At 43.0% G+C, this 67,375-nt stretch overlaps 4 protein-coding genes and 1 long non-coding RNA gene across 5 annotated transcripts; all 5 read right to left on the reverse strand.

The window, feature by feature from the left end:
• Positions 1–16,911: 16,911 nt before the first annotated feature.
• On the reverse strand, positions 16,912–18,059 carry LOC111946736. The gene is made up of 3 exons (XR_002872477.1): positions 17,792–18,059; positions 17,257–17,395; positions 16,912–17,177 (listed from the first exon to the last, which is right to left on the reverse strand). It is a non-coding gene; the product is annotated as an uncharacterized LOC111946736 (long non-coding RNA).
• Positions 18,060–31,015: 12,956 nt separating this feature from the next.
• Positions 31,016–32,070, reverse strand: LOC111946806 (trace amine-associated receptor 13c-like). Its single transcript, XM_023951190.1, has 2 exons — positions 31,951–32,070; positions 31,016–31,906 (listed from the first exon to the last, which is right to left on the reverse strand). Exons 1-2 carry the CDS (start codon positions 32,068–32,070, stop codon positions 31,019–31,021), a joined length of 1,008 nt encoding a protein of 335 aa, XP_023806958.1. The 3' UTR covers positions 31,016–31,018.
• Positions 32,071–36,262: 4,192 nt separating this feature from the next.
• On the reverse strand, positions 36,263–37,918 carry LOC101173022 (trace amine-associated receptor 13c-like). Its single transcript, XM_023950863.1, has one exon. It carries the CDS (start codon positions 37,727–37,729, stop codon positions 36,884–36,886), a length of 846 nt encoding a protein of 281 aa, XP_023806631.1. The 5' UTR covers positions 37,730–37,918; the 3' UTR covers positions 36,263–36,883.
• A 1,666-nt stretch (positions 37,919–39,584) lies between these two features.
• LOC101173267 (alpha-tectorin-like) lies at positions 39,585–50,597 on the reverse strand. The gene is made up of 18 exons (XM_023951168.1): positions 50,079–50,597; positions 49,667–49,764; positions 48,138–48,365; positions 47,975–48,058; positions 47,490–47,595; positions 47,284–47,413; positions 46,962–47,199; positions 46,301–46,457; positions 45,440–45,524; positions 45,296–45,358; positions 45,015–45,217; positions 44,633–44,767; positions 44,248–44,435; positions 43,594–43,745; positions 41,948–42,193; positions 41,701–41,863; positions 39,952–40,044; positions 39,585–39,858 (listed from the first exon to the last, which is right to left on the reverse strand). Exons 1-17 carry the CDS (start codon positions 50,122–50,124, stop codon positions 39,952–39,954), a joined length of 2,415 nt encoding a protein of 804 aa, XP_023806936.1. The 5' UTR covers positions 50,125–50,597; the 3' UTR covers positions 39,585–39,858.
• A 2,659-nt stretch (positions 50,598–53,256) lies between these two features.
• Positions 53,257–54,355, reverse strand: LOC101173513 (trace amine-associated receptor 13c-like). Its single transcript, XM_023951169.1, has 2 exons — positions 54,231–54,355; positions 53,257–54,143 (listed from the first exon to the last, which is right to left on the reverse strand). Exons 1-2 carry the CDS (start codon positions 54,314–54,316, stop codon positions 53,345–53,347), a joined length of 885 nt encoding a protein of 294 aa, XP_023806937.1. The 5' UTR covers positions 54,317–54,355; the 3' UTR covers positions 53,257–53,344.
• Positions 54,356–67,375: the final 13,020 nt, after the last annotated feature.

Raw genomic sequence — 67,375 nt, forward strand, 5'->3', positions numbered from 1 at the left:
TTAAATATCAAAATGACAATTAAAACTGCAAAACAAAAAAGAAACCACAAAAGCTTTGAGCTTGAGCTGCCATGACTGCTAAATTTCTGTTCTGTGAAACAACACAATTTCAATTCAATTCAAAATAGGCATAAAGGGCTGAAATGTCATTAGCTGATTAAAATAACAAATATGACACAACCTCCTCTTTGTAACATCACATCATTTTTATGTCTCGAGAGCCAGGCTTCATAACTTTAAAAGTCACAATGATTTTTACAGACTTCCTGAACCAGGGGTAGAAAAGGGCGTAGATCAGCGGATTTATGCAGGAGTTCAGGTAGAACACAGACGTGAAAAAAGCTACATAAGAAGCGTTGACAAAGCCGGCGGGGCCTTCCAGAAGGACACAGTAATACGGAAGGAGACACACAAGAAAAACCAGAACCACCACCCCGAGGGTCCGGGCTGCTCTCAGCTCAGACTTCCTCACCGTCACACCACCCCTCTGAGGCTGAGCTGCAGCTCCAGGCCGGATGGCCCGAATCTGAGACACGGCCGCCACAAACACCCTCACACACAGGACCGTGATGGCCGTGATGGGGATGACCACCGTGATAAAAAGGTCTGAGACATTTTCTGCACTGCTGACGCTAATTACACACTCTCCGAGGCAGAGGTTAGCCTTTCCTGGATGTTTAAGGTTTTCTTTCATCATTACAAAGTCATAGAGCAGAGAGCAGATCCAGCAGAGGGACACAGCGAGCTGAGCTCTGCCCAGAGTGACTTTGGTGGGATAATGCAAAGGGTAACAAATCGCTACATATCGGTCAACTGATATGAGAACCATGTTTCCCACGGAGGAGGAAGTAACAACAACATCTAAAACATAGTAAAAGACACACATCAGGTCCCCCAGATACCAGCAGCCGTCCAGAAAAAAAACCTGGAAGAGAATCAGGAGGCCCACGCAGAAATCAGAGACCGCCAGAGAGAGGATGAGGAGGTTAGTCGGAGTGTGGAGCCGCCTGCAGAACAGGAGGTAGAACTTTGTGACCTCAACATCAGAGTCTTTGACAGTTTTCAGGTTCACATTAAAAGTTACCTAAAGTGCGAGACGGAGACGATGACCAGCAGGTTGAGAGTCACGGTGGTCAGAGAGACGAAGCTCAGCATGAAGGGGATGAGCACAGCAGCAGAGGGAGAAGGCTTTGTCCTCCTGCAGGAGGAGTTGAGGAGTTCTGGGAAACAGAGTTCCACTTCCTCCATCTGAGAGGGAGCTGCTGAGCTCTGACTGCTCCTCGGCCAACTGCAGCCTCTTATGGTCCTTGACAGGAACCCCCCCTTGGTTTGTTACTTGGTTACATGTCTGTAAGGACTACGGACCCTTTTTTATTTATTTATTGTACATTTAAAATTTTCTTGTTAGAGCTTAGCTAAAGCAACATGCAATGAGGCTTTAACGCTTTTATGGGGCTTTTATGGATTTTCATTCGAGGTTTCCAAAGTAAAAAAATGACCAGATCGATTTTGCAGATACTACAGTTATGTCTAAAGTCCTTTGCTACTTCAGAATCTACAGTTCCAAAATCTAGTGTTCTGAAAGTTTCCCAGAATTCTCTGCACAAAACCAATATACATGGATTCTCCCAATATTGGTAAATATAGACCACAATGCACTGTGTTTCAATGATTTTTTGTTAGGAAACATTTCATTTAAATGTTTTTTATAAACCGTTTAAGTTTTTGTCTGAGACTTTAAAAATAATCTTTTTAAAATCTCATTATTTGTAAATCTCATTATTTGTAAATAATGAGATTTTACCTCCATATTTCCCGCAGTGGTGTGTCATGACCGGCTCAGGCTCCACAAGCCCCGGCCGCCGTGTGCTTTACATAGAACACTGCCCGGGCCTCGCTGCACGGGGACCGTACACTGAAGTGCTCACTGCACTCTTTTTCCTATCCGCTGGGCCCCTAGGACCGGTACGACTGTTGCACTGTTTCAAGTCTGCTCGGACCATGTCATGCTGCCCCAGTCAGGCACCAGCCCACGTACAACGGCCGCAAGCCAACTATGCCGATGTCGGCTGCCTATTTCTAAACACGGACCAGGGAGTTAAACAGTTTGTGCAAATCCTAGTCTGTGTTCTGTCATGGCGTCGTGGACGCGACAGACCCTGTAGCTGTAACCCGGAAGTTACTCTCTATCAGGACTAGCTTGAAAGTGGTTTATATTCTTGAGAGAAGAACAGATAGCGTGAGTGGAGTAATCTTCGGGTGAAGATCTGACGTCACCGGAGATGTGAACGGCGAGGACTGGTGGACTATTTCCCAGAGAGCGCGGCGTGGAAACGCGGTGGTCCGAGGATCCAGCGACGTGGACGTCGAGGACGGCGGAACCAACTTGAGGTAAGGCGTGGGCGCCGAGGACGGCGAAACCAGCGTGGAGAGGAACTCTGGACGAAGGAACCAGCGTGACCAATGGTAGGCGGACCTGAAGGTGAGCACAAAGCGTCGTGAGCAAAGTAACTTAGCTTGGTTAGCAAAGTTTAAAAGGCCAGGCATAAGCACCGGAGTGAGTATAACAAACTGGCACTGGATACTGGTGAGAAGAACCCTTATGAAGGCAGTCAGGATGATCGGTGATGCAGGACAGCTGGTTCCAAGCTGGTTCCAATCAGCCCCCCTCCCTCCAGCAGGAGCAGGAGGGAGGGGGGAGGTGACTGACATGCACCGTGACAGTACCCCCCCCTCAACGGCCGCCTCCAGGCGGTCCGGGACGGCGATCAGGGTGGGCCCGGAAGAAGTCGTCCAGAAGGGTACGGTCCAAAATCATGGAGCGGGAGATCCACGAACGCTCCTCCAGGCCGTAACCCTCCCAGTCCACCAGATATTGGAAACCACGGCCCCGGTGGCGGATGTCCAGGACCTGGTGAATGGTAAAGGCAGGAGCGCTGTCGATGAGCCGGGTGGGTGGTGTGGAAGCGTTCGGCGGGCAAAGGGGACTGTCTTGAAAGGGTTTTATGTATGTAGAGATATGAAATGAGGGGTGAACCTTCAAAGCCGCCGAGAGCCGAAGCCTGACGCAGGTCGGGTTGATTATCTTATCGATAACGTAAGGTCCAATATAGCGGGGAGCCAATTTTCGTGAGGTGGATTGCAGTGGTATGTTCTTAGATGAAAGCCAGACCTTTTGGCCGGGCAGGTAGACGGGACCCGCTCTCCTGCGTCGGTTGGCAATCCGACAGTTACTGTCCCGGGTGCGCAGGAGAGCGGCCTTAGCCTGACGCCAGACACGTTGGACACGTTGGAGATGGTGTTGAACGGAAGGGACGGCCAGATCTAATTCATGAGAGGGGAACAGAGGAGGGGAGTATCCGAGAGAAGCTTCGAATGGTGACATACCGGTTGCAGCGGAGGGATGGTTGTTATGAGCGTATTCGATCCATACTGAAACTTGGACCAGCTGGATGGATTCTGGGCCGCCAGACAACGTAGTGCGGCCTCCAGCTCCTGATTGGCTCTTTCAGCCTGGCCATTCGACTGGGGGTGGTATCCCGAGGTCAAGCTCACAGTAGCGCCGAGAGCAGAATGACCGCCAGACCTGTGAAACGAACTGGGGACCTCGGTCGGAAACAACGTCCTTGGGAATTCCGTGATGCCTGAAAACTTGATGGACGAGAATGTCAGCCATTTCTGTGGCCGTGGGAAGTTTAGCCAGGGGAATAAACTGGGCGGCTTTGGAAAAACGATCAACTATGGTGAGAATTACAGAGTTACCTTGAGAGTGCGGCAACCCCGTGACGAAGTCTAAAGCTAGGTGAGACCAAGGGCGCTCGGCGATGGGTAGAGGTTGGAGGAGGCTGGCAGGAGGAGAATTGGAGGATTTGGAACTGGCGCAAACAGTACAGGCGGGGACGAACTCCCTGACATCCTGCTCCATGGAAGGCCAGAAAAACCTGCGTTTTATGAGGTTGAGGGTCCTTTGAACTCCCCTATGGCAGGATATCCGAGATGTATGTCCCCGGACCAGGACATCGGAACGGAGAGAAGAGGGTACATACAGAGAGTTCGTGGGGGGAGGTGGATGATTAGGCTCCTCATTTTGGGCCTGCAAAACACGGGTCTCGATATCCCAGGTGAGATTACCGATGACACAGGTGGGTGGAATGATGGGAGCGACTTCCTGTTGGTCGTGGATGTTGAATTTGCGTGAAAGAGCATCTGCCTTAGTATTACGACTTCGTGGGCGATAGGTGGTCGTGAAGTTGAACCGATCGAAAAAAAGGCACCAACGAGCCTGACGAGAATTTAGGCGCTTAGCAGTGCGGAGGTAGGCGATATTTCTATGGTCAGTCCATACAATGAATGGCTGTTCAGCTCCCTCAAGCCAATGCCGCCTGTGACGGTGTAGAACCGTCAGCTGCCGCTGCAGGCGCACACGCATGCACACACGCTCGCATACATACACACGTGCGCATAGACGCGCACGCTCGGACCCGGTAACACGTCATTTACATCAGCTTACCCTTTTCATTCCGTCCTTATCCCTCTGCAGGTAGCCCTGGGTGCACACTAGGTTGCCGACTCACCATCCCCATGCATACATTAACACGAAGCACACACGACGCCAACATTAACGTTGGTTTGTTTACCCGGAAGTAACCCGGTAACCCGGAAGTGGTCATGGACACCCTGGGTCATGTGACGCATCGGTCACTGTTTGTATTTATTTTTATTGATGATTATTGTTATTTTTCTGTACACGACACAGAATGTTTAGTTGAATGAAACTGTTTATTTCTGTAGGTTTATTTATGTTGTTGAACAATGCAAACACTTCTCCCTGTTTTCTCTTTGGACTGATGGAGAGCAACGCCCAGGAGGAGGGGCTTACCACTTAAAAGAGAACCAGATACAGCTGTCAGTGTGGGAGTCTGAGTGGAGAAGTTGGAGAGTCTGAGAGGAGAATTTGGAGTGTTGGATTGGAGAAGTCTATGTTGGTTAACCTTTGTGGAGCAATTGGTGTGCTCTGTTCTTGCATTAAAGTCAAGAATACTTTCACCTTGGCGCCTCTGCCCAATCATTCCCTGGTGGGACCCACGACAGTTGGTGTCAGAAGTGGGATAAGCAGATGGCTGGCCGCAAAAAGGTGAGACACAGAGGTCTGCGTTCCCAGAAGGAGGAGACGGAACCAACATCGGATGCAGTCCCTCTGTTGTCCAATTCATCCTCTGAGGAGGAGGTGGTAGATCCTGGTGCCTCTGGTGGTTCTCCAGGCCTGACCAAAGGCCTAGAAGGTGACTTGGCGGCTATGATGAGAGACTTCCTCCGTGGACAGCAGCAGCGGGAGGACAGATTCATCGCTGCCCTCCAAGGTTTGGAAGCCTCTTTTTCCAGGGCAGAGCACCATTCTGGTCGGCGGCGTAACATCAGTCCCAAAGCCGCTGGACCAAGCTCAGCCGCAGTGAGTAGCCCAAGGTTGGATCTGCCAACACCAGCAGCAACGTCCCGTCGACGGCATCCAGTGGCACAGGAGGACTCCAGCTGGTCAGATCAACCACAGAGCAGAGTCAGTTTACAGCCACCTGATTGGAGACCTTACATGGAGCCAAAGGTCCCTCCATATCAGACAGGTGAGGACATTGAAAATTACCTGCTACGTTTTGAACGGATTGCCAGGACGTGGAGATGGCCAGAGACTGAGTGGGCATGTCGCCTGGTGCCACTGCTGTCCGGAAAGGCGTTGGAGGCCTACACAGCAATGGACGAGCAGCAAGCCCACATCTACAAGGACCTGAAAGACGCACTCCTGGTAAAATTTGACATCTCGCCAGAGACTTACCGTCAGCAGTTCCGGTCTACTGTGGTGCCATCTGGGGAGAATCCGACTGAGACATACCACCGCCTGAAGGGCCTCTACCGTCGCTGGATCCGCCCAGAGCAACACAGCAAGGAGCAGATCGGGGAGATCGTCATCCTGGAGCAGCTGCTGCGTGTGCTTCCAGCTGACGTGAGGACGTGGGTGAAGGAGCACGACCCGGAGGATGGCCTCACCGCTGCCCGGCTTGCGCTGCAGTATCTCAACGCTCGACGAGGAGCGTCTGCACGGCCGTCGGGTGGGGATCAGCGTCTTCCCATTCAAACCGCTCCACTGAGACCTGCACGGAGAGACTTCCATCAGGCAACGCAAGGTACCAACCCAGCACCTAACCAGCGAGCGGCGGGTAAGGACCTTGTGTGTTTCTATTGCCAGCAGATTGGTCACAAAGCCTCCGTATGTCCAATCCGCAAAACTAAATTCACAGGTGCTTGCTACGCACCCAGGCCAGAGACTGTCACAGGAGCAGGGCCTGTGCACATGGACAAAGACACTTTCCAGCCACTTAAACAGGTGACTGTGAACGGACAGCAGGTTACTGCTATGTTGGACACGGGCAGTTTTGTTTCTCTGGTCAAACAGAGTTTAATCCCTTTTGGTGGACTTGATTATAGCAGGCAAACAAGTGTTGTGTGTGTTCATGGCGACCAACATTTGTACCCAAAAGCGGATGTAACAGTGACCATAAATGAACAATCCTATCTTTTGACTGTCGGGGTGGTAGAGAACCTACCTGTTGATTTAATTTTGGGGTGTGATTTACCTATGTTGGGGGACTTATTAAATGAGGCTGCTGAAACAGCTAAAGCTAATGATGAGCTAGCTGTTACTGTCTCAGCACCTGTGCTAACTAGAGCTCAGGCTAAAGCGGGAATGCAAAGTCTTCCACGTTTGGATGACGATTTCTTTGATGGAGGCAAAGAAATGCCCAGAAAATCCCGTCGTCAAAGACGGTTTGAGAAAAAACTTAAGTTGCTGGATCCTGAGATCACAACAACAGCAGAAACATTTGACATACCAGCTGACATTTCGGCGTTGCGGAAAGAAGACCAAACTTTAAAACCATTGTTTGCCAAGGTGACAACAGAGAGTGACAAATGTTTGGGGAATGTGCGGTTTATTGTTGCTGATGATGTTCTGTATGCAGCTGAAGGTGAACACCTACGGTTAGTTCTTCCAACCACCTGCAGGCCACTCGTCATGCACTTAGCGCACACACTCCCATGGGCGGGTCACCTGGGTCGTCACAAAACCTATCTGCGGGTTAGTTCACGTTTTTTCTGGCCATCAATGTACACTGACATTCAGACGTACTGTGCAACATGTCCTACCTGCCAGAAAACTGCAATAACACACAAGTCTGACAGAGCATTACTACACCCACTTCCTATAATTTCCACTCCATTCAGGAGAATAGCCATGGACATTGTTGGACCTTTACCTAAGAGCAGTAGCGGTCACGAATACATCCTGGTGGTCTGTGATTATGCTACACGGTTCCCAGAAGCTTTTCCCCTGCGCACCATTACAGCTCCTGCAGTCATGAGAGCGTTAATTCAGTTTTTCTCCAGGGTAGGAATACCGGATGAGGAAACCAAAGATGGAGGGAAACCAAAGATGGAGGGAAACCAAAGATGGAGCGACATGGTTGAGCACGTGATGCTGTAGTATCGCGAGAGCCGACGAGAGGAGTGTGGTGAGTTTACTTGGCGGCGCGTAAGTTGTGAACAAACATTTTTGATTTATTTAATTACACCGCCATATTTAAATAATCCAGAAAGTTTAAAAAATAAAAATCTGAAAAAGTTTGTCAAGCATTTGCCAGCCTGGATGACCTGGAGGACCTGGAGGATCTGGAGAATTACATCGACGAGTGTTTCAATACCTGCCTCATGAAGAAATCCAACACCGCCACTCCGTCCACCAAACGCAACCGTCCCGAAGACTCACCGGGGGCTGCCTCCTCCCCAGGCAGCAACATGAGCGACATCCTGGATTCAATTGATAAAAAGCTCTCCAGCCTTGATTGCCGTTTAAATCTGCTGGAGATCCTCCATAAGGAATTCCAAGGTCTGCGAGAGTCTCTGGAGTTCAGCCAACAGCAGGTGCAGGAGCTCGCAGCGGAGAACCAGGCCCTCAGAGAGACCGTGAAGATCTTGGGCCACGACACCGCCCGTCTCTCTGAGGAAAACCGATCCATCAAGGAAACCCTCCTGGATCTTCAGGCGAGGAGCATGAGGGACAATCTAGTGTTCGCAGGGATTCCAGAAGAGGCAGGGGAAGTCCCGGAGAACATTGTTAAGTCCTTTATAGAGGTCCACCTGAAACTCCCCAAGGAAGAAGTCCAGAAGATCTCCTTCCACAGGGTTCACCGGCTCGGAGGAAAAAGGCCGGACAATCAGCGTCCCCGTCCTATTGTTGCTAAATTTGAACATTATAAACAAAAGATGCAGGTAAAAAGCAGAGGGCGCGAGCTGAAAGACACACATTACAGCGTGAATGATCAGTTTCCAGGCGAGATCCTCCGCCGTCGGAAAATCCTCTTCCCGCTGAGGAGGAAGCACCTGTCTGCTGGAGCACGCGCGGTGGTTGCTGTTGATAAACTTTTTGTGAATGGCAAGCTGTTCCGGGACCCAGAGGTAACACCCTGGCTGTGCTGAAGGCTTTCAGAGGCGCACTGACATCTGCGCTGCCCAGAAGAAACCCGCAAACTTATTTAACTAGGAAATAATCGGATCATCAATAATCCACACCTCTCAGGAAAAGTGTTTTTTCTTTCTCTCACATTCATGTTTCTGTTGTTGTTTCGTTGTTTTTGTTTTTTGTTCTTTCTCTTTCCCTCTCTCTTTTCTCTTGTCCCCCCCCCTTCCCATGTCCTCATATGTGAATCAGGTAAAGTCAACGCAACCATGGTGAGTATTTATTTATGCACGGAACGGGCGCGCGCGCATACTAGCGCGCATAAGAGCATGCACACGCGATCCCGCACACACACGTTGATAAACTGCAAAAACCTCACTTAGGCTCACACAGGACGCACATAACATGCAGCTCATAGCCAAGATACGTTCACCCACAACGCATAGCGCTTGTCAGTGTAGCAGGTACGCACAGCGGGCACGCGCACACGGACGGGCACACGCACTATTTAGCCTTGCACTCTCCCGGTTAGAACAGCTATGAGCAGTCTTAACATCGTTAGCTGGAATGTGCGTGGACTTGGTTCTGGGCCAAAGAGATTGAAAGTGTTAAATCACCTGAATGATCTTAAAGCAGATATAGCTCTGCTGCAGGAGACCCATTTATCTTTATCAGCTGGTCAACTCCTGTGCTGTTCCCAGTATCCAGCTATGTATTCTGCCAGTTTCAACTCCAAACAAAGAGGGGTTGCAGTTTTGATTAATAAAAATGTTACATTTACTCATAAGGATACAGTTACTGACCCAGAAGGCAGATTTGTAATCATTAATATATCCATTCAGAATAAAGACTTTTGCATAGCCAGCATATATGGCCCGAATGCTGACGACTCTTCCTTCTTTCACAGATTCTTCACCTCACTCTCAGTTCACTCTGACTCCACAATCATTATAGGAGGAGACGTCAACCTTGTTTTGGACCCTGAACTTGACAGACTCAGCACAGCAGCAAACCAGCGTACATGGCAGTCTGCAAGTATTCTAAAGCAGTACATGAATGATTTGGGTCTCTGCGACGCTTGGCGCTCATGTCATCCAAGCACTAAGGGGTTCACCTTTTTTTCTCCAGTTCACCATTCACAATCTCGTTTAGATTATTTATTAGTCAGTAACTCCCTTTTGAAAGAAATTAAAAGTTCCAACATTCATCCAATTATTATCAGTGACCATGCACCAGTTTCTGTTACTATTTCAAGGGAAGTACCCAGACCCTCGGGTTCAACCTGGAGGTTTAATACGTCTCTGTTAAAAGACCAGGAATTTATTGAATTCTTTAAAAAAGAGTGGGCAACCTTCTTAGAATTCAACGATACTTCTGAAATATCACCAAGTATTCTTTGGGAAGCAGCAAAAGCAGTCATGAGAGGGAAAATCATCTCTTATTCAACGCATAAAAAACGCAAGGAGAAAGCAGATTTATTAGAATTAGGAAATAAAATAAAAACCCTGGAGACTGCTTATGCTGCTTCTGCACAGGAACACATACTGGGCGACCTAAAAAATTTAAAACTGCAGTTAAATGACATCATCAATAAACAAACACAATTCCAGATACAAAGGCTTCGACTGGAAAGATATGAAAACTCAAATAAATCTGGCAAATTTCTAGCTAATCAGCTTAAAATTAATAAAGAAAAATCAACAATCACTTCGATTATGGACCAAACAGGGAATGTCACCCATGACCCGGTAAAAATTAATAATGCGTTTAAAGACTTTTATCAAAACTTATACACTCCACAGATCAATCCATCAGAACAAAGCATCAACTCATTTCTCAACAATATAAACCTGCCCAAGTTAAACGAAGATCAAATCACAAATTTAGACTCTCCGCTCTCGTTGTCTGAGCTTCATGAAGCTCTGTTACTTATGCCTAATGGTAAAGCACCAGGGCCTGACGGCTTTCCTGCAGAGTTTTATAAGGAATTCTGGGAACAACTGGCACCAACGTTTTATAAAACGGTAAAATTTATCAATGAAAGCCAATCTCTACCACCTAACATGAACTCTGCCAACATTATCCTTCTTCTAAAACCAGACAAAGACCCCACGAGTCCTTCAAGCTATCGCCCCATTTCTTTAATTAATGCAGATGTAAAAATTATCTGCAAAGCACTAGCACAGAGAATAGAAAAAGTCACTCCTCACATAATTGACTTTGATCAAACTGGATTCATCAAAGGCAGACACTCGGATGACAATGTCCGCAGACTCGTTAACATAATAGACTTTGCCACCATCAAAAACCAGGAAATGACTATACTATCACTGGATGCTGAAAAAGCCTTTGATAGAGTAAATTGGAAGTTCCTCATTGCTGCCCTCCATAAGTTTGGGTTTGGAGAATCATTCATCAATTGGATCAAAATATTATATCACAACCCCAATGCATCAGTTAGAACTAATAAACAGACTTCCAACAGGTTTTTTCTTGGAAGAGGAACTAGACAGGGTTGCCCACTCTCCCCCTCGCTTTTTGCAATATTTATCGAGCCTCTAGCTGCAGCAATAAGACAGAATGAGAGTATTAAAGGAATTAAAACCAAACACAGCCATCATAAAATTAGTCTCTATGCAGATGACATATTACTGTTTTTAAGTAATATACATTCTGTAAATGAAACGGCAACAATCATTAATGAATTCTCTTCTATATCAGACTATTCCATTAATTGGAATAAATCTGTTTTATTACCACTGAACAGTAATGCGGAGCAAGGACTCACAATACCAGTTAAATCAGGCAATATAAAATATCTAGGTATTTATTTTTCCCCCAAAATATCAGAACTGGTGCTGCTAAACTACACCCCATTACTGAAAAACATACAGGACGACCTAACACGCTGGACCAACCTGCCTTTGTCCCTTATGGGCAAGGTAGCCACGGTTAAAATGAAAATCTTACCCAAAGTTAATTATCTCTTCTCAATGATTCCCACACAACCGCCATTAAAATGGTTCAAAACATTAGACTCATCCATATCAAGCTTTCTATGGAACAATAAACCTGCAAGAATTAGTCTAAAAACTTTAAAATCTGCAAAAAGCTGTGGAGGATTAGAATTACCTAACTTCCACAATTACTTTCTTGCAAATAGATTACAATACATCTTAAAATGGTTAAAAAATAATCCAGAAACCAACTCATGGTTAGACTTGGAACAGGCGTTATGTGGAAAGATCAACCTGTCAGATCTTCCATTTATTAGTCAAATAGTTAAAAAACAGGATTGTTTCAAAAGTATTAATATAAATGCCACTTTAACAGCCTGGTGGGAATTTCTCAAAATATCAAAATCATCAATTCAACCGTGCAAAATGACACCCATCTGGAACAACCCAGACATCCTCATAAACAAAAAAATTATCCACTTCCCAGCTTGGCAAGCAGGGGGCATAAAACAACTAGAGCACATAATTATTGATAGAAGATTCATAACTCCCCAGGAACTTCAAGACAAACATGGAATATATAACTTCTTGGAATATCAGCAACTTAAATCAATTATTACTAAAAAGTTTAAATACAGAGACAACGATTTAAAGCTACCAGATGTAGTTACCACTCTGATCAATTTCTCAATGAATAAAACTCTCTCCAAAATATACAAACTTTTATGTAATTTAGATAACAATATTTCACTTCCGACAACAAAATGGGATGCGGATTTGAGCATCAGCACAGATGAAAGTTTTTGGTCAGAACTTTGTCTAAACACCTTTAAAATGACAAAAAATCCAAATCTGCAGCTAATCCATTTCAAAACTCTTCACAGAATTTACTACACTGGACAGAGGATGTTCAAGATGGGTCTCAGTAACTCAGACATTTGTCAGCACTGTGACAGTAATCTACCCGACAATTACATGCATGCACTATGGTTCTGCACGCCTGTCCAGGCTCTCTGGCAGCAGGTATGTGCCGATCTATCAGTCTGGCTTAAGGTTTCAATCACAGCTTCACCGTCACTTTGTGTGCTTGGTGACATGAGTGCCATCGATGTAGAAGGAGGATTAGGCTCTATCATTTTCATAACTCTTTGCATTGCTAAAAAAACTATTTTAATAAATTGGAAAAGCAAAAAAAATATAAATATAAGTCAACACAGAAATCTGCTGCTTGATCATATCAGCTTGGAAAAAATGTCAGCCCAAAGTTCAAGTAACTTTGAAAGAATTCGGTCTCTCTGGTCTCCCATAGCTAACTCCGTGACTTAGGGGGTGGGGGGGGCATGGTCGTCGCTGCTCCTTGCCCTTCTGCCGTGGGCCGGGGTGGGGGTCGGGGCCTCCGGTGCCTGGCCGGGGGTGGTGGGGGCTCCGTTGGTCGGGGGGTCGGGTCCGGCGCCTGGGTGGGGCGGCCTGGGGCGCTGCGTGGTCCTCTGGGCTTGGGTGTGGGGGTGCGTGGTGGGGGGGTGGGGTGGTGGTCTGGCTTGGCTTGGGGGGGTGGTCCCTTTGCCTGTGCTGGGGGGGGTTGACGGGGGGCGCTGCTCGGGGGGGGGCCCAGCGGCGCTGGATGGGCTTCCCGTCTACACCTGGGGCTGGGATCGGCCCTTCCCTGGCTCTGGGGCGGGACGGGACAACCCTCTTGGGGCCCCCGGTCGCTCTGGGTGTCATCCGCTTCGGCTGCGGGGTCTGGGGGTGGGGTGGGGTGGGGGTCTTGTCGGCCCTGTCCTGTGGGGGGGCATTCTGGGGGAGGGGGGGGGGCACTATTGGTACGGGGCAGGGGGGGTTGACGGGTCGGGGTCTCCGCTGAGGCCATCGGCGGTTTCCCCGGCCGGTTGGCTGCCTCGGTCCCGTCGAGGCCTGACCAGAGCTCTTCTAGGGCCGGCGTTTGGGGGTGGGGGCCTGGGCTTGCTCCGGGGGGGGCCGGCGCTTTCTGGCTCCCCTCTCTCTGTGTGGGGGTGGTGGTGCTGGCCTGGGGTGTCTGCGCCTCCGGGGGTGGGGCCCCGGGGCTGGGTGGGCCTGGCCCCCTTGCTGGGGGGGGGGCGGGGGACGGCTGTTTGACCACCGGGGGACAGTCTATCATCTGTCCCCAACTTACCCCCTTCCTCATATAACCTCATAATAGGGTGAGGGGGTGGGGGGCTTAGCCTGCGATGAGCCTTGGGGGGGGGGTTTACTAGGCAGTGACCCCCTCCTATGGTTGCCGTATGGAGTGGGCCCCCCCTCTTTCGGTTTTATTTGCACCTTAGACATGTAGGGCCCTTGGTAGGGGGGGTGCTTGGACATCACTGCCAGCAAGCAGCGGATGTCCTCCTAGCACCCTACCCGCCAATTTTAACCGCACCTTAGACATTTAGGGCCCCTTGGTGGGGAGGGTGAGGGGACGTCACTGTGAGTAATCAGGAGACGTCCCCTTAGTGCCCTACCCGCCAATTTTAACCGCACCCCCCTTAGTACACACACCCCTCCCCCCTCAATATATACATCCCAACATAAACACACACACATGCACACACACACTCTCTCAAACACACATACACGCACACACATTTTGCAAGGAAGGTGGGACCTAGGACCATCTGTCCCCTGCCTCTTCCCTGGTGGGGGGTACGGGCCCCTTTGCAACGGCGGCTGTGTCCCCGGGGTGCTGGCTTCCTGGGCCCGGCGGTGCTCTCTCCGCGCGGTGGGGGGGTTCACATTACATCTGAGCCGGGGGTGTTCGTGTCCCTGGGGGGTGGGTTCTGGTCCTTGCTCCTGAGTGCTGGGCCCCGCCAAATTTCCAACTGTGGCCGAGCCTGGTCGGGCCATATTTACAACACCCCTTGTGGGCCCTCTTTTTTCCCCGGGGTTCCCCCCTCCTGGGCGGGGGCGGCGGGCCCCTGCCTCGCTCCTCCCTGGACCAACCGTTGGCCGGGCGGATGGCTGCCTGGAGTGCGGAGTGGGTCTCCCTTGGGGGGTCCTGGCCCGTACCTGGGGTTGGGGCGGGGGGATGCCCGGAACTCCTGGGTGGTGGTGGGGTGCTCGTCTGGGGCTGTGGGCGTCCTTCTCCGGTGGGGCCCTGCGTTGGGTTCTCCCGGCGCGGCGGGGGGGCTGCTCTCCTGGTTGGGCTGGGGCGGCGCCCTCTTTCCCTCCGTGCCTCCCTGCTCTCTGGCTCTGGGGGCCTTGCGGCGGCCCTGCTGGCCCTGGCCTGGGTGGCGGGCTTGGTCGCCCGGGCGGCGGTTGTTCCCTGCCGGTTCCCGTGTGGTGTTGGGGGGAATCCGGCTGCCGCTGCTGGTGCGGTGGGGGTCTTGGGGTGGGGATGGCTGGGCACTCTCCCTCCTTCTTTTCACGTTCCACCATCCATTTTAGAAGAACATAAACACTCACCTGAGCACAGGTGTCAGCTCAACAGACTGAATGACTGAAATATTTCACACTAGTTGGTTTTAAGGCATAAGTATGCGTGTGAACACTATCTGTTTTGTGTACATGTCGACAGGTGGACATTTTTGCAACTAACAAGTGTGTTTATAACATTTGAGTGTGTGTGTGGACAGGCTCCGCCCTTTTTTTTTTTTGTTTTTTTTTTACATTTGAACCTTACCATAATGATTAACAACCATTAAACTTGTTGCTTTATGCTGCTTCATGGTCTTATCCCCTTTCCCCTCCTATTATCACCCCCTACCCCCCCTCTCTCTAACGTCCCTCTTTCTTCTTCCCCTCTTTCCTTTTCCGTCCGGTCCAACACCAAAGATTTTCAGACATGTTTGAAATTAATAAAGTTTGGCCTCAATTACAAAAGGGGTTTATTCAGACATACCTTTGGTTTGTCTGAAGATTAATAACCCCTCTTGTTAAAGTAAAATATGTCCAACCCAAGAGGCCCTCAGCTCTCATCTGTCTGCCTAGCTGTTGGACAGGACAAGTTAAAGAAAAAAAAAAAAAAAAAAAAAAAAAAAAAAAAAAAAAAAAAAAAAAAAAGGAATACCGGATGAAATTCTGACAGACCAAGGAACCAACTTCACCTCTCGGTTGATGAAACTGTTCCAACAGCAGCTTGGCATCACTGCCATCAAGGCGACACCGTACCACCCACAGACCAATGGCTTGGTGGAACGTTTCAACCAGACCCTGAAGAGGATGCTGCAGAAGTTCGTGAGTGACACAGGGAAGGACTGGGATCGTTGGCTACCATTCCTGTTGTTTGCTTATAGGGAAGTCCCACAAGCTTCAACAGGCTTCTCACCATTCAAACTCCTCTATGGCTGGGATGTCCAAGGCCCACTGGATCTCCTCAAGAAGAGCTGGGAGGCCAAATCCACAAAGACCTCAGAAAGGGGTGTGATCCAGTTTGTTCTGGAGATGAGAGAACGGTTGGCAAAGTACAGGGAAGAGGCAGAAGTCAACCAACGAGAGGCCCAAAGGAGTCGGAAGACGTGGTACGACCAGCAGGCCCGTCACCGTGAACTCCTACCAGGTCAGAAGGTTCTGCTACTTCTTCCCTCTTGTACCAGCAAACTACTGGCAAAGTGGCAAGGGCCATACACCATTCTCCGCAGGATGGGACCTGTCACCTATGAGGTGCACCATCCTGACAAAAAGAAAGAAAAGCAGACATACCACGTGAATCTACTTAAAGAGTGGAAGGAAGGTGCTAACCATCCAACAGAGAAGTCTTTGCTAGTCAGAGCTGTGAAGACTGAGGAAGACTTGGACTCTGATCTGGGAGCACTGACTCACTCAACCCCTCCGTCTCTGTCACATTTACCTCCGGAACAGACTACACAGATAATGGACTTATTTCGTGAAACGCCATCTCTTTTTTCTGCACAGCCAGGAAGAACTACACTCATTAGCCATTCCATACGGCTCAAAGATGGACGACCAATCCGGCAACGGCCTTATCGGGTACCACAGAAGTTGGTGGGAAGGCTGAACGATGAGGTGAGGAAGATGCTGGAGCTAGGTGTCATTGAGCCGTCCAACTCAGAGTGGAGCAGTCCGGTGGTGATCGTTCCCAAAAAAGACGACTCACTGCGGATATGCATCGACTTCAGGAAACTGAACGCCGTTTCGGAGTTCGACGCATATCCAATGCCGAGGATTGACGACCTGCTGGAGAAGATCGGGGCTGCTAATTTCATCACCACTCTTGACCTATGCAAGGGTTACTGGCAAGTACCTCTCAGCAACACCTGTCGACCATACACGGCGTTCAAAACACCTGCTGGACTGTTTCAGTTTACAGTTATGCCTTTTGGTCTGCATGGAGCACCAGCCACGTTCCAACGGCTGATGGACAGGGTGCTGCAGGGATGTAACCACTGTAGTGCAGCCTATTTGGATGACGTGGTGATCTACAGTCACACCCGGGAGCAACACCTAGATCACCTGCGTCTGGTCCTGAGGAAACTACAAAATGCAGGCCTGACCTTAAACGTGAGCAAGTGTGAGTGGGCCCGGAAGGAAACTCGTTACCTGGGGTACCTGCTGGGAGGTGGTGAGGTGCGTCCGCAGGTGGATAAAGTTGAAGTTATCCGCAATTGCCCTCGACCACGCACCAAGAAAGAGGTACGCTCCTTCCTGGGGTTAGCTGGATGGTACCGGCGGTTTGTCCATCAGTTCGCCACCATGGCAGCTCCTCTCACTGCCCTTACAGAGAAGAGGCAGAAAAACCCCGTGACCTGGACAGATGAGTATGAACAGGCTTTCCAAGCATTGAAAAATAAATTGTGTTCCTGTCCTGTTCTCAAGAGTCCTAACTTTGATCAAAGGTTCCTCGTCCAAGTGGATGCCTCAGCAGTCGGACTTGGTGCTGTCCTGGCTCAGGGAGACCCAGGTGAAGAGCGACCAGTCCTGTACCTCAGTCGGAAACTGCAGCCGAGAGAGACAAGGTACTCCACTGTGGAGAGGGAAGGACTTGCCATTAAGTGGGCGTTGGATAGCTTGAGGTACTACTTACTTGGCAGAGAATTTGACCTTGAGACAGACCACAGGGCCCTGACATGGATAAATACCATGAAGGACCACCACAACCGGCTTACGCGCTGGTATCTGGCGCTTCAGCCGTACAAATTTAACGTACGTCACCGTCCCGGAAAACAAAACATAGTGGCAGATTTCCCTTTCCAGATTGCCGCACATCGCCAATCTCCCAGAGGAGGGGGATGATGTGACGGTGTAGAACCGTCAGCTGCCGCTGCAGGCGCACACGCATGCACACACGCTCGCACACATACACACGTGCGCATAGACGCGCACGCTCGGACCCGGTAACACGTCATTTACATCAGCTTACCCTTTTCATTCCGTCCCTATCCCTCTGCAGGTAGCCCTGGGTGCACACTAGGTTGCCGACTCACCATCCCCATGCATACATTAACACGAAGCACACACGACGCCAACATTAACGTTGGTTTGTTTACCCGGAAGTAACCCGGTAACCCGGAAGTGGTCATGGACACCCTGGGTCATGTGACGCATCGGTCACTGTTTGTATTTATTTTTATTGATGATTATTGTTATTTTTCTGTACACGACACAGAATGTTTAGTTGAATGAAACTGTTTATTTCTGTAGGTTTATTTATGTTGTTGAACAATGCAAACACTTCTCCCTGTTTTCTCTTTGGACTGATGGAGAGCAACGCCCAGGAGGAGGGGCTTACCACTTAAAAGAGAACCAGATACAGCTGTCAGTGTGGGAGTCTGAGTGGAGAAGTTGGAGAGTCTGAGAGGAGAATTTGGAGTGTTGGATTGGAGAAGTCTATGTTGGTTAACCTTTGTGGAGCAATTGGTGTGCTCTGTTCTTGCATTAAAGTCAAGAATACTTTCACCTTGGCGCCTCTGCCCAATCATTCCCTGGTGGGACCCACGACACCGCCACTCTTCTAACGCGAGTTTTATGGCCAAGAGTTCGCGGTTACCCACATCATAATTACGTTCTGCGGGAGACAGTTTACGCGAGAAGAAGGCGCATGGCTTGAGTTTGCCCGTAGTGTCTTCTCGTTGGGATAGGACAGCACCAACCCCAGACTCAGAGGCATCCACCTCCACGACAAACTGACGTCGAGGGTTGGGCTGTATGAGAATGGGGGCGGTGACGAACATTCTCTTAAGATTTTCAAAGGCCGTTTGAGCCTCAGGACTCCAAATAAATGGCTGGTTAACTGAAGTGAGTTTGGTAAGAGGGGCGGCGAGACTGCTGTAGTTCCGAATGAATCGACGGTAAAAATTGGCAAAGCCAAGGAAAAGTTGTAACTGTTTACGTGTACTGGGAGTCTCCCAGTTAGTGACTGCGGAAACCTTGGCCGGATCGGGACGTATATTGCCAGCTTCAATAATGAAACCGAGAAATGAGACCGTGGAGACATGAAATTCACATTTCTCTGCTTTTACATAGAGTTGGTTTTCGAGAAGGCATTCTAGAACCTGACGTACATGGATGGTGTGAGTCTCAGGATCGGGGGAGTAAATGAGAATGTCATCGAGGTAGACGAAGACAAACCTGTTGAGAAAATCGCGCAGGACGTCGTTTACAAGATGTTGAAAGACTGCAGGGGTGTTCGTAAGCCCAAAGGGCATTACCAAATACTCAAAATGCCCCAGGGGGGTGTTAAAAGCAGTCTTCCACTCGTCCCCTTCTCTCATACGAACCAGATCATACGCGTTCCGGAGATCTAGTTTGGAGAATACCCGAGCATCTTGAACAGAGTCTAAGGCGGAACTAATAAGAGGCAGGGAGTATTTGTTTTTAACAGTGATCTGATTTAACTCATGAAAGTCAATGCAAGGTCGCAGGCTCTTGTCTTTCTTCTGGACGAAGACGAACCCGGCACCAACGGAAGACGAGGAGGGATGAATATGACCTGAGGCGAGAGATTCATTAATGTGTTTCTCCATTGCGAGTTTTTCAGGACCCGAGAGATTAAATAAACGGCCCTTGGGGAGAGCGGCGCCACTTAATAACTCAATAGAGCAATCATAAGGTCGGTGCGGGGGTAAAGCACCCGCCTTACTTTTGCTGAAAACAGCCTTGAGATCGTGATAACGGGAAGGTACCTTGGAAAGATCGATTTCTTCCATTATAGGATCATGATCAGGGGAGACCGCAGGGATGGCGGAGCGAAGGCAGTTTGCGAGACAGTGAGTACTCCAATTGATGATGTGGTGGTTCACCCAGTCGAACTGAGGATTGTGGTGGCGAAGCCATGGGAAACCTAAAATGACAGGAGACTGAAGAGATTGTATGATATAGAATTGAATGGCTTCATGGTGGTTGCCGGAGGTGATGAGATGCACAGGCCTCGTGCGGTGGGTGATGCGGGTAAGAAGTTGGCCACCGAGGCTGGCTGCTTTGACAGGGTGAACCAGCGGTTCTGTGGGAAGACAGAGCTTGGACACCAGAAGACAGTCAATGAAACTTTGTTCAGCTCCAGAGTCAATGAGAGCCTGACATTCATGAGTGCGAGATTGATGGCTAAGCTTGGGTGGTGTGGAAGCGTTCGGCGGGCAAAGGGGACTGGGAAGTTGTGGGTTTTCACAGGGAAAAAGGAATCCAGCTGGACTGTGACGGCATCGTGGCTTGCCATACTTTGCTCAGGAAAAATGTGAAGTATAAACCAGCCATTATTATGAGGTTTGACAATAGAAAGCAAAAGGCTGCTCTGCTGAAACAGGGCAGAAAGCTGAGAGGAACAGATGTTTATATAAACGAGCATCTTACAAAACACAATGTTGATATAGCAAAACAAGCACATAACCTAAATAAAAGCGGAAAAATACAAAGCACCTGGACAACTAACTGTAAAGTGTTCATCAAGCTGAACGGGAGCCCCGAGGAAGCTAAAGTGGTGTTGATTAGGGACATCAAGGATCTGGACAAATACTAAATATCATCTGATATTTATGAGCCTTCTGGAAATTGAGGTAATACACTTACACTACACTATTCCTCAGATCAAATGTCAATACAACCTCAACCGTCAGCACCAGGAACACAAAACATAAATTCTTATTCTGATCAATTAAGGATGGAAGCATTGGATTACACTGATCACAATTTACAGGACAAGGAATATGACATTGACCCAATCAACCATTTCTTCTCTGCCATCACAGATAATTGCAGTTACTACACTGAAGAGCATTATAATGTCAACATTAAATGTAAAGATAAGTTTTCACTTGTTCATTTCAATAGCAGAAGCATGTATGCAAATTTTGATAACATTAAGGAATACTTGTGCAATTTTTCACAACGTTTTAGTGTGATAGCAATTTCAGAAACATGGTTCAATGCAGAGAAGGGAGTTGAAAACTTTAATTTGGAGGGTTATGAACTCAGATACTGTAATAGACTAAACAAAGGTGGTGGAGGAGTTGCTCTATATGTGGATAAAACTCTGCATTTCAGAGTAGTGACTAGCATGACAGCTGTTGTTGACAATATGCTTGAATGTTTAACAATCGAAATCTCTCAAGAAAATCAAAAAAATAAAGTTGTTAGTTGTATTTACAGAACACCTGGCTCAAATATGGATATGTTTACAGGCTGGATGGAGAAAATGTTTGTGGATAAAAATAAGGTAATTTTTGTATTTTTTGTATTTTTGTTTTTTCTCCTCCCCCTGCAAAAGAGTGCAGACGCTTTTTTCCCTGCTCCTGCTGCTTCCTGCTTTATTTGCTTTTTAATCATTTAATTAATCATTTTTAATCATTTTACTTCTTCCACACATCCTGGAATATCAGACTGGTCATCCTTTTTTGTGACTTCTACCTATACAAATCAATATTTTTGACAAGCCAGCGACATGTCCGGAAGAGGAAGAAAAACAAACTCCCACTGTGAACGCTGTCTGATCTACCAACAAGAAATAAAAGAGCTACAAACACGGATATTTACTTTGGAAACTGAAAATGGACTTCACAAGACCCTTCCAGTAACATCGGGTGGTAAGAAGCCTGCTCTTACCACAAACGAGAAGAATAACAGTGACATAGACCTGAGTGATGTTGTGTCCTTTCCAAAACTTTGTGCGGAGGAACTCTGTGTTAAGCCAAAGCGTAAAGATGACAGAACATCCGAAATAAAGCTCACAAACAGATTTTTACCCCTAACACAATGTGATATTGAAGAACACAGTGAAATTGGACCACAGAGAAGGAGTCATAATGTTGGAAACAAAGCACAGGCAGAAAGAAAATCTGTGCCAAACGTCAAGGTCAGAGATACGCTGCTGCTTGGAGATGGCGCTATCAGTGGAGTCAGCCACAGAAGAATGCAAACTTTATGTTGCCCAAGTTCTACTGTTCCAGTGATTACAGGACTCTTATCTAAAGTCTTGTACCAAGGAGTTAAACGAATAATCATCCATGTAGGTGCTGTCGATATCAGAAAAGAACAGTCCGAACGTTTGAAAAAAGACTTCATCAAGTTATTTGAAGAGATTGACAAAGTAGAGGTTGAAGCATTCATCAGCGGACCTCTTCCTAACATCGATGGGGTGTCACTCAAGTTCAGCCGTCTGTTTCAGCTGAACAATTGGCTCTCCAGAGAGTGTGCTTCCAGAGGATTGCATTACATTGAGAACTTCAATACATTCTGGAAGCGAAAGGACCTTTTCATGGGAAGAGGCCCACACCTGAACAGAGGTGGAGCAAGAGAGTTAGTGAAGAACCTCCTCCAGGCTCTGGGGCATAGAGGCCAAGGCCCTGAAAAGGCAGTAAGGAAGGACCGAGCCAGTGCCCCAGGAACCACAGCACAACGGCAACAACAACTACCTCCACCAACACCGGTCAATGACTTGGATCCGGCAGCACCAGCACCACAACCACCTCCACCTAAGGACTCAGCTCCACCAGCATTACAGCAACCACCTCCATCTAAGGACTCACCTGCACCAGCACCACAACAACTACCGCCAGCTAAGGACCCAGCTGCAGAACCACAACAACAACCACCAGATTTGGCCCCAGAAATTCCACCATCTGACCAGCTGTGGGCGCCCCCTGCTACGTCTACTCCCAATGAAGACTCACTTTCCTTTTCGTCCCCCCCACTTTCACCCATGGCCCTACCTAGCCATTTTGATAGCCTCATCAAGTCAGGAATTAAGATGGCTCCCCTAACACCTGTGAGCCTCACACCACACAGGAGCTCTCCTACCCCTCCAGCGCCCCCTCCTCATCCTTCACCCAAAGTCCCTCCAACACGGCCTTCATCCAAACCCCCTCCAACACGCCCCCTCCGTCGTTCACCCAAATCCCGTCCAGCTCCCACTCCTCCCGGTCCATCACCCAAACTACCCTCAACTCAACCTCTCCTGCGCGCCTCTAGACGTGCTATTCCCCGGAGCTAGGATGAAACGGGCCCCCAGTGTCCTAGGAAAGGTTATGTCAAACTGGGGCCCTGTGATGAACAGCTTCCTTCTGGTGCTATACCTGTAGTTGCACCACGTAGAATGCAAAAAAGGGCAGTTAGATTGTCCAATCAAAGAAATCTAGTTCACATCCCTTGCAAGAAGGTTTTGACCAGTCCCAAGGAAACTAATCTCAAACTTGCTGCACTCAATGTCAGATCTTTATGCAACAAATCATTTTTAATCAATAATCTTATCTCTTCTTTTAATCTTGATTTTATGTTTTTAACTGAAACATGGCTTGACAAAAACACAGGAAACATAGTTCTAGTCGAATCAACTCCCCCCAACTACAAACATGAATCGGAAATACGAGAAAATAAAAAGGGTGGAGGCGTTTCTGCACTGTTTAGAGATAATATTGCAACCCGCAGACTATCATTTGGTGTGTTTTCATCATTTGAGTATGTGTCCTTTAAGATTGAGTTAAAACAAACTCCTCCCTTACTCTGCATAGTCATGTACAAACCTCCTCAGCACAGCCAAAGTTTTATTGATGATTTCACTGAAATGCTCTCAGTTGTGTGCACAGACTTTGATGGTCTAGTCATTACAGGTGATTTTAATGTTCATGTTGATAATGTCAATGACAGAAATGCAAAAGAGCTCAATGCTGTCCTTGAAACCTTTGGTCTAATTCAGCATGTGAGTTGCCCCACCCACAGCAGAGGGCACACTCTGGACCTGCTCATCACAAGGGGGGTTACTATTTACAATGTCAGTGTGGTTGATGTCGCCCTCTCTGATCATTTCTGTGTATTGTTTGACCTGTCTGTTGCTCCCAAACCACCGCCTGGCCCTGCAGTTGTCCAAAGGAGACAAATAAATGAGAGCACTAGGGCACAGTTTGTAGAAATGATAAACCCTGAAAACGTCTCTGGTGCCAATGTTGATGAAATGCTGAATTCTGTTACTTCTAGCATCTTGAATGTTCTGGATGCCATTGCCCCTATGAAAGTTCAATTGAGAAAACAGACAGAAAGCTCCCTGGAGGAATGATGATCTAGTCAGGGCACAGAAACAACAGTGCCGCAGAGCCGAGCGAAAGTGGCGCAAGTCAAAACTCCAGGTTCATTATGGAATATATAAGGCGGAGTTGTACGCTTATAACCAGATCTTATGCAGAACAAGGGAAAGGTACTTCTCTGAAATAATTGGAAGTTGCAGCAGCAACTCTCGTATCCTGTTCACAACAGTTAACAGATTAACTAACCCTCCAACCCAGCTACCAATAGAATTGGTTTGTACACCTAAATGTAATGAGTTTGCTGTATTTTTCAATGACAAGGTTCAGGGCATTAAAAAAGCCATCAACTCCACAACACATATAACTATCGAACGGCCACCTACTCACTCTAAGCTGACTCACTTTATACCTGTCACTGACCAAACTGTCCAAGAGACCATCACCCGTCTGAGCTCGTCTACATGCTGCCTTGATGTGTTACCCACTAGATTTCTAAAGTCTGTCTTGAACAGTGTGTTGCCATCAATTACTCAAATAGTTAACATGTCTCTTCAATCTGGAATATTTCCAGAGGCCTTAAAAACTGCAGTCATTAAACCCCTCCTGAAAAAGAGCGGTCTTGATCCCACTGTACTGAATAATTACAGACCTATCTCTAATCTGCCATTTTTAGGAAAAGTCCTTGAAAAAGTTGTCTACCAACAGCTCACTGACTTTCTCTTATTAAACAATTCGTTTGATGTTTTCCAGTCAGGTTTTAGACCCCATCATAGCACAGAAACTGCTCTTATCAAGGTAACCAATGACATCCGCCTGAACACTGATGATGGAAAAGTCTCTGTCTTAATCCTGCTAGACCTGAGCGCTGCCTTTGATACTGTTGATCATGGGATCCTTTTGCACAGACTCCAAGACTGGGTTGGCATCTCTGGATCTGCCCTAAGTTGGCTCAAGTCTTATCTAGAAGACAGGAAATATTTTGTTGAAATTGGGAGTTGTGTCTCAGACTACATGGGCTTGAATTGTGGTGTGCCCCAGGGATCGATCCTGGGACCCCTTCTGTTCAACCTCTACATGCTGCCACTAGGGCAGTTAATACGCAGTAATAACATATCTTATCACAACTATGCAGATGATACTCAGATCTATGTGTCACTGACAACAGGTGAATATGGGCCGGTGGATTCTCTCAACCACTGCCTCCAACAGATCAGCGCGTGGATGCAGAACAACTTTCTCCAGCTAAACTCAGACAAGACCGAAGTTATTGTTTTTGGCCCACAGAAACAAAGAGAAATTGTCAGCAGCTACCTTCATTCTCTGTCTCTCAAACCCTCAAATCAAGTCAGAAATCTAGGGGTAATCATGGACTCTGACCTGAACTATTACAGCCATATCAAGTCAGTAACATCAGCGGCATTTTACCACCTGAAAAACATTGCCAAAATCAAAAACATAATCTCAAAGCGAGACCTGGAGATACTTATCCATGCATTTGTCTCCAGTAGGTTAGACTACTGTAACGGCCTGCTCACCGGCCTCTCCAAACGAGCTGTAAAACAGCTTCAGTACATCCAGAATGCTGCTGCTCGAGTCCTGACCAAAACCAGGAAGTATGATCACATTAGTCCTGTGCTCAGGTCTTTGCACTGGCTCCCTGTACCTCAAAGAATAGACTTCAAAGCAGCTCTGCTTGTGTACAAGTCTCTCCATGGCCACGCACCAAAGTACATCTCTGACATGTTAGTGCCATATGAACCATCTCGTACTCTGAGGACCTCAGGGGCCGGCCTCCTGTTGATTCCCAGAGTCAGAACTAAACAAGGGGAATCAGCGTTTCAATATTCTGCAGCTAAAATCTGGAACAGCCTCCCTGAAGGCGTAAGACAGGCCTCTTCTGTGTTCATGTTCAAATCTAGACTTAAAACATTTCTGTTTAGCCGTGTATATGACTGAAAGGTCCTATCTGCACCTTTCTTTCCTTCCTTTCTTTTTAAATCTTTTTTTTTTTCTTCCTTTTCTTTTAAAGTAAATTTTATGTTGATTATTTCTATGATGTATTGTGATTTTAATGCACTTTTCTGTTTTGTGAAGCACCTTGAATTACTTTGTGTACGAATTGTGCTATACAAATAAACTTGCCTTGCCTTGCCTTGCCTATGTGGGGATTTTAACATTGACCTCTTAAATCCTCATAAGATTAAAGCAGTTGAAGAATTTATTAATACCATGTACAGCATTTGCTTATTTCCAAGAATTACAAAACCAAGTAGGATAACTGCCAGTTGTGCAACATTAATTGATAACATATTCTCCAATGACACTGAAAATAAAACAGTTAATGGGTTGCTAATTAATGAAATCAGTGACCATCTTCCAGTCTTCACAGTATATGATAGTAGTTATGTCAACCACAGGTTGCATTTCTCAATGGGATACAGAAGAATTAAAACAGAAACCTCCATCAATGCATTTAAAGCTGAGCTACTTGAGCATAATTGGGATGTGATTTATCAAAAAGAAACTGTTGATGAGGCTTATGAATATTTTTTGAGGATATTTGGTTCGATGTATGATAAACATTGTCCAGTTAAAAAGTTCAAGGAAAAAATTAAGTATTTCCATTGTCCATGGATTACAAAAGGATTGCAGAATGCATGTAAGAAAAAAAATACTCTTTACAAAAACTACTTAAAAATGAGAACAAAAGAGGCAGAAATTAAATATAAAAAATACAAAAATAAGCTAACGCAGATCATAAGAACATGCAAGAAGGAATATTATGGAAAACTTTTAGAGGAAAACAAAAGTAATATCAAAAAAACATGGGGCATACTTAATACTATTCAAAGAAGGGGTAACAATGAAGACTCCTATCCAAAGTAGTTCATTAGTAAGGGTAAAGAAATAGATCAAAGGGAAGAGATTGCTAAAAGATTTAATGATTTTTTTGTAAACGTGGGACCTGAATTAGAAAAGCAAATCCCAGATCCAGGAACATTTGGAAAGCATGCGCAAATATTCATTGACAAAAATCCCAGTTCAATGGTTCTTAACCCAGTAACTGAAAATGAAATATTAAAGACCGTGAGAGGAATGAAGGGTAAACTCTCTACTGATGTTAATGGCATTGATATGGCTTTGGTGAAAACAGTAATCAGTGGAATTCTGAAACCATTAGAATATATTTTTAATTTATCATTCCAAACAGGTTCATTTCCTAATCAAATGAAAATTGCAAAAGTTATACCATTGTACAAAACCGGGAACAAGCATCACTTCACAAACTATAGGCCAGTTTCTATGTTACCGCAGTTATCAAAGATACTGGAAAAAATGTTCATAACCAGATTAAACTCTTTCATCGAAAAGCACAAGATACTGGACGAAGGACAGTATGGGTTCAGGTCAAATCGATCAACATCACTGGCCCTGATGAATGTAATAGAAAATATAACAAATGCTATTGATAATAAAAAACATGTAATCGGGGTATTTATTGATTTAAAAAAAGCTTTTGACACAATTAACCACGATATGTTAATTAATAAATTGGAACGGTATGGCATTAGGGGGTTAGTGCTAGACTGGATCAGAAGCTATTTGAGCAACTGAAAGCAGTTTGTAAAGGTTGAAGGTGCTTGTTCCCAATGTTTGTACATTGTTTGTGGTGTCCCTCAGGGGTCGGTTCTGGGACCAATATTGTTTATTTTATATATAAATGATTTATTTAAGGTTTCTAACAAATTACGGCTAGTTCTATTTGCTGATGATACAAATGTGTTTTATGATGGGGATGATCGGCAGCAACTCATTGAAATTGTTAAGAAGGAGATGGAAAAACTGAAGCTGTGGTTTGATGTAAATAAGCTTTCACTAAATTTAAGTAAAACAAAAATGATGTTATTTGGTCACCATAAGGGTAAAAATATTAACATTGACATGCACATAAATGGGGTGAATCTTGAAAGAATTTATGAAAATAAATTTCTTGGGGTCATAATTGATGACAAACTTACCTGGAAAGCACATATTAGCTACATACAAGCTAAACTATCCAGAATTATTTCTGTCTTAAATAAAGCTAAACTGGTTCTGGACCACAAATCACTCCGCATGTTATACTGTACATTAGTTTTACCATATTTTTCTTATTGTGTAGAGGTTTGGGGGAACAACTATAAAACAACGTTACATTCACTTTCAATACTTCAGAAGAGAGCAATACGAATCATACATAAAGTCAGTTACCTTGAACACACAAATAAATTATTCATAGAATCAAAATTACTCAAATTTTACGATCTAGTAGAGTATTGTACCGCTCAAATAATATTCAAGGCCAAAAACAATTTATTACCGACGAATATCCAAAGGTTATTTATCACAAGAGAGGAAAAATACAATTTTAGGGAAAAAGATAAATTTGTCATACATAAAGCACATACAAATAAAAAGAGATTCTGTGTTTCAATTTGTGGAGTGAAGTTGTGGAACAGAACCAGTGAATGCTTGAAACAATGTCCAAACATAAAATAATTTAAATATAGATACAGAAAGATGATCAAGGATAAATATGAGCAAATACAAAAAAATACAGAATGTCAGCATTTATAAATCTGCATACTTTGACAATACGTTTTGTTATTCATTTGCATGTTGTTTGGAAATGAAAATTACATGTATATATGTACATATACACTTGGGTAGGGCACTGGACTTTGATGGTGGGAAAGTAAGGGCTTAAGGTAAAGGGGGGTGAGAGTTTATAAGATTTTTCTTCTTCTCACTCCCTTTTGGACTGGTGTTTATACAATTTTGTTTTGTTTTGTTTTATATAATTTACTTGTCTTTTTCTTGTTTTTTTTTTTTGCAAGTTTAGTCTCGTTTTTGTCTTATTTTGTTATTTTACTCTTGTTTCACTAGTCCAAAATAAAAAAAGATGAAGACGAAGACGAAAAATTAAGCATTTTATGGTAATTTTACTGTATCTGCTCTGCCATGTCACTCTATATGTATCTTGGGCAATAGTAACAGGCCAGCGTAGCATCTCAAGCAATTTATTACTCATGGAGTGAACCAGCCTCTGGTGGTCTTTTGAGGGACTGCAACATGTGGTACTTCCCGATTTAAGTTAAACATGGCACTGGAAGAATTCTTCGGGCAGGAACGTTGTCGAACAGACTCAAAGCTATTACCAGTGGGATCAGTCTGTCTGATTTCAACAAATTCCATTTGGAGTGACATTATTTGAAAGACGCTTCGCTGATCTTCCTCCGTTCTTCAGCTCTCAAGGAGATCTGGAGAGTTTCTATTGAGACTTTGTATTTACCCCCCTAACTTATTCAGTCATTGAGGTTTCTGAGATGGAATCCTTTCAAACCAGGATTACAAGCAAATATAGATCATTTCCTCACATCAGCATCAAGTCAGGTTTCCACTTCCATTTTAGTTTCTATTTAAATTTTGAGTTTTATGTTTCATTCTGTTGGGTGCAGGCATCAGGAGGGTTGAGGGCGTTTTGTGTGTTTTATTATCACATTTGAATAGTTTTAGGTCTTCAAAGCACGAGTTCCTGCCTGGATGTCTGAATTTGACTCCTTTTCTCTGATAGAAACTCAGGAGAAGTTCATTTCAGTTTCAGCTCTATGTCACGGGTGAGGACAATATTATAGTTATTGTATTATGTGTTGTTGAATACCATAAGGATTTATGGGATGCAGAGTAAAAAAGTTCAGGTTATAGAAATAAATATAGAAATAAACTCATAGTTTCCTCAGATTTAGCTATCTTTTCTAGTTGCTGCATTTTATTACATTCATGTCAGAATTTAAAACAAACTAATGTGTAATTTAAAACAATGTTATTTTAATGTAAAAATAAACATAAATGTTTAATCTAAATGTTAAGTAAACATGTAAATGTTTCATGTAGATTTAAATGTTTTATTCTAACAGGTAAATATAAATGTTAAAAAAGAATTTTGATATGAATGTTTTATTTGAATATTGTTGTTCAATCTAAATGTTAAACCTAAATCTGCACATTTCCACACATTTAGGTTAAACAATAATATTCAAATAAAAGGTTTATTTTATTTTAGGATTTATTTTTGTATCCTGCAACGTTCCCCTCATCCAGCAGTAATCAGGATAGGCTCCAGCATCCCCATCACCCTGAAAGGGATTCAGCGGATTTAGAGGATTTAGTATAAACATTTAGGTTTAACATTTACGTTTGAATCTGACATTAAAGTTATGAAAATTATAAACAAACATTACAAATGTTACATTTAGCAAAACGGTTGGCTAATTTTATGTGTTGAACATTTTCAACGTCCTAAAGGACACTACCTTTGCTGAATGTTGTGAGGCTCATTAGAGTACGGTGGCCCTGAAGTCCAAATCACATGAACAAATCACTCAGTGCCAAAACAATTTTAATATCAAAATGACAATTAAAACTGCAAAAAAAGAAACCAGAAAAGCTAAGTGAGATTGGACATCGCTGTTATTTCAACTGAAGGTTATTTGACATAAAGCAAAACTGGATCTCCTCATCCAATCAGCGATGTCCCAGAGTACTACCTACCTTTCATGGTTTCTCCTTATGTCTCATTTTACAAACATTTCTTTTTTCCTCTAAAAGTTACTTTTGCTTTTCAAAATGTGTTTTTTTTATGCTTTGGTTTCTGAAATTTAGTCTTCTTTTTTGAAATGTAATGCAAATTTGCTTTAGTTTTTTAATGTTGTTGTGATCTATAAAAGGTTTTTGCACTGAGTGATTTAAAAAAAAAAACAACGTGATTTGGACTTCAGGGCCACCGTATTAGAGAACTCATACACACCATCCGAACCCGTGTTTCTAGTCCCAAAAGTATTGCAGGTTAACGGGAGCTTTCAAAGTGAATTATAAGATCAGATCAAGTCTTTTAATGACACAAACTTGCACAAATGAAGATATAAGCACAAATAAATCCTTAAAACTGTTATTTGTTTTTTCCTTTGAGCTGCCATGAATGCTAAATTTCTGTTCTGTGAAACAACACAATTTCAATTCAATTCAAAATAAGCATAAAGGGCTGAAATGTCATTAGCTGATTAAAATAACAAATATGACACAACCTCCTCTTTGTAACATCACATCATTTTTATGTCTCGAGAGCCAGGTTTCATAACTTTAAAAGTCACAATGATTTTTACAGACTTTCTGAACCAGGGGTAGAAAAGGGCGTAGATCAGCGGATTTATGCAGGAGTTCAGGTAGAACACAGATGTGACAAAAGCTACATATGAAGCATTGACAAAGTCGGCGGGGCCTTCCAGAACGACACAGTAATACGGAAGGAGACACACAAGAAAAACCAGAACCACCACCCCGAGGGTCCGGGCTGCTCTCAGCTCAGACTTCCTCACCGTCACACCACCCCTCTGAGGCTGAGCTGCAGCTCCAGGCCGGATGGCCCGAATCTGAGACACGGCCGCCACAAACACCCTCACACACAGGACAGTGATGGCCGTGATGGGGATGACCACCGTGATAAAAAGGTCTGAGACATTTTCTGCACTGCTAAAGCTAATCACACACTCTCCGAGGCAGAGGTTAGCCTTTCCTGGATGTTTAAGGTTTTCCCTCATCAGCACAAAGTCATAGAGCAGAGAGCAGATCCAGCAGAGGGACACAGCGAGCCGAGCTCTGCTCAGAGTGACTTTGGTGGGATAATGCAAAGGGTAACAAATCGCTACGTATCGGTCAACTGATATGAGAACCATGTTTCCCACGGAGGAAGACGTAACGACGACATCTAAAACATAGTAAAAGACACACAACAGGTCCCCCAGATACCAGCAGCCGTCCAGAAAAAAAATCTGGAAGAGAATCAGGAAGCCCACGCAGAAATCAGAGACCGCCAGAGAGAGGATGAGGAGGTTAGTCGGAGTGTGGAGCCGCCTGCAGAACAGGAGGTAGAACTTTGTGACCTCAACATCAGAGTCTTTGACAGTTTTCAGGTTCACATTAAAAGTTACCTAAAGTGCGAGACGGAGACGATGACCAGCAGGTTGAGAGTCACGGTGGTCAGAGAGACGAAGCTCAGCATGAAGGGGATGAGCACAGCAGCAGAGGGAGAAGGCTTTGTCCTCCTGCAGGAGGAGTTGAGGAGTTCTGGGAAACAGAGTTCCACTTCCTCCATCTGAGAGGGAGCTGCTGAGCTCTGACTGCTTCTCAGACAACTGCAGCCTCTTATGGTCTTTGACAGGAACCCCCCCTTGGTTTGTTACTTGGTTACATGTCTGTAAGGACTACGGACCCTTTTTTATTTATTGATTATACATTTAAAATTTTCTTTTAAAAGCTTAGCTAAAGTAACATGCAATGAGGCTTTAACGTTTTTATGGATTTGTTTTGGGATCATTCGAGGTTTCCAAAGTAAAAAAATGACCAGATCGATTTTGCAGATACTACAGTTATGTCTAAAGTCCCTCACTACTTACTACCACTACTTATCTAGTGTTCTGAAAGTTTCCCAGAATTCTCTCCAAAAAACAGTATACATGGATTCTCACAATATTGGTGAAAATAGACCACAATGCCCTGTGTTTCAATGATTTTTTGTTAGGAAAAATTTTATTTTAATGTTTTTATAAACCGTTTAAGTTATTGTCTGTGACTTTAAAAATAATCTTTGTAAAATCTCTTTTTTTGTAAATAATGAGACTTTACCTCCATAAATTGGGATGTCATAATTGGCATTTTATTTTAAAACGTAGTGAGTATGGTGTGAATCTCGATCCAGGATATTTCTATCACAGCTCTATTCCAATATATAAAAGAACAGGCGTCGTACAATTTCAGCGAGGCACAAACCGCAATTATTCATTTCTCCTTCATTCACATGCAGAACGGTTGGCACTTCAATGTTTTTAACCCTTGTGCTATCCTAAATTATTAATTGCAAATTTGTCATTATCGCGATTTCAAGCTGTGCAATATCCCACATATCGCAAAAGTCAGCGAAAATCACAATGAAAGGTAAACCCCAAATGTGCTAAAACAATCTTATGGCTACTTGAACTATCTAATGAATTGAATAAATCCCTTTGTGCATTTGACCAATCAGATGGAGCCCTTCACGTTTTTGACCAATCAGATGGAGCTTTTATGTCAGATGTTGCCCTCCTAGTTAGACGAGGGTCATTTGGAGACTAATTAAAGGTATTTTGACTCTTATTTAAATTAAACTTTTGCAGTGAAATGGAAATATTTTTGTTGTTTTTGCTATTTGTTCATTTATCGCAAGTTATATTGTCATCACAATACTGATCAATAATATCGTAAGTTTTTCTCATACCATGCAGTCCTAATTACATCAAATCCTTTAGGTGCATTCTTCCCCCTTCTGAAGCCGCTGCTTTTCTACACTCTGAAAATGGATCTGATCAGCTGGTCTCTAAATTCGATCGACAAAGTATTTTCCACACTAAGGAACGGGAAAGCGGACCCTTCCTGCCCGGACGGCACCCACGCGGCTGGATACACCATCGATCCATGGGGCAAGTGGAGGCTGGTGTGCCTGGCCCAGCTGTCTGTGGAGGATGTCGAGGACGTGTACCTATTTGGATTTCTGATAATTGGATTCCTCGTAATTGGGATCCGAGGATTTCTAATTTATCAGGCGGTCTGGGAGCAGAAGATGGAGAGAGGCAATCAATCAAAGCTCCTGGGAAAGATTTTTCGGGGAGGAGAGACTCAGAATGAGAAACTTTCACAAGCGGATCAAAAGCTCTGTGCTTGTCTTGCCCACTTAAGCAGATTGCTTGAGACCCCTGAACTTGTGCGGAAGATGGATGCCACCTTGGAGCAAGTTTCTGCCCGGATTTGAGGGAAGACTGGGCTAAATTCACCCACTTCTCATTCGGACCAATCTCTGCCTCACACAAAGCGAAGAGCCAGTCGAGGACTCTGCCGGCAGTACAAACAACCTGATGGCGCCAAAAAGTATTTTATCTAATCAGACTCCCCGAAGGAGCTATGGACAACTGTCCTTGGCTCCACCAAAACAAAGCCGCTTCTACAGAGTGGACTACAGCAGCTGTTCTTGAGGGTTGATAACTGCAACTCACCCCCTCCCTGCTTGTCCTCGGCTTCCCAACCCCCTCCCTACCTCCTCTGTGAGCTGCCCGGAAGATGTGCCTGGCTCACGGAGCTGCACCTGTTGGACAGACTCATGGGGGGCCCCCCACTCCCGTCCACCACCCTTTCCCCCCTGAGCCTCATGTACTGTGTCTTTGTCTGAATATGTGCTATTTGTGTTTAACCGGTGTAGTTTTTTTCTTGTATCAACACATTGTACGCAGTGTAGGGATACGACTTTTTTTTGTCACCAAACCCAACCCCAGGCCCTCTTCGTGGTCCATCTGCATGCTATACAAAGGTGCGCCGGCGCAGGTCATCTAAGGCGCTCGGCTGCATTGACCTCAGTAACCTCTCGAGATGTGTGTGTGTATCCTGTGCTGTTTGTCTGACCTTCTTCATCGAGATGTACTGGAACTGAGTTTCTCCTTGTTGGGATTAATAAAGTTTTCATTCATTCCTCTTCATCTTTATCCACCTTTGTCATGGTAGGGATAACATGTCATTTAAGGATCGGGTCATCTGGACCCCATGGGATAGCACAAGGGTTAAGAAGAAGGCTATCCATACATCACCAACAAATGTGAGTCCCTGATTGGTAAAAGTTCAGCTGTTTGACGTTAAAGGTGTTGACAGTTCAGTAACACCCAGTTTGTACATAGGATGGACTTAACAACTGGCTTAGTGACACCTGAACGCAAGGGTTTGGAACGCGGAAGCCTAAAACGTGGGTTTACCAGCGTTTACGTAGACCAGTAACGTGCAGTGAGGTTGATGGCAGGTGAGGCACTAAGTGTTCAGCACACATTTGGCCCTCTGTAACTATGTCTGGGATTTTCCAAATTCTGGCGCTTTAATCAGTTATCAAATGTTGTCTGTGAAAATGATGATAAAAAATAAAATGAATGATTTTACTTACATTTTTTTCCACTTACTCCCATTTAAAAACTAAAAAAAACATTGAAAAGCATGTTTGGCCTTACTTTTTGGGTATATGTGTCGATCCTTCTCCACAAAAAGCTCTTTGGTCTGTAGGAAAAGTTTTCCTTATTTTCCTTTAGTTTATATGAGTTTCTTCCTCTCAATAGAGACGTCTCCTCTTTCTGTTCTGTTTCTACAGCACCAGTGTAGCTACAAAGCAGCTGTCAGCTCACGTCTGCCCCCTGCTGGTGAGGCATGCCTCACCTAAAGCCTTTTCTGCGGGCCTACAGCAGCGTTTTCACTGCACGTCCCTGTCAACATTGAGTCATGCCGTCAGACGTGAGGCACAGCGCTTCAGAGCCTAACCCGGAGTTTCCGCTCCGTCTGTGATCGCGCAACACCCAAATTCTGCGATTTTAACCTCAGAAACTGTGGAAAACATGTTGAGTTGACTGAAAATGTGTATTTAACAAAGATCAGTGGAAAATAATATCTACTTAATTTACCTTTTTATTGAACATACCGCTGTGAATGTAGCATTAGGCTATGTCCAAATTCCCTTACCACTTAGTGCATTAAATAGGGCATACATGAATTTTCCAGGGTACTAAACTAAACTAAACTAAACTAAACTAAACTGGACATCCCTGCCCTTAGACCCTTCATCTAGGTAAGGAAAAACGGATTCCTGGAACAAAAAGAAGCCTCAGTGATGTCCACATGAAGGAGAGATCCAATTCAAAATAATTACATCGCCAATATCAGTACCAATGCTTTTGTCTTGAAATGTTGTGTTTACGAATATTTTCTGTAATACACACACTTTTATTAATTAAGTGTATAATAAAACACATTAAAGAGACTTTTCGCAAATAAAAATGATAATTAACTAATCACAACAATGTGAACTGTGAAAAAAATCAAAAAAGCAGCAAAAATGTAAGCATAACAGCATCGTAAAAGTATATATTTAAAAAATAAAAAAAGCCAGTAATGAATTGTAAAATTTAAAAGTGAAAAAAATAGGCAAAAGCAATACTGTAAGAAATTTAAAAAATATAAACAACACAACAAAAAACCCTGCCTTGGGTGCAAATATGTGGCTCCTTAATGACTCTGCTCTTGGGGTTGCTGAAACCCCCACAGCTTTTGGTTCCCTGAAGCACATTTTGAGTTGCTGCCCTGGATAGGTACACATGGTTGAAGTCAGCTGCAAATCTCATCTGATGGAACATATTGCTAAAACAAAGTGTTGCATAAGAGCACATAGCCGCGTTTCTCCATGACAGAATCAGTATCTGCTTGGTTTTTACATCAGAAGCTTTGACCAACAACCATCAGTAGCCTCTGAGCTCATCCATGAGTTTGCCATTTACAGGATAGACACGGATCTATCATTAGTATTAGTATAGTTTTCAGCTTTGAGATTTCTGGTGTAAAACAGACATAGAAGTTATGACACATAGCTGGAAGAAATCCTTGGAACACTGTTTAATACAGCTTTGTGTTTTTTAGACATATTTTCCTCATTATTTGACAGTCTTTGCTTTGTCTTTGGATTTATACAAAAAACAGTTTTAACAGAGAAAATTGCAAAGTAGAAAAAAAAATCTGAAAAAGGAGTACTAAGCTTTGATCAAACTTGACAATAAATTGATCAAAATATGAGAAGCTTGAACAAAAGTCTACAGCTGAGATGGGGAACTCCAGGCGTCAAGTGTCGGTGACCCTACAAGTTTTTCCGATACCGTCGGCCTGTTCACAACCTGGATCAGGTGTGTCCAAGCAGGAATGCATCCCTCGATTGCATCACAGGTTCACAGGAAACTGATTGCATTGAAGCTCGTTTCAAATCTTACTGTAAACATGCCTGCAGGTCAGATGCTGCTGTTGTACTAGCTTTTATTCTCCACACAAGGTAGATTTTTTCTATGTAGAAGCTCTTGAAGATCCTACATTAGGTTGGCATCACGGGAATCAGCTTTCAGAAGTCCAAGCGTCATGATTAGTTTTATTGATTTTCTGAACCAAGGATAGAAAAAAGCGTAAATAATCGGATTCAGGCACGAGTTGAAGAAGGCCAGAAAAAACATGAAAGCGGCAGAGAATGTGTCGATCACGGTTTCCTGACCTGACAGCGATGCAGAGTAGGAGGGGAACAGACACACAAAAAACACAAAAACCACAACCCCAAGAGTGCCGGCGGCCTTCATCTCAGACTTTCTCACCCTCACTTTGGTTTTGCGAGGGACGGCTGCAACGTGAGAGCGCATGGCCCGCCCCTGAGACACCGCCACCGCAAACACCCTGGCGTACAGGACCACTATGACCGTGATGGGAAGAAAGAAGGACACCACCTGGTCCACAACTTGGCTGACGTAACTGAGACGAACCACACAGTCTCCGGAGCAGGAGCTGAACTTGCCTGGCTGTTTGAAGTTGTCCTTCATCATCAAAATGTCGTAGAGGAACGAGCAGGTCCAGCAGAGGAACACGCTGATCCCAGCTCTCTTTGGGGTGATTTTGACAGGATAATGCAAAGGATAACAAATGGCCACATATCTGTCCACTGATATGAGAACCATAGTCCCTATAGAGGCACAGGTAGTGGTTACCATAAAAATGTAGTAAAAAACACACATGAGGTCACCCAGATACCAGCAGCCGTCCAAGAGCGGGATCTGAAACAACAGGAGGAGGCCAACAAAGAAGTCTGCTACGCCCAGAGAGAGCAGGAGGAGGTTGGTGGGAGTGTGGAGCTGCCTGAAGACAACAGAGTGCATCACCATGACCGTCATCCACCAAAAGACATCCAGGTGGAGGAGGTGTCAGCGATTACCTGAAGTGGGAGATGGAGATGATGAGCAGCAGGTTCAGAACCGCAGTGAGAACAGAGAAGACGGACAGAAGAACTGAAGCCAGCAGTATGAAGGAAGGAGAACGCCTCTGTTTGTGACACGAGCTGTTGAGCTCTGGAAAGCAGAGGTCTCCTCCTTCCATCTTCAGAGCAGAGGGGAGATCTGCTGAACTCTGGAGACGCTGCACGCTTAAAGCCTCTGCATGACCCTCCTCCCTGATGACCACAGGGAGACGAGCTTCACAACCGTGACTAACTTTGTTAGAACGTTTTCCTGTGATGACGAGGAGGAAGAAAACAGGAATCCTCTGATGAAACAATGTTTGCTGTGCAGGAGAATTAGAAGAGCAGCACAAAGAAAACCTGAAAAACTAATAAAAGAAACTAAACCACATAAACCTTTGCTGTGTCTTTAAATATTTGGATGTTTTTTTTCATTTAAAATAAACTGAATGGTTTGCGGAAACATCTTTTGTGGTTTATTCTGCTTGTTTTGGTGCTTAAAAGGATCTTTGGTGCCGCCTTATGTTGGCTTTTACCTTTATTTAACCTTTATTTAAGAAAGAGATTTTCAATTGAAAATCAATGGATTTAAATCAGTGACTGTATATGACACCTGGACCGACCCCTCCCCCCTTGTGTTCCAAATCCCATATGGAGAAAAAAATAGCTGTTACTCAGTCATTCTATTGGGAGCCGGTTTAGCTCGTGCTGGTTTGCGGTGCCTTCCATCCGTGAAACCCAGGCTCAACTCCGGGCTGCTCCCTGTTCCCTTCTCTACTTCTATGCCGGTCCCAAGCCCAGTTGCTTTGAGAGGGTTGCGTCAGGAAGGGCATCCGGCGTAAAACATTGCCAAGTTTCCCATGCGACTCGTTCGCTGTGGCGACCCCAGATGGGAAAAACCAAAAGAGAAACAACAACTCAGTCATTCTATTGGTCAGAGTTAACATTCTTGATCTGATTATTTTTTAACATGTTCTTGATAATCCTCATATTTTTCGTGATATTTTTTTTTAGTAGTTCAAGTTTTTCAAGTTATTAACGAACCAATCAAATGCCTGATTTGCCAGAGTATGTTGCTATAGAAACTCTGACTGACTTGAACCAATCACTTCTTACTGCAGTGGCTCCAATATGGCGGTGTCTTTATAGTAAAAACATGATGACCGAATTGACTTCATTTGGTTGGAGCCGGAAGTAAACCGTTTTCTATCATGGCGACATCACACTGACTCACTCAGTCCAGTTCTCATTTACAGTCAATGGTTTGAATACAAAGAGGTGTAGTTATATGAACAGCTGCAGGGATTAGAAATTTAAAGTTGGTGTGATGAATGTAAAGGCAGAGCAGCTACGAAAACTACAATAAAGAAAAAGCTCAAACAAAAATAACTACAGAAGAACAAAGAAAAAAAGAACTAGAACCCAAGATTTTCACTACATAGTTAACAGCTACAGTCAGAAAGATACAAACATGCTAGAAATACATCCAATAATATTTACTGTTTCTTTTCAGGAAGGAGATGTGTTTTTCTTAAAAGAGCAGTACAACCAAATTTATTCTAAGAATTCTCACCAACACAAATTTAACTACTTCTGTGGTTAGATTTTTTTCAAGTATAATGAGGAACAAACATCTTGTATTGTATTTTCTTTTAACTTGCTTTGAAAAGGAGGTTTTTTGTGGGCTCTTTCTTTTAGTGAAATCACCGAAGCAAAGCTTTTTACATCTGGAGGTCATTGATTAAAAATCCACTTCAGACTTATGTCAGGATCAAAACATAGAGCAAAGTTGATGAATTTAAATCATTTATTCAATAAAATGTCAAAGGTAAAGTTAGCTTTAGCAGTTTAACACAGAGCAAGGCCACGCTGCAACCATTTAAAGAACATTTCCTGAATAAGAAGTTACAGCAGAAACGTCAGAATGCAAAAAGAACATCTTGTTCAGTTTATTGTATTTAAGAGCAGAGACTTTAATCCATAGGGATTATATTTTAATGTATTGATAGATTTAAAAATTCAGGAATATTTTTATTATTTTAGGACAGCTTGACTTTCCACAGAAACCTAGGAATAAAACAAATGTACGGTAAGTGAATATTTTGTCCAAATGTGCATTTCTTTCATTGTAAATGAAAATGGTTCGTGGGTTGACTGTACCTAGTACATCCAGGCCACAGAGATGAGGGCGGGGTTTCTGTCCTCATATCCAGGCAGAGCAGACCGGCGCCTCCTCTGGCCCTGGCTGCACCTCTGGAAAGATGGTGTTTTGAAAAATAAAGGCTTAGATGAGACTTTTGTCTTCCTTTTTGTGCAACAATGCATATAGATAAGTGTGCAAAGACTGCCGTAAATGAAGTCACACAATGGAGCTTCAGCAGAACCTTTATGGTTTTCCTCAGAGTAATTCTGCTTTATTAGTCGGGATCCATACCTGCAATTTTCCAAAGGTCCAAAGGTCAAATGCTGCTCCTCTGCCGCCCACCATTCATGTTTCTATTTTTTTATTTTTATTATGTATAGTGCATTTCTTTTTGTGAAAATTCCTCTTTTTTTCCTACGTGTATATTTTAATTGATAGTATGACCAATGAAAAGCAAAAACCTTATTTCAAACTAAAAGTTTGTTCTGTTTTCCATGCTAGGAGCTGAATTTTACTCTGAAATTGTTAAGAAAACAGTACCAGATTACTAGCTATAAAAAATACTGAGGCGGAGCCAAATGAGACAGCAGCACTTTGTACCACAAAATGCACAACTATGTGGTACAAGCAGCAAATTTGGCATGGATGTACCTTCGGATCTCCTCTGTCAGAAAAGCACGTTAGTGATGAGAAAAATAAAAAATGGCGGCCATGTAAAGATGGCGGCGATACACTAAACTGTTACTATATGCTATGTGTCTATTTGCCCCAGTTTCAACAATATGGGTCGCTCATTCATAAAATGCAGTCTTTAAACTTGAGGTGTCCTTCCATAATCCTATTGAATATAAATTAAAATCTTTGTTTTTCCCGTGGCTAACATGCTTCTCAAAAAGAAGGGATCCTAAGGGACGTCCATGTCACACTTGGTGCTTGTACCACAAAATGCCAGCTCTACTCCAGGTAGTTTCTCTAGGTTTGAGAAGTAAAATTACAGAGCAAAACAAAAGTTAGTAACAACTGCCCCTATGCTGCATTTGGCTGGTTATGCAGCTCTTCACAGAGAGGGAGGTTCCAATTATTAATGTTTCCAGCATCTTGTTTTCGTGCTCAGCCTATCTCTCATTGTCTTTCCCCATTAGTTTAGGGGTGGGAGGTGTGAAAGGAGTGGGGAGGTTGTGTGTAGGTAATTTTTGTGCTTGTGTATTTTAATTTTCATGCTTGTTTTTATATTATTCATTTTGTTTTGTTTTAACGTAAAGCACTTTGTTTTATGCTTTTATGTGAAAAGGGCTTTAAAAATAAAGTTTGATTTGATTTGATTTGATTTTGATTGTAGGTGGATATGGGCTGTCTGCTGGGGGGAAAATGGTCGTAGACCACTCAACAAACCTGCGGAGAGTAAATGTTCATGCACCTTTTTTCTACGCGCGACAGGTCCTAGAGAACACTTAAACAACACATAGGTAAGGGTGAAGCAGGTGAGACGGAGGCGTGTCATCCAAATATTTCATTTTTTTTATCCCCCCAGGTCCTGCGGACTGTACAAGAAGTCCATTAGTGCTCCTCACATGATAAGTGTGTTCAGCCTGACTGTTAGAAATAAGTAAATTAGACAATCAGAGTAGTTTGTGTGGACATCCTGACTAAGGTCTCAGGTTTATCCGACACACAAAGCCCACATGAAAGCAGCAGAGCTCAGTTTTTTAAATTCATGGATTTAAAGCTTTTTCTGATCATTTTGGGAGGTGAGACACGGGACGCACCTGGACACAGTTATCTCCCTGTTTGATGCACAGCTCTACTTTGCAGTGCAGGAAGACTTCACTGTTCCTGCCAGAAAACTGGAAGGTGTTGAAGCAGAAGTAGTTGGAGGTTCCCTGTCCGTTGCCTATCACCCTGATGGTTTCGTCGTCAGGGTTGGGACAGCTGTTGAGGCAGACAGCAAAGCAGAGACGTTAGCGTATGGCAAAGAGCAGCGTAGACAAGTCAGATCTTTGCACAGGGTCTCGCCTGTTTTTAATGAGGTCGTATCTCAGGTTTCCGGTTGGTGACGGCTGATCAGTCGCCCAACAGGAGTCCGTAACCACAGAAACCGCATTGCCATCAAGTCCCTCTGTCTTCAGCTCCACGCAGATTTGTTGGTTCAGATCGAGTTCTTGTTTTTCATCTAACTGTGTTGTGAGGTCTGAGCTGGTGTATGCCTTCATGGTCAGATTGTAGCTCCACTCCCCAGAAGAAACATGCTGGATCATTGAGCTAAAACAAAAAATGATGTTCTTTAATGGGGGCTGGAATTCTGACAAGCTCAATATTATCTGCTAAACATTGAAATATGTTTGTTTCCATAAGACGGACGGTACCGGCCCGTGGGACAGTTGGTACCAACTCGCAGAGAAAAAACCCACAATCTACTATTTTTCTGTTTTAATCTTATTTTAAGTTAAAAGGGAAGCTTTATTTTGAAAAACTACAGGATTGTCTGCACTAAATCTGGCCAAAATAATACATAATTGCTCGGTCGCATGTCAAAAATCCATCCGCTACATACTTAAAGCAGCGGCACCGACCGCTAAATTAAAACCCCCAAGGTAGCAAAGTTAAAAATAAAAGTACACGGAAAGTTTCTTTTGGCAGAAAAGAGCCAATGACGAAACAGTAGAAAAACAAAATATAGATAGCCGCATTTAATAAATAAAAACTAGAAGTCTATACTCCAAATGTGGATTTATTGTCATTTATTGTCCCACAGACTATAATAATAATGAATAAAATTCAGCGACCGGCTGTCTAATGTTACAAGGATGCTGCTAATAAAGTTGCTCACATGTATGATTATAATTAGAAAACACCAGTTTTATTGAACTTTTTTTAATCTGTTGCACCTTTGAAGTCGGACACGCTGAAGTTGGCGTCTGATTTTTGAAACTTCCATTTTGTCAGATATGGGTTACGGGAAAATAAATCCCATTTTTTCAACCCTTGTGCTATCCTAGGCACTTTAACATTGGGAGTGGGGTCATCTAGACCCACCAGACAGTGCTCTGAACCTTTTTTCTTCAATGATATGTGATCTACACTGGTGTCCATGGATTACATGAAATTTTTCCACCTTTATCGACCTTTGTCATAGTAGGGAGAACACGTCAAAGTAAGGGTGGGGTCATCTAAGATAGCACAAGGGTTAATGGTTCCAACTGGAAATTTAATGATTAAATAAAGTTTAAAGCAGCTGCAGACATTTTACAGAGGATGAAGATAAACTTTACCCTCAAAAACTGAGGGAAATTGGAAGCTAAAATAATAAATAAATCAGACGGCAACCCCAACCTCGTACAGGCCGGTCCGTGACAATAATATACCGGCCCCTCTCCTGAAAAAGGTTGGGGACTACTGCCTTCAGACTGTGAAGAAAGTTTGGTTTTGGTCTGATGTTTCACAAAGAATTGTAAAAGCAGCTCGGAGACAGCGGCTGAGGTGGAAGAAGAAGAAAGTACTTTACATGATCGCCTCAGCATTGACCACGCCCACCTGGTATATCAAACCAATTGGTTACGAATTTTAAACTAATGCCTTCAAGCCTAAAATGCATATTTTGGGAGCGTAACAACAAAGCTCAGACGTTATGGAGTCTGAACCGGTCTTACGAAACGCCTCACCTATGCTTGAACCGCATGGCCAAGCTCTTCACCTCTGGTTGGCTGAGGTAACAGGAGAAGTCCACACGCAGCTTTTCGTGACGGACGATCTCCCCAGTCGCGGCTGTCTTTGTCATGATGGCGTTCTTGTAGATGATTTGAGTGTCGTTTGCCTGCAGATTCATTCCAGCTTTATTTGTCTTCATCCCAAACAGTTTCATGTCTGCAGTTTACATGTTCTCTTCCATCATGTGTGGGTTTTCCTCCCACAGTCCAAAAACCTGCTTCATCGTTTAATAGATGATTACAAATTATCTCTAGGTGTGTTGGGATGGACTCCAGCAACCCTGTGACCCCCAAAGGGATTCGGTGGATGGATGGTCAAACATTGACATGTTGGAATCTCTTTATTTCTGTTCTCTAAACAGTTTCAGGCTCATTTTTGCAGACATACCACAGAAACAACTTGTTAAACTTTTGGCCTTCAATTTGAAGACTGAAGCTTGAAAAGATTTGAGATTTTGTTAAAGAAAAAAAATCTTCAGACTGACTAGATGAACCATCATCTGATTTCATCTCCCAGCTTATTTCTGATTTCTTCCAGTTGAATTTTCCCTTTGAACCTCAAATAAGAAGAAGAACATTAACCTCTCTTGAACTACAGAGGATACCCACCATGATCAGGGTTCCACATGACTTCTCAGTGTCAAAGCCAAAGGTCACCATGTGGGTCACGTTGTCCATTTCCCCTCTGCAGGTCTGGTCATTGAGGTGTAAAGTGGTATAGTCGATGCGTTCGTCCTCCAGGAGACAGTTGGCCAGAACCACTGAAGCAGATTTCTTCTCACAAACTATCGGCTCACCTTAAATTCACACGGAACAAAGAGAGGTATTTTTCTGGTTCATTGCAAAACCCCGGCAGATAAAAACCACAGCTAAGGCTACCAAGTCCAGCATGTTGATTTAAAACCCATCAAGGCATTTCATAAAGTCACAGACTACTGAGATAAGAAAGAGGAGAAGACTGATAAAATTGTTTTATTTTTCTTTGATGACTCACCAAAGCGGCCAATTGGTTTGTATTTAGAGGCAAAAATGGCACGGCAAAGGCAGCGAGGCTTCTGACTGTGGCTGTCCAGACCACAGAACTCATGGGAGCTGCAGATCTTCTGACAGGCAGTCCGCTCAACTCCACCTGGAAACAGAAAATCCAATTAAAAAGCTGAAAACGTCCTTGTCTTTGTCTATTCCCTGCAGCAGAGCCATGACTTAAACACTAGGAGAAACATCTATTAATGGATCTATAAGTAAATTCCCTTTTTTTAATCGTAACATATATTACTGAATTATACAAAAATTAAGTTTCTAAAAACTTCACTAAAATAACATTGTCAGTGTCGATTAGGACAGATTAAGAAGAATGGGTGTAGCAAAGGCCGTACAGTAGCTGGTCTGTGTCCGCCAACCCTCCACCCTCACACCGCTGTGGAGTTGGCAGGCCTTGGCATAGGCCTCCAGGAACTGGCACTCCAGCCCGTCCTTTGCCGGGTATTTGCACAAAGTTTCTGAGCAGGCACTCATGAAGGGCTGAGGGTTGATGTTGGAGCTACATATGTCAAAGGGCGCCTTCTGCAGGACATCACACCTGTTAAACCGGAAAAAAAACCCAGAACATTAGAGTAAAGAGGAAAGACAGTGCTAGTTTTGTTTTATCTGCATTTACCATTTGACCGTGTTGTTGCAGTTTATGGAGCTGTCAGCTGCATCTTGATACTCAGTGTTACAGCTGCGTGAAAACAAAAACAATTATTAGATAAACACTTTGAGAACATTTAAGGAAAGAATAATGACCTGGAGGGAGTCTTACTCTGCTGTGCTGTACTGAGAGACTCTGACTTGTGTCAAAGTTGTTGAATTCTCACATAAACCCTGGAAAGTTGCTCCATTTGGTCCTTGGCATCCAAGACAGATCGTGTAAAATGTCAGTAATGTTTGACAGGACAATCTTCAGAACATCAAGTGCTTTGAAGTGTTTAACAGAGATAAACAGACACACTGGTGCAACTTGATCTGCAGGACTGACTTTAGCTGAAAGAAATGAAAAGTTTACTGTCTGTTCTTGAGTTTGTCCTCTCTTTTTTCCTGCATGGTAGTTTATCCTCCTCCTGCATTTCTTCTGACTTCCTTGTCCTTCTTTGTTAGACAGAGAGAAATGTAGCACCACTTTTATTGGACAGATAATACTGTTACAATAGAAAGTAAGTAAAGACTTCCTGAACACAGCGGGAGTATATTTGCATAAACTCCTTTTGCTTAACTTTTTTTATAAGCGTTAAAACTAAGCGTTAAAACCAATATTTTCCTCATTAGCTTGACCACAAAACCTCAGCCCAATTACATTTGCTGAAAGTTAAGGTTGTTTTTGTAAACATGGAGTTATGTTGGATGGATAGACCCATGCTTGGTCTGTTCTTACTTTTGAAAGCCTACAACGACCATCACAGGAAATAAAGCACACGAGGCATGCATGTGCTTTAGTTTCAAAATTTATACCCAGGCTGAAAAACAATAGAAAGATGTTCCTAGCAACTGGGGTAATGGGGTTTATCTATACTAAATGTGGCAGGAGAGATATCAGATTTACTGTAATAAGAACAAACATCAAGGATCAGTTAGAATGACTCCACTGTATGAACGATGAAGTCCTTGACGGGAACTTTGAGCTCACCTGTAAGGTGGATTGTTGCAGAGGACCCATCAAAGAGGACCGTGACTGTGAAGTTGGAGGCTGCGATCTTGGCAGTCACATCCGCCTGGTCTTTGGAGAGCTCCACACCGTGGAAGAGCAGATGACTCGAGCCGAGGGGCAGCTCTCTGCCACCAAGCTTCGTGACAGGACAGAAGACGGGAGATGACTGAGGACTTTTGTTCCAAAGGGGCATCACTGGTTGGATGAAGAGGTTCGTTCACCTTTTCAACAGATATTTCGCTAGAGGAGATATTTCTTTAAGCTTCTGGGCACACCGACTACAAAGGTTTGGCAATTGATCAATCAACTCTTTACCACAGTTCAGGTAAAAATCCTTCTTGAAACCCTCTTATTCAGAACTCAAACGTCCTCATCCAATCAGGGATGGCCCATATTACCCACCCTTCTTATTTCATTTCAATTTCATTTTGATTTCTGGATATTACTTTTGTTTTCCAAAATGTTTTATTTTTTAGTTTTTGTTTCTGGAAATTTGATTTAATTTCTAAAATCTATTGCTTTTTTTATTATTCATGTTGCTTCTTTCATTATCTTGATCTTTAAAATGTTTTTGCATTTGTTGATTTGCACTTCAAATCACCGTAGATTTCATTTTGACAATGCTAAAGTCCGTTAGTACCTTAACTCTGCCACCTTGTTCCAGAGAAATCTCGTTCCCGTCCAGATTCAGGATCACTTTATCCAGAAAACTCATGTCTCTGCGTCGTCTCTCCTTGAAGACCCCCGTCACATGCAGGCCGGGCAGGGAGGGGGACCTCAGCAGAGAGTACCCACACCGGTCGGGAAGGGAGCTCATTTTTCCACTGAAGTCAATGATGGTGGAGCCGGTCACAGAGCACACAGAGTTCCAGGCACAGCTGACGAGGAGCAGGATGGAATACTGGTCAGAGATGTAGGGACACGGTACCTAAAGTCTTAAAAATGTCCTTATATAAATCTACCTCCCATCGCCCCGGCAACGCTCATTAGGTCCACACTTAGAGACGGCTTTTGCAACCCCGTTGACATCACAGGTAATGGTGGAGCAGGTGCTCAGGTCTTGAATAGTGGTGTTGGTCACATAAACCGAACCTGAAAGTGTGGAACATGGATTCCAGCAGCGTTTTCAAAGGTGGGGGCTTTTTCCTCTTGGAGTTAGAAACCTCACCCGAGAGTCTGCATCCGCTCACGTCCGTGATGATGCCTCTGTTTGTTTCAGACGCCTGAAACGTCTGTCTGGAAACCGTGAGACCGTTGACAAGAGCATCTGCTTCCTGGAAGACACCAGAAAAGCCGCAGCAGGCAGGTTACAGTCAGCCTGCGTCAAAGTTTGCAGCTTCAGTGACTTGTTTCCTCAGAAGGGGATGACAGACGCTGCTGTGCCAGAGCAGATTTCGATTTCATTCTCACGGCTTTTCATTGTTTCAAGGTGCAGAACAGCAGTTTGTCAATATTTCAACACGTCATGTTAACCAAAAATGTAAGTATAGCCTACAGCTCACAGAATGATGTAATCAAGCTCCTAGTTTGAGCTCCTGTCCATGTCTGCTGTAATGACGGGTGTCTAACAAAGCCACATGCCCCGCCCATTCCGCACCGCACGCACACATTGTCCTGCTGTGTTTCGATTCAGGTCGTGGGTCAGATACGCACCACGCTGCTGTCGTTGTATCCAGAGTAAGTCCTGATTCCCAGGATTGATTGAGCCCCAAAATTTCCGAGTTCAACTTGCTGAATCTGTGGAGAAGAGAAGGAGGTTTCTGTCAAACCATCTTCATGAGGTTTAGACGGACTCACTGACTGATGGGAAACTCACCTGGGACATGTTGCTGTCCTTTAGCGGAATGACGTTTACGCATTTCCCAGCAGACTTGAGGGTGGGCAGAAGTTTGTGGACTCCTGATCCGGTTGGGATTTCCTTCGTGAGCACTGACAGGTCCCCTCTGTCAGCCGTCCCACCTGACATCAGGATGCAGTCGTTGTCGGCTCCACGGCCGTACGAGGCTTTGAAGCAGAGAGCAAATCTGTCTGCGCTGAAGTCCACCTGTTCAGCGGAAAGAGGCAGAAAAAAATCGTCAAGCACTCTGTGAAGATTCAGAAACGACTGGATATTCCACAAAACCTTTGGACAAATATTCTGTGGATTGATGGGACAGAAGAAGAACTTTCTGGAAGCGGTCATATTGGAAATACAGAGAGCAGCAGTCAAACATGGGGGTGGGAGTATGATAGTGAGGGGCTACTTTGCAGTTATGATTGTTTTCGTTACCAAAAAAAATCGTAAACGGTAACATTCTTTCTCAGTACATTACATGTGCACAGGCTGAAACACACTTGGGTTCTGAAGCAGAACCATGTCCCAAGCCCTGCAGCAGGTAGACCTCCAAAATGATCCGAAGCCCTATTTGGGCTTTGTCCAAATTGCCTCACCATAGAAAATGGTTTTTGTTCAGCTCCAACCACAAAACGTCAATTCAGACTCCATTTTTTCATGATATGGACGCCGCCATGTTGAAGCCGGTCACTAAGCAGTGATTCGTCAAGTTGGTCTGAGTCATTGTTTCTATGACAACCACTTTCGCCAATCAGGAGTAAGCTTGGTGGAAGGTCACACCCCCTACCACTTGAAAGCGAGCTAGACAAATTCTCATAAAAACGTTAGGAAATTCGAACTTGAGGACAGTGGACCCCACCTTCTTTTACTGAGGCATCTGATTGGTCAGTTTATAACTGAAAAATAAATTGAACGACGAGAGGATTATCAAGAAGATGTTGACTGAGTAACAGCTGTTTATTTCTCTATAGATGTCTATGGGATTTTGGCTTCTTGGAACCACTCCCTGTTAGGAAGTTGTAGGGGGAGGGGTCACTCAGTCCAGTTCTCATGTACAGTCAATGGTTTGAAAAATGTTTCATTTGAAAAAAATCTAAATATGTATTTTTTTATCATCAGAAGACAGTGGATTCATAAAAAGTCTTCATTAAATGTTCAGATTTATTAGGCGTTTACTGTGGTAAATGGGTGACGCTATATTTGGCTTTTAAAAAAAAGAAAAATTAGTGAGCTTGTTTGAACTGCATTAAAATTCAGGGCATTGGATAAAGTATTTTACGGGTTATGGAGCGGTGAGGGAAGTCAACCTTCATTACATTTTTTCTTTTGTGTGGGAATAATCTACTTTTAGTTGAATTCAAATACTTAAAAATATCTATGAAAAACAGCTTCGTGTTAACAAACCTGCTAAATGTGAAATAACTCGTTTCAAGGCCTAGTTAGTGATCATTTCACATGTTACTTTGAGGTTTTGAGTGTAATATAGGCACATGTGAACATGTATGACTCACATAAGCTTTCTCGTATCTCTGTCCGTAGAAGTGAATGGGGCAAGAACTGAAGTTAATCTCGCCAGAACTTCTGAACGTTTGACTGGTTGACGCTGAACCTGAGGAAAAGAAAAATGAATGTTTGTCTTTAGAGACGGCTTTGTATGACACAGAAGAGGAGGACGAAGGAACATCTCAGCCCCTTTGACACGTCTGCAATTCAAAAAGGAAGCAAAATGATCCCCAAAAAAACCAATGAAAAAGGTTTTTGGTTGACAAAATATAAAAGAAATGACTGAAGAAAGAAGTTTTTAAAGCAAAAATCACACAAAAAAAGATGAAAGTAGAACATTTTTAAAACAATAACTCTGGTAGGTAAACACTAACAATGAGATGAAACTGACATGAATGTTTTATAAATCAGCCTCCTCACCTGACAGAAAGCTGCACACGGTCAGAATCACCCTGAAGAGCTTCATGTCTGCCTTAGGATTTCTGTGAAGAAAAACACAAATGAGTTTTTATGAATTCAAATTGTCCTTGTGTCAGCTGGAAATAATACATTTTCTCATGTTCAGTCTCCTTACTGTCCTGACCTCACAAAGAACAGCATCTTAGTGTCTATGAAAGATTTGCTAAAACGCACAAATCTATGACTTTCTGCAGGAAATCGGCTCCTAAAGACAATACTAAGGAATAAAAACAAAGTAAAAGTGATGACCCAAACGGCTTTCTGAGCTCTTGCTCTGCAGAAGAATGATTGAGAGTAGCAGGCTGTGAGCTGGAGGACACGTCCCACTGGAGCTTTGTGCTTCACAAACTCAAACAGCTGACATGAAGCGACTGTCAGTCTCTTCATCCAGAAGGTGGTTCTCCCAGCCCAGCTTCTTCAGGGAACATTCCACCTTTAACTCTGTAATTAACGCAAACACAGGCCTGAAGGCGAGAACCTGAACCTGACAATGGCAGATGAACGATTTAGGGACGGCTATTGTGTGGCAGGAATGTTTGTGGCTTTCAGATCGCCTTTGATGGTGTCAAGAACCCTGCAGAACAGCATCAGCAGGCTCTCCTGATGGAGCTCTGCTTTTGTGTTTTTCCTGCAGAAATGAACTATAAAAAAGTCACACCTGAGCTTAAAGGCTCTATTGAAGCTTAAAGAGACAAACGCTGAAGAGCTGCTTTATCCATTCACCTCTTGAGGTCTTATGTGAACCCCGGGGACGCCTACAAGCCACTAAAATAAAGACAGAAAAGGGTTTTAGCACTGATGTTCTTTTTAAGTGACATAAAACACTTCAGGAAGTTCTAGTATAATTACGTCTATGGTGGTCAGTTACCCTTATACCAAGGGAAAACTCGATTCTAAAGGTGTGGATTAAAAACGGATACATGCGGGAAAATGCCCTTCGAGGTGCGCATTATCAGAAATGAATTTATTACACTTTGTTGTTTTCACATCTTGTTCTTACAGTTTTGCATAAAGTAGTTGCTGCAACATTTCGTTGTACTTGTACAATAACAGTAAAGCTGATACCCAAAGTAGGATGCATGTGTTTTCATTTCAAACTAAAATCATGAGGATTCTGAAGATAGCTGTCCTTTAGATTTGTCTTGAGGTTTATATAGACTTTGTGTTTAAAGGGCCAAACTAATGAAAAATGTGTTTTTTAACACGATCTTGCTGCCTTTTTTTATAAATGATGGACATATATAAAAAAATGTAAGCTCGAATTTGATTTGCAGATCAATATGCAGAAACGATAGACGGCAGGCTTAAAGACGGCATGATCCTAATCAAAAGACCACTGGGAAGACTTTAAAAATAGATCAAAAGATGATGGACGTTTAGTTCTTTTTTTTCTGGGTCTGTTTCACCAGGTTTAAGTTCTAACACAGCACTTATTGTTTTTAAGTGTTTTTTTCACCAGTTGTTTCATAAAGTTTTGTTTTTTCCATTGTTATGTTATTGTTAAATGTTACTCCACTTATTGAAAAAAGTTTTTATCAATGCCTCTCTGGTCCTCCATGTTACAATTACTAACAACCTGTGATCATGAACATAAAAAGAGCAGAAGAACAGACACACACAAAAAAAAAACTAGATTCTCATCCAGACTTAAAGGTTTGCCTCTGCAAACTTCAGTTGATTCGGTTTGAATGAGCAGGAATGTTGTTAAATTCCCCATTTCATGCTTTATTATTTAACCTACAGCACTCTAACATGAGAACCTAGAACTGAAACAGTCTAATCTGCTGAGAAGCATCATGCAGTTGCACCAGCTGCTCATTTGGGGGCGACATTTCCAGAAACAAATCCTGATCAGGATGAAAAACAAAAAACAGATTTTCCCTCCAGTCCAGGCCTCCATCTGTCACATAAACACCTCCTTTTCATTTTTTATACTTAAGAAGAACATTCTAATCTTTTTAAAAGTATTCTTAATTTTCTTATTAATTTAGAATAGTTATGCACAAAATAAAACACAAAGGACCTTGTTATAGATTCTTTATTTCAGAAACTCACTGAAGATCTGTCTTTGGCTGAGATCTGAGGTTTTATTCGTTTGTTCCTGATCTGTTCTTCTTGTCTTCTTATCTATTCTGTAAATTAAAGCAAATTCCCTGAAAAACGGACGATTTGTTTGTTATCAATGAAATGATTGACTGAAGAGAAAAAAAGGGGTTTTTGTATTCATGAACGCTGACCAACCGGGCCTTTTAGGATTCAAAAAAGGAGGATGATGGAGGAACCGGAGGGTTCAGACAGGAGTTCAGGTGAAACAGGAAAATGTCACCCATCACACCTGAAGCCCAGAGAGAGAGAGAAACAGAAACATGGAGGACAGCGTGACGAATATGGACACTGGAGGAGGACGCCAGCTTCTCCTGCAGGAGGAGTTGAGCAGATGTGGAGATCAACACTCATTCAACATCTACCATCAAACGATGATGCAGATTTCCAGCAGGCTTCAGTCTTATGAGTCATTTTCATCTTTTTCCTCACACTTCCTCTTCCTCACCTCCTGCTGATGTGACCTGTTCCTCCTCAGTGGAGCAAATCGTCAAAGTCTGTTTGACAATATTTAATGAATTCAATGCGTCTAAATATGAATGGTTAACGATGTTGAGACGAGACATCATTATATTTTATTTTCCAATCAATTATGCCTGAATAACTTAAATATGTTTGATAAATCTGTTTCATGTTCTTGTCTTTTTTGTTTTTACAGCCTGAAATAAACCAAACTTGACCTTTAAGATTTTCAATTCTGGGTTTTCATTAGATGCTTAGATTATACTCATCAAAATAAAATAGCTCAATGGTAATTTATTTTGTTAAAAGAACAATGGGGTCTTTGCAACACTTTGAATAGTTAATTTAGCATTTTTTGTTAATACGAAATAGATTTCAGCACCACAAAACAATTTTTGAAATGTTATTTTCAAAAAATAAATTAATATTTCAGTTGCTTGGAAAGACAACTGAAAAAAAAAATTGTGATGAAATTCAGTTTAAAATAATAGAATTAAGTAATTTTGAAGGAGCCCTTTGACTATTGAACTATTTCTTTTTTTATGACTGTTTGGAATTCACATTTTTTATTTGAATCTGACACAAAACGTTCTGTAATTTGGACTTTTTAAAAGAAAATTTGACTCTTTTATTAAGAAGAAAAATCAGTCTTTTTTTTTTTTTTACTCCACATTGATCTGAGAGGAGCCGGCTCTCAGAACCTGAAGAGTGATGATGAGTTTAGCAGATTTTCGGAACCAGGGGTAAAACAGAGCGTAGATCAGAGGGTTCAGGAGGGAGTTAAAGTAGAAGAGAACGAAGGCGAACGACGACGCCTGGAACTGGGCCTCCTGCCCTGTTTGGGTGACAGAAAAATACGGGCAGAGGCAGATCAGGAAAGCCAGCCCGACGAGTCCCAGAGTTCTGGCAGATTTGAGTTCAGACTTCTTCAGAGTGACTCTGGCCGAGCCGTGAACGGCGCAAGTGCGCATGGCTCGAACCTGAGACACGGCCACCACAAACACCCTGATGTACAGAACCAACACCACCGACACAGGCCCGACGAAGAAGAACAGAACATCCACCAGCCCCGAAAACTGGTCGAAAACAACCACGCACTCCCCTTGGCAGGAGTTATGACTGCCGGGCTGCTGCAGGTTGTTCTTCATCACGAGGAAGACGCAGAGGAAGGAGAAGATCCAGCAGCCCGACACAGAGATGCAAACTCGCCTCTTCGTCACCTTCATGGAGTACCGAAGAGGCTCGCAGATCGCCACGTAACAGTCGACCGATATGAGCACCACCGTCTCCACCGAGGCAGAGGTGACAACGTAGTCCACAATATAATAGGCCACACACATGACGTCACCAAGAAACCAGCAGCCGTCTATGAGCAGGATCTGAAAGACCACCAGGAGGCCCACAAAGAAGTCTGAGACGGCCAGAGAGAGGAGGAGGAGGTTGGTGGGAGTTTGGAGCTGCCTGCAGGAGCAACAGAGGAACATTACTGTGCAGAACCTCATTCACACACAAACTGTTCTGTTCTGCAGCCTAAAACGTTCAGAATACTTGAAGTGTGAGATGGAGATGATGACCAGCAGGTTCAGCGCCACGGTGAGCACAGACATGGAGCACAGTATGATGTACATGAACATGGATTCTGCAGGAGGACGCCCGCTTCTCCTGCAGGAGGAGTTAAGCATATGTGGAAAACAGAGTTCAGCCTCTTTCGCCTGGGTTTGCATCCTCAGAGGAGGTGGGAGAACTCTTCAGTGCGTAACTCTTTTATGCCTGCCACCTCATCCCTCCTCCCTCCCAAGTATGGAGGCTGGATCCGTCCTACACCTTTGGGATCTGATCCAAGCCTGGTGCCAGGAGACTGACGTCTTCCAGAACAGTCAGAGAAATGTCACTTTTTATGAAAAGTTTTGTGTCAGCGACTGTCAGCATGACACAAGTCCTACCTGAAGATGTGCAATGACAGGTGATGGACCACGTAATGTGGAACAGGGACCCTTCAAAAACAGAACAAATAGATAGAAAGAGTTATCTTGGGCTTCTTTGAGGTCTGTTTTTAAGTTTCATTGTCAACACCTTCTTAGTCAGCCATGAAATGTTTAAAGTTTGGAAAAACGGAGGACAAAACCAGACTGGAACACACCCACACAAAAATCAACGCTCCAAACAAAAATTCCCCTGCTAAAGCCAGTACATGTTCAGGCCTCTCTAAAGTCTGCTAGAGAGCATTTGGATGATCCAGAAGAGGATAAGGAGAATGTCCTATGGTCAGATGAAACCAAAATAGAACTTTTTGGTAAGAACTCTACTCACTGTGTTTGGAGGAGAAAGAATGCTGAGTTGTATCCAAAGAACACCATACCTGAAGTAAAGCATGGGGGTAGAAACATCATGCATTGGGATCAGGATGACTGATCTGTGTAAGTCAAGTCAACTTTATTTATAAAGCACTTTTAAAAACAGCAGAGGCTGACCAAAGCGCTAAACAATAAAAGATAAAACTAAACAATCTAAAAAAAACCAACATAATACAAAAGTAAAAAAAATCACTATGTAACGACAGATTTTGAGTGAAAACCTCCTTCCATCAGCAAAGGCATTGAAGATAAACCGTTGCTGGGTCTTTCAGCATGACAACCATCCCAAACACACTGCCCAGGTTATGTAGAAGTGGGTTCGTAGGAAACATTTCAAGGTCCTGGAGGGGCCTAGCTAACCTCCAGATCTCAACCCTATAGAAAGTCTTTGAAGGGAGTAGAAAGTCTGTGTTGTCCTCTAGAGCAGCCCCAAAACATCACTGCTCTAGAGGAGATCTTCATGGAGGAATGGGCCAAAATTTCACAACAGTTTGTGAAAAGTTGAGGTCTCCCTATGATGAAAATTACAGGCCTCTTTCATCTTTTTAAGTGGGAGAACTTGCACATTTGGTGGCTGACTAACTACTTTTTTGCCCCATTGTAAAGAGAAAATTTCAGACAAAACTTAAACAAATTCTATTTTCCACAGTGAAGAAAATCTGGCTTGGTCAGACTCACTGATGTTTGGCTTTAATCCTTCTGACAGTTCTGAAGGAATCATTTCTGACAGTTAGATATTAAAGGATTAGGCAGAGGCCTCGCTGGAGCTTTGATCAGTCCGCTCGGGTCATAGCTGAAGCTTCAGCGGATCTCTGCGAGCGTCTTAATTGAGGTCTGAACGTGAGGAATGAACCTGCTTTACAGGCTGGAGTTAAAACAGGAAGGCAGGTTTTTGTGTTTCTCTGGGAAACGTTCTCACTTGTGTACATCTTGTTCTAAAACTTTGTCCAAAACAGCAGCCTTATTACCAATAGCGACTGACTTGTTTTTATTCCTCGCAAACTCATCATCTTTTGTGATGGAAATGCAACTCTTCAACTTTTCTTCAAGACGGTTGTCTTGTTTTCCTGCCGTTGAAGAACAAAAACACCAAATACCTTTTCTATTTTCAAATTCAAGCCACTTTAGCTGTGTTTCTCTGCATTTTATCCATCCTTGCTGTAAGTCTATTTAGTCTGAACATTTTTTTATTTTTTTTACACCTTACTTGTCTTTAAAGTTTATGTAGAATCTGGACTCAGGAGAGGAGGTCCTTAGTCCTTTTGAGGCCCTTCCTCAAGAAGAAATAAACACATCCTGTGCAGCCTCCAGCATCCCTGCCAGCAAAAGAGGAGAAGTTCATCTTTGTTCTGGCATCATTTTCCTGAGAAGACTAAGAAGATTCCACTGCAGAAAGAAACTCAACAAAAGATGGACTGAAAGTTAGGTATCAGAGACTTTGACACAAACGGATTCATGGGAAAGTTCAAGAAGAAAGATAAAAGAACAGAGACAGGTTTGAATATTGTGATGTGATGAGGAAACAGAGAAAAAATCAGAATGCAAATGAACAATTTGAAGGCCGAGTCACACAGAACACTTTGTGCATGTTGCATGGACAGAAATTGGTCATATGTGATTACACCATGGTCCGGGTGAACACTCGATTCTGATTGGCTGCTGGGTGTGGATTAAAAAGTGATAATCTACACTTTTCTACCTAAAAAAGAAGTTCTAGTGATGTTCTGCATCACTGCGCTGGCTTCTTCAAAACAAACTTTTGCTTCACCATCTGGACAAAAACAAGCGGTAAGAGGAGAACTTTCTCTCTGATTGAATGCGTTATTTGCTTTGAAAACCAGCCTGAGGTGATTTTGAAGGAGTGGCACTTCTGCTTCACACTTAAAGCTTTGTTCTGTTTCTTTCTTTTGACTTAATAAGTAACTCCCCCCCTTTTAAACATCTGTGCCTCCATTCTGGTTATTTTTACACCTTTGGGAGGTTACATTAGATGTTTGTGCTCATTTTGTGGATAAAAGTAAACATGTTAAGGTTTTAGTTTAATGTATTTCAAAACTGATCAACGTTCCTGGAATTGTTATTTTTTCTAAGAACTTTTACTTCATAAAAGTATGTACACAAATTAAAAAAAATAGTTAAAATGGAAGCAGAAACCAAACATTTTCATTGATCAATAATAATATTTGACTAAAATGATGCCAACAATACTTTCCTTTGGAACTTTTCTTAATTATTCTACAGATGGACCCATGTTATGTAAGTCCACAGGGAATTGATGCATATGAGACACTGAGATAAACATCTGAGCTGATAATGGCTCTCCTATGGATCTGTAGCACAGAGGATTCACACCTTTTAGAGGAAGCTTGGAGTCTTACCTCAAAGGAATCCTTTCAAATTAAAGGTGTTGAACACATGAAGGTAAGAGTTACATCCAAACAACGGCTGATGCAATTTTTTCTAACTGTGTTTGTGTTTTTTTTTCAGTCGGTTTTCTCACCTTTTTCAGCTGTGGTGTTGTGGTGTTGACATGCTTCCATTTATGGATAATCTTCCACATCAGTCTTTGTTTGTGCTGACTTGCAGGAATGCTTTGCCGCACAAGCGCCTGCAGGCTGCTTCATTTTTAAACACAAAATCTGAATGCAGACAAAGGAAACAAAAGTTGAGTCATAAATGAGCTACAGCAGACTTACACTAATGCAAACACGCCTTTGTATTTTAAGGAAGAATACTTTATATGTCATAGAAGCGACTTAACTTTCTTCATTCCCCACCCCTGGAAGTCTTCTCCTTCCCCTCGTGTCCATCTGTGCGCACACAAGATTGATGGGGTCCAAAAAGGCAGGGCTTGTATAATGTGTAATAAAGAGAAAAGGAGAATTTAAGGCAACATTTTTTATCAATAACCAAAATTTCAAAAGATGAACCATCCGGGGCTCCGATCAAAAAGGTAGCATACGGCCCAAATACAGCCAAGAATAGATCTTTACCAAGAATGATTTTTTAGATCGAAAGCTTGACTTTGACTTCAAAGTCTTCCTTTGATGCGTAAAGCCAGCGAGATGTTTGATGACTGTAGTTCCACGGATTATAAAATTGTAACGTGCCAAAATTTGAGCCCTTTCTTGGTTGATGCTACGCGATGACCTCCCCGGAGTTCAAAATCTTTTAAAACCCTGGCCCGCTGCGACTGGCACCCAATTTGCGCTGCCAGACCTCAGTTCGCAACTGAGTTCGGTTTGAACACAGCACTACCAGATCTTTGCAGATGCGCCCAAGCATTCCCCTGCTCCAGAGAAGGGTGCGGCGTCTCTGTTTGTCCCCTCCCTGAAATCTCTAGAATATTCTCCAATGCTCTTGAAAGAAGCTGTACCTCATTTTGATGAGTCCCCCAAACTGGACCTTTCAAATCAGGAGGACCTGCCATTCTTTCCCAATGGACCCTATACATATAGCTGTGTGACGTATTTCTGGTTTAAAATAAGTCCACTATCTTTCTTTCAGTTGTTGTCAACTGTATATACTGACTTGGCTAATCTCTGGTATTGTCTAATTTTTGTTATTTCTTAGATTTGATGTTTGTGTGTTGTATGTACACACATTGACAAAAAAAAAAAAACCTTCCTTCCGCAGGTGGTCTCTAACCCAAGCTCGGGTCCTAGAGCTTGAGGGTCCTGTACACTATCTAAAATAAACAGCCTGTTTATTTAGTTTTTATTGTCTCATCAAAACGATTATGCAACCTGTGACATCACTGAAATGAAGGAGATGAAAGATGACATCATTGACACGGCACCATCAGTCATAATGCCTCATGCGCATGATGTCATATGACCTCATGACTGGCATCATATGATGTAATATGACATCACATGACATAAGTCATGGGAATATAACCTCCTGACTGACATCATATAACATCATATAAAGTCAGTCATGAGGTCATATGACATCATGCGCATGAGGTAATGGCATTACTTGTCCTTTGGAAGTTTACATATAGGTCTTCTACTGACTGACAGGCTATTGAAACTTGAGGTGCGATCAGTGAGTGTTTAAGACATTGAAAACTGTTAGAAAGCAGTTTTTTCCCCCTACAGGAAACGAAAAAACTTAACAGGATTTTCATTTTGAGACTTTAGCATACAGGCAATAAAAAAAACAAATTTCCCCTAATTTGTTTCATACCGTTTAATCTTTTACTAAATTTTGAGAACAAAAAGGGTAAAAAATGTTTCTGAATAGACTGTTCCGCTCGTTCTTTGAGCCAACCACGAGCATCCACCATGAGTTTGTGTCGTTTGAACCCATGGATCCAGAATACCTGGAAGATTGTTCTAGAATTCAGATTCTGCAGCAGAAAAGCAAGGCTCTCAGGGAAGAACTGCAGGATCTGCAAGAGAAATATCAGAAAAAAGCGGAGGAAAAATTTGATTATGCCACCCTGAAAACTGAGACGACTTCTCTGATGAAGGAGCAATCAAACATGGAAGAGCATCTGCAGGAGCTGAAACTGCAGTATGACTGGGCTCTGAGAGTAAATCCACACAACTTTCCAATCGATCAGCACAGATTAAGAAAGGAAAAAGAGGAGCTTCTGGAAAAACGTGATGGACTTTCAAATACAATCAGCCAATTAGACCAACAAGTGTCCCAATATCAAAAGGATCAAATAATCACCTTGGAGCTGGAAAAAGAAAATAAAGAAATTATTCAGGAAGTGGAAAAGATGCAGAACAAATGTGTTGATTTGTCAAACTTAAAAAACAAGTTTGTTTCTGCAAGAGACAAATGTAAATCTGCTCAGGAGCAAAACTACCAACTCAAGGAGCAACTTTCACATCTGAAATCAAAGGTCCAACAAGAGGAGGCTCTGGTGCTGACCAGCTTGGATGTTTCTGCAAGTAATCTGGAAGAAAAATACAAAAGCAAATGCGATCACATCCAGGCTTTGCAGCAACAAAAAGCAGATCTCCAGAAAGAGTTAGAAGATCTAGAAAACAAAGAATGTGAAGAATCGGCCCTGAGAATCAAGTTATCCCACCTTGAGACTCAAAAGAGCAAGTTAGAGGGTCAATGTGAGCAAATTAAAAAGGTTACTGACATATTCACCAAACAATGTAAAAAGACAGCAAGCTGTCTTGAACAAGTGGATGACCTAAAATCAGACATCGACTCACTTAAAAAGGAAAAAGAATCCCTCCTGAAAGAAAGGAAAGAAGTAGAACTCTTAAAATCAGAATTACAAGAGCTGCTACCGAAATATGAGGAGGTGTATTCCAGTGTCAAGACTTTAAAAAATGAAAAGTTTGACCTGAAAAAGGAAATCCTAAATCTCCGTTCAGACGCCTGCAAGTCTAAACGCATTCAGGTTGAGTTAGAAGCTGCAAAAAGCGAAGAAGCAATCCTGAGGAAACAAAATTTATCTCTGGCTAAAGTGGTTTCAGACTGCAGATCCAAGGTCCAACAGCAAAAACCGATTCAGAACAACCTTCGGCGGGCTGCAGTCAGACACCCGGGTCTGACACTTAGACCTGCATTGGAGAAGAAATCTGCAAAGACACAAGTGAAGAAAGCTGCTGTGAATAAGCCCCTTACCAAAGAAGCTAAGCAGCAGAGTCTCTGCGCACGTGAAAGAGGTTGGAGATAGACCAGGTGGTGAGACACAAGAAGAACCTGAATGCTCACAGAAAAAAAACCTGACTGGAACTCTGTCCACACTGTTCATCCAAATGAGAAGCACTAAAGATGAGAAGTTTGGACATACTCATCCATTAGACCCCCCCACCCCCCCACCCACATACACGGCATCTACACAAAATAATCAATGTCGTGAAAGATAAAGCAGTCAACTGGACTATTTCATCTTTTAGTAATGAAAATGTTTCCTCTCTTCTCCAAGAGGCTTTTCTCTATTCAGAGCTTCAATTCTCAGATCTGAGAAAGCATGAATGGAGAAAAAATGTCTTTTAGAGTAAAAAATAGGTAAAAAGGTGGTTTTAGAAAGAGTAGTCTAGATTTCAAACTTGTAATAAATCTAGCCACAGGGATAAAACCTGTCACCATAGTAGGACTTGAAAAAACAGGGCGGCACTTCGGCTTGTTGGGTCAACTTTGTGACCTCACTGACTTGTGTCTGAGTGGGTTTTCTCCGAGGGGTTCAGTCCCCCCCACCCACCTCAATCCACTAATGCTGCAGAAATGACATTTGGAAGTAGTAGATAAAACAGCACTTTAGTGGATTTGGTTCACTTATTAGTTCTGAAGACGTTTTTCATCTTCTCCAAGAGGCTTTCTTTCTGAAGTTTATTCCTCAAAACTGAGAAAGGTTCTTGGAGAAAAATTTATTTTATAGTTTATATAGGACTTGAAAAAACAGGGCGGCAGGGTTTGTAGGATCAATTATGTGATCTGACTGACTTGTGTCTGAGTGGGTTTTCTCTGAGTGCTTCGGTTCCCCCCACCCATCCAAAACATGGTTTCATGGTTACCATTCAATTTGCAGGTTCATGTCAATTAAAATGACAAAGTCAGTTTGACTTAAAAATACATGAAATATGCAGAAAACCAAGATTTAGAACAAAGGCATTGGAGAGATTTCTGTATACGGACCTATGGAATGAATTAAACAAAGACTGTTCCTTGTCCTTTATTAAATATTATCATTTTATTTTAGATTGTATTGATGTTTTGTATTGTTATAAAATGAAATACATGTTGAAAATAAATTTAAAAACTCTAATAATGTAAATATGTAAAGATTTGTAGTTAAAACAACATTTAGGGGATTTGGTTTATTTTTAATTAAGAGGTTTTTCTTCTTCTCCAAAAGGCTTTTCTCTATTTTGAACTTTAATCCTCAGAATTGAGAAAGCCTCTTGGAGAAAAAATTTATTTATAGTAAAAAAATAAAAAAAATAAAAGGGAAAAACGTTGTTTTAGAATGGCTAGACTAGATGTTAAACTTGTAATAAATCTAGCCATAGGGATAAAAATGGTCACCGAATTAGGACCTAAAAAACAGGGCGGCACGTCAGTTTGTTGGGTCGACTTTGTGACCTGACTGACTCGTGTCTGAGTGGGTTTTCTCCGAGTGCTTCGGTTCCCCCCACCCATCCAAAACATGGTTTCATGGTTACCATTCAATTTGCAGGTTCATGTCAATTAAAATGACAAAGTCAGTTTGACTTAAAAATACATGAAATATGCAGAAAACCAAGATTTAGAACAAAGGCATAGGAGAGATTTCTGTATACGGACCTATGGAATGAATTAAACAAAGACTGTTCCTTGTCCTTTATTAAATATTATCATTTTATTTTATATTGTATTGATGTTTTGTATTGTTATAAAATGAAATACATGTTGAAAATAAATTTAAAAACTCTAATAATGTAAATATGTAAAGATTTGTATTTAAAACAACATTTAGCGGATTTGGTTTATTTTTAATTAAGAGGTTTTTCTTCTTCTCCAAAAGGCTTTTCTCTATTTTGAACTTTAATCCTCAGAATTGAGAAAGCCTCTTGGAGAAAAAATTTATTTATAGTAAAAAAATAAAAAAAATAAAAGGGAAAAACGTTGTTTTAGAATGGCTAGACTAGATGTTAAACTTGTAATAAATCTAGCCATAGGGATAAAAATGGTCACCGAATTAGGACCTAAAAAAACAGGGCGGCACGTCAGTTTGTTGGGTCGACTTTGTGACCTGACTGACTCGCGTCTGAGTGGGTTTTCTCCGAGTGCTTCAGTTCCCCCCACCCATCTAAATCCACTAATGCCTGACCGGAACTTAACATGGTGTTCATTTGTTCTATCATGTTAAACACCATCCATCCATTTTCGAAACCCATTTTTGAGTATTCCGTCAAAAAATGTGCAAGTATTTGAAGAAGCGGGGGTCACCTTTTTCTCAAAGAAATGTAAAGTAATAACAATAAATGACATACATAAATAAATAAATAAATAAACAAATAAACAAACAAATAAATAAGTACATAAATATCAGTCACCAAAATATATAGATAATGAACCAAATTAAAGCCTGGCGGTCCTGTGGGTCTTCTCTTTTTTCGGCTTCCCCACAGTAATTGTTAGTCATTGGCTAGTGACTGATAAATACCCCCTCCCTGAATCGCCTCCTTATCGTGGTGGAGGGGTTTTCGTGCCCGAATGATCCCAGGAGTCGGTAGCTGGATGGTGTTCCACCTCAAACCGGTCCTGGGAGACGGGCCAGACTAAGGGCGATTCAAACAAAAAACATTTCATTGCTAGATCCACTTATTCCCCCAATAAGAGTTACCAGGTCCCCACCCTGGAGCCAGACTAGTTCTTGTCTGGTGGCTTTTAATTGCACTGGGGCAGTGGACAGGAGGTTTTGTCTAAAATAAAAAATTTAAATTACCCACGAGAAAATGCTCCCTTCTCTTCGTATTTCAAAATTTCTTGAAGAAAATAAAACAATAGTTCAGATACAAATCTTAATGGTAATAAAATGTAACTTCCGGCTGGGCGGAGTCGGAGCTCAGATGTTTTTTATGCTGTAAACATTTCAAAGACGCTGGCTGCTTTACTAACATAAATAAATACAAAATCCTGTTTTATTTTTGTGGCTTTGATGCTCCTTCTGGGTTTTACTCAGAGAAAGGGGCAAGAATGGTGGAAAACGTCAGAATCCCTTTCGAACAGAACCAATACAAAGTCCAAATTCCCACCCGAATCCCTAGCTACTAAAACAATATGTAGTGCGGCACGATATAGTTCTCTAGATTTTAAAAGCAATTCGGACACCATGCTCACTACTTTTTTCTTTCGGGTGTTGTTCATATGGCGCTTGACAAGAAAACAGAGTGGCGCATTACTGCCACCACCTGGTCGGGAGGAAAACTATTTCTATTTTACGCGGGTTATGATACCCATTTTCCAAAGTAAAAACCTAATAAATATGAACATTTTACGAAGACTATTTATGAATCGGCACACATTGGTATAGATTTAATGTATTTATTCAGAAATTTCCTGCCAAGTTACCGGTCCATTCCATGGCAATGTTTATATTTATTTTTGTGCCGCTGAACTATTTACGGGCTTGTGCGGGTTGGCATTTTTCTGGGGTTTTCTCTTCAACTTTAATGAAAATGGCTTTGAATATTAATCTGCCCGTGTTCCTGTTGGCAATAATTTAACCGTTTTTCGTGAGATCAAACCAAAAACGATCAGATATGCATTACAGGGTGGCAAGGAGGAGAAGCAGACGTCTCAGAAGATTTCCTTTGACTGCCCTGACCAGACATGAACAACTTGTGGGTTAAACTAAAAGGATTTTTTTTTTTTTTACTCAAGCATTTGTCACTAATTGTGCTCAGGGTTACACCATCTGCTAGGCAAGAGTTTAACATTCTTTTTCAACACTGGAGTATGAGTTGCATAGTCTAATTACATGTAACACTCTTGTGAATTCAGAAAGTTTTTTCTTCTTCTTCAGAGTCAAACCATATCAGCCTTCAACAAAAGGGTTCTATATCAGTTCATTTAGAAAAAATATTTACAGCACTCTTGTTATAAACAAAAATACTTTCATTTTTAAAACTTAATATGAAAATCCAAAAACCCAGCCAGGGCCTTTGACATGCCACGGTCCACTGTGAGTGACGTTGTCCACAGGACGGCAGACCACATTGTCCAGGTGATGAGCAGGGTCATCCGGCTTCCCAAGAAGAATGAACTGCCATTAGTCGCCACTGGTTTTTAGCAGCTCGCTGGGTCTGCTGCCTTCCAAAATGTTGTGGGGAGCATTGTTGGCTGCCACATAATAATAAAGGCCTTAACCCTTGTGCTATCTTAAATGACCCCACCCTTGCATTGACGTGTTCTCTCTTCCATGACAAAGTTGGATAAAGGTGGAAAGATTTCATGTAATCCATGGACACCAGTGAAGATCACAAATCATTGAAGAAAGGTTCAGAGCACTGTCTAGTGGGTCTAGATGACCCAACTCTCAATGTTACAGTGCCTAGGATAGCACAAGGCTTACAAGAAAATACAGCTTGTTATTTTAACAGGAAATTGTTTTATTCCATTCAAATGCAGGCTGTATGTAAGATAAGATAAAATAAGATAAGATAAGATAAAGATGTATGTGATTTTAATTCCAATTTCTTTGATATTTTTGTTGGATATCCAGGATCAGTCCATGACTCACGGGTTCTGTTTAACAGCCCAATTTATGTAAATCAAACATACCAACCTGAAGGATACATCCTTTTGGGTGATGGTGGGTATCCCTGCATTGCACATCCCATCATGCTGCTGACTTCCTACAGGGAACCTGTGAGGAATGCGGTTGAGGCCGTTACAACCAGTACCACGCCAGGTGGTGGAGAGAGCATTTGGCATGATGAAGATGAGGAGGAGAGGGGGCTTCTTGGAGCCACAGATGATGAGCCACAGCAGGACGACACCAGGAACCAGCAGGAGGAGCAAAGTGTCGTCCGTCTGCGAGGACAAATCTCTGCTTTCCTTTCAGCTCCAACTGCAACACAAATTGCTCTAGAAGACCATGATTAATGTTAACATATATAAAAATAAGTTAACATTTAAAATTAAATTGTAAATATTCATATTTGATGTTTAAATGCAATCGTTTTGCGATTTTTAAAAATGGCTCAGATTTAAAACATACATGTAAATAATTCATTTTTGTTCATACATTTTTTCATACAAATTGCAAAAACACCAACGTTAGGGGTTAGGGCGGTAATCCGGACACATGGCATGTCTGCCTCCAACCACCGAATGATCCCAGGAGCTGTTAGCTGGATGGTGTTCCACCTCAAACCGGTCCTGGGAGACGGGCCAGACTAAGGGCGATTCAAACCAAAAAACCTTTTCATTGCTAGCTCCTATTACACCCCCAATAAGAGATAACAGGTCCCCACCCTGGAGCCAGACTAGTTAGTTCTTGTCTGGTGGCTTTGAAGTGCTCTGCGGCAGTGGACAGCAAGCACGTTGTCCTGAAGGCCCCCCAAAGCAAAGGAACTATTCTCCGTGTCTTTGTGGCAGATGAGGCCTTCTCACTGCAGAGAAACCCGATGCAGTCATTCCCAGGGGGCCTCCTTTCAGATCCAGAGCAGAGTGGGAAGTTCTCGTGTTCTGCACAGCTTCATCAGGTCCTCAGGAACCACAGGAACCTGCAGTGATGAGGCTTTGGTAACTGAAAACCAGCCACTGCACGGGATCAAACAGGTTGCTGCCAACAGAGAGGCTCTCCAGCTGAGAAACTCCTTCATGATCTACTTTCCTGCAGCTGGCAGCTCCAGAATCGTGTTTTCTGTCCTCCAAGGACTGACCCACAATGGTTCTTTTGAGAGCCACCCACAAAACCTTTAAGAGCTTGATTCTCTCTTTTTCACGGTTTTTACTCAGAACTTTTAAAGTACTACATTAGTTGAAAAGGTAAGAGGTTAAATAGTATATTTGGAAAGGAGCAGAACTGCCCTCTTCCTTGTTAAATCCCACCCATGGATGCAGGACGCTGCTCAGTAGCATAAAAGCAGTGAGAGAGCGTATATCTTGAGTATATAAAATAAATCAAAATACGGCAACAAAACGAAAACACACGTGTCAGGGATATCCCAAGGAAGTTTTGAAATCATTATGGGATGGCCACACGAGCAACGGCTTGGCAGCAAGTTTGTGGCAATTTTTGTGTTTTTCGACAACATGGGAAAACAACCTTTCCGTTTGTGCAATTTTCACAAAATTTCCCACACTTGCTACCAGCTCGAGTCTACCAACAACAAAGAAGTTTTGTTAACCTTTGACATTTGGAAGAGGCCACCATATTAAATCTTTTAAATAAAAAGCACCTTTAGTACCGGATTCAAACGAAAACTCGTCCTGGGGTTTTTTATCGATCGTCTCGTAACTTCTCGGGCATTAATGGCAAGCTACTGTGGAAAAAATGTTGGAATTCGATGCTGTGAATTTTGAACGGCGTTCGCTTGGAAAATTCACAATCAGTTAATACTTTAATGTCCCGTGAGAGAAGTTTGTCTTGGGCTTTGGAGCCCACAGCTACAACATAAAGAACAAAACAGAATAAACATAACAAAACAGAATAAACATAAACAATAAGACAACACCCACAAAAAAACAACCCTATGAAAATAACGACCAGAGACACTTGCTCTCTAGACCAATTACAGTATGTTCAGCAACTTATGGCTGACGGAACGAACGAGTTCTTATCTGATAAATGGCGTATACTAATAAAGCGCTTTTCTACCTTCTTCGAAGGCCCAAAGCGCTTTACATTCACAAATTCACACACTGGTG

Source organism: Oryzias latipes, chromosome 21 (assembly GCF_002234675.1).
Source record: "Oryzias latipes chromosome 21, ASM223467v1".
Classification (NCBI taxonomy): Eukaryota; Metazoa; Chordata; class Actinopteri; order Beloniformes; family Adrianichthyidae; genus Oryzias; species Oryzias latipes.

Coding starts and splice junctions, on each gene's coding strand:
- LOC111946806 (XM_023951190.1), bottom strand. CDS start 32,070: ATGGAGGAAGTGGAACTCTGTTTCCCAGAACTCCTCAACTCCTCCTGC. Junction 31,907..31,950: donor GCTTCGTCTCTCTGACCACC/GTGACTCTCAAC, acceptor CTCGCACTTTAG/GTAACTTTTAATGTGAACCT.
- LOC101173022 (XM_023950863.1), bottom strand. CDS start 37,729: ATGACGGTCATGGTGATGCACTCTGTTGTCTTCAGGCAGCTCCACACT.
- LOC101173267 (XM_023951168.1), bottom strand. CDS start 50,124: ATGAAGCTCTTCAGGGTGATTCTGACCGTGTGCAGCTTTCTGTCAG. Junction 47,414..47,489: donor GAGCGGATGCAGACTCTCGG/GTGAGGTTTCTA, acceptor CCACACTTTCAG/GTTCGGTTTATGTGACCAAC. Junction 41,864..41,947: donor TACGACCTCATTAAAAACAG/GCGAGACCCTGT, acceptor CTGCCTCAACAG/CTGTCCCAACCCTGACGACG.
- LOC101173513 (XM_023951169.1), bottom strand. CDS start 54,316: ATGTTCATGTACATCATACTGTGCTCCATGTCTGTGCTCACCGTGGCG. Junction 54,144..54,230: donor ATCTCCATCTCACACTTCAA/GTATTCTGAACG, acceptor TTGCTCCTGCAG/GCAGCTCCAAACTCCCACCA.